The sequence below is a fragment of the Lactuca serriola genome, chromosome 8 (assembly GCF_051521515.1).
Source record: "Lactuca serriola cultivar US96UC23 chromosome 8, Lser_US96UC23_V15, whole genome shotgun sequence".
Lineage (NCBI taxonomy): Eukaryota > Viridiplantae > Streptophyta > Magnoliopsida > Asterales > Asteraceae > Lactuca > Lactuca serriola.
This window is the reverse complement of record NC_136415.1, coordinates 11,472,042-11,544,130: the sequence shown is the minus strand read 5'-3', so window position 1 is coordinate 11,544,130 and position 72,089 is coordinate 11,472,042. Positions and strand designations below refer to the sequence as shown.

Below are 72,089 nucleotides of genomic sequence, written 5' to 3'. Positions count from 1 at the left end.
TCTACTTTATCCAACGGATTAATCGCCCCTCCACACGTTCTCAAAGACATGATTTAATTTTGACATTTCATTAAATGCAGCGTCTTTTCTGGTTAATCCCAAATTCACCCTTTATCCCTCTTTTATCAAATATGTGGTTGAGATTAAAGACGATAACTCAAAAGATAAACCCAAACGTTTTTACCCAATTTCACTTATGTTAAAAAAACGTTTCCCTCTTTATCGAGTCACAATAAAACCCCTTTCTTCTCCACAAAGAAAAGTTTACGCTCTCTAAAACTTCAAACTCTTCTGCATTCTTCAAGCTCTCTCAAAAAACTCAACAATGCCGAAATCTGGCGCTTCAAAGAAACAGTCCAAAGCATCTGGATCAGTGAACCCAACTGGTTCAAATTCCCCCACAATTTCCTCGAGCAATTTCAGAGTCGTTTTCGACGATCAACCCACATACAATGCTCCCATAAAACTGATGATCAAATTCTTGAACAATCATCCTCTATTTGGACCATTCAATGCGTTTACAAACATTATACCACTCTCCACTCTCTACAAGTGTGCTTTCTCTGCCTATCTCTCAATCGATAACCCCCAAGAAGTCCACCTAAACCTCATCAATGATTCTTTGGTCATTCTGTCCAAAGAAAAATTCCTCAATGCCATTAACCTGCTTGTTCATCCCTCAATTAAGTTCTTCACACCATCAATGGCGGACGTCACCTTAGCACTGTATCAAATGGGCTATCAGAAGAAGATCAAAGGCATTGGTGAATTCAAGAAAAACCAATTGCTTGCGGTCTGGCAGTTTGTATGCCACTTCATCATCCGCAGTCTGTCCGGCAGAATCGGAGGCACGAATAACATGGGCTTAAAGCTATTGGAATTGGTTTGGAGCATCTACACAAGCCGCGATGTGAAATACGGTCAGATCCTTTCGGATGACTTTCTGCAATATATTCCCAAGGAGAGACCAAGGCAGAACCCATCCGAGCTTACTTTTGCTAGGTTCTGGTCTGTCTGCATATCAGACTTGCATGCGGACGCAAAGAATGACATGGGTGATGACATCAACTTCTTCGTCACCAAAGATCTAAAAAGGTACAACCCTTCCTCTGATCAAATCATTTTTGGTCCAATCTGCAGACTCCCTACACATATTCTTTCTACCCTTGGTCTCGAGACTGCTGATGTCTCAGACCACATTGAGGCCACGGAAGGTATTGACCCATACCTTCCTACCCCGCCTCCCCTATCCGCAGCCTTAAACCCTGAAGGTACCGCAGTCCCTTCTTCTACAACTCTTTCTAACGTCTCTCAAAGACGCAAACACAAGGTTTCTTCTATCCATGGTCCCCGCACCACAAAGAAATCTAGAACTCCCAAAAAGGATGCCCCCAAACCATCCAAACCCTCAAAGAAAAGAAAAACACCACCCGCAATCACAACTGCTGAACCGAGTTGCCATGACTCCAGTAGTAATTCTGAAGAGGATAACCAACATATTTCTACTCTCAAGAAACGAAAATTTGATCCCACTAGCCAAATGCATGACCAGACCAGACCGATACCTTAGCCTCTCAACAGGCTCCGGTAGTCCATAGGATGCCTGCACATCCATTCGACAACACTATCTTTTTCCTTTCAGACTCAGAAAGTGAGTCTGAATCACAGCAAAGAGGAGACTCCCCCTAGTACATTCCCAAAAGGATAATACTAGTTCTCGCCCTAAAGTCTCCAGGGCTTCCTGACTGCATATCTTTTCACCCGAGGAGTTGAACTCCATCCTCTTGAATGCACCCACACACTACAAACACAGTCCCAACCGCAGGGCATTTCTTCCGCCTTTTCTAGAACTGAGCCGAGGCCAAACTTCACCACATGTCAAGAAGCTGCTTTCATTACAATCATGTGGTTTAGGCATGGTGAGCACAAATGTGCAAGGATCCGTGAACCCAAGGGACACCTTGGTGCGATTTACAAGAATTGACGATGAAGACTCAAATGATTCTTGGAGCAGGTATCAACCCTCTAACGAGGCTGAATCCAAGAAATATGCCACTTTTCGTAGGGCATTCCAAGCTCACAAGGCTCAGCAAATCAAACAACAACAACTCAAGGAACAAGAGATCCAAGTCATGGCCAAGTATTGGGCAGATGCCATAAACAATGCCAATACCGTAGCCACCATCCTCAAGGTTCAAGACTGGATGTTCGCAATGGCCGAAAAAGTTCAACAAGCTCAGGAAACCGATGCTGATCATCATGTCTCTCAAGCTCCTCCCTCTCCCACTACTGAAGGATCACAAGACGACGAACCGGAAATCGAAGTGAGCTCTGCTCCCATTTTTGGCTTCAATGATGCTGAATAACAAGAGGTAAACAAACCCTCTCCTTCTGATGACGATCTGATGATGTTTGATGAAGATGATGAATCCATTGGTTCTCATCACTCCACTTCCAAGCCAAATGAAAAGAAGAAGAAGAATAAGAAGAAGAAGAAGCATACAGTGACTAGGAAGGAATTCCTCAGTCTACAGGCCAAGGTTGATCAAATCTTGGCCGCAGTCAAGTCAATGCAACCTGAAGATACTCCGGGACCTTATTCCCTTATTGAAAGAATTGAAAGACTGGAAACAAGAGAGAGAATGGTTGCGGAGCATATCTCTCTGAAGGCTGAGATGGGGATCAGGTTACTTGACAATAATCGTCAAGCTGATCATAAAGAATCTATGGCTGCTGCGGAACGCCTCATTTCTGAGGTTACCACAATCAAAACAGATCTCCAAGCAGCCATTGCGGATCAGGCCTCACACTCTGAGAAGTTGATTGCTGAGATTCATACTGCTTATGAGTTTGTAATCTCCGTTCTTCAAACAACAATCAACAGACTGCAGCGATCTCTATCTGCCAACTTTCATGGTCCAAAAACCCTTCACCTCACAAAGGAAATCCACAGATTGCTGTTCAACCCCTCCATCCCCAATAATCAACAACTGGTCGAAGCTCTTAAAGCCTAATTTCAAGCGTTATATGACAAGGTTTATGGCCTTCGTCAATGGCTTGAGGAGGCTCCGGGTCTGAACTCCTCAAGAGGGGGAAGTGAAGAATTCCATCGAGAAGAAGAAGTTCATCATTCCAACCAATCCATCTCACAACATCAAACTCCCCTTGTCTCCACTGAAAAAATCCCAACACCACAACCTTCACCGCAAGCATCTCATCACACTCCAACTCACAACTCTCCACTGCAAACTGAACACACTCCAGAAAAACCGAAGACTCCTCCCTATTTCAAAAACCTTGCAAAGCATATGTCTTCTCCAAGCTCAAACGACTCCCCTGCCACCACTCAAATAAAAAGAGATTGGAAGGCAGCCAAGCTCGTTGAAGAAGTATGGAGACTTTGCGGATTTGACACGGTCATGGATGAGTCACTGATAAACTCTTGGATCAATCCACATAGAAGAGTACTTGATGATGACTACGTCCTACATCTTACCTATGCGGAACCCCCCTCAGATGGTTACTAGGATGTCCCAATCTCACCAAATGCCAGATACTTCATTGTATTTGAGCAGTTCAACCGCAACCTTCCTGACGATAAAAGACTTCCAATGGAATTTGAGAGACTTAGCCAATTCTATGTTGAGCATGCCTCTCCCGTTGAACATATATGGTCTAATGATAGACCATCCGCAGTAAAAAATTACAAGATCCGGAAGTTCATGAAGGCTGAGTTCATCTAGTACACTCTGACCAGGAGGGAACACGACTACATCCGCACCCATGCTGATTTTCCATATATGAACCCTAAAGAAGTTTTTCTCATCGCCAAGGTGTTTCAGCACAAGTCTGAGAAGCATTAGAAGATGAAGATTGCACTTGAAAGGGCCAGTACTTTCCTCAAGGAAACAGTTTGTGACTTCGCCAAGATTGACGCAGACATTCATCCCATCATTTACAAGATTGCTGATTTGCCACCACTTGACCCCGTACCGATGCCTACCGAAGGCTATGAGGAAAGATCATTAGGTGCAACCAACTATCCTGAGCTTGGAGTCATTTTTAAGAGGAAGACTGACAACGTCAAATATTTCATTCCTATGACTGCCATGCATCGTCTCACCAGAAGGCAACTTGAGATCTGCCGAAACGCAGTTGAAAAATCTAAGCATACCACCGCAGAGGTCAAGTTCGAGATCCTTAGAAGAATCAACTGGTGAGAGAGCATCAGAAAGTTTTGGTAGATCTTGGTCAAGATTCTTAAACTTGACAGCTAATCAAAGTTGAAGAGGTCACTTAGGGGGAAATTGTTGAATCAAAAAAGTGACCCTCTTAAACTTCAGCTACCGCAGCCACTAAGCCACCGCATTCAAGCAATCTCTTCAACAATAATCATTCGAAGTCTTCAGTATGGTGGTCTCTATCTAGTTTACTTTGCCTTTATTGTAAAACACTCTATTGTCCAATATGCCTTGCATGGCTACTCTTAGAGTTGTAAACTTGTTTTCTTTATGAGTCTCTATAAATAGAACTCATTCTCGTGTAATCAGTAAGAAGAGAATCTCTCATCTATTTCTAATACATATCTCATAAGTTCTCATTCTATCTTACCTACTAAATCTTCTTACTCTCATAATCAATCATCATCTCTCTTCGGAGCAACTCACTTGTGACTTAATCATTAAGTTTGATCTCACACATTAACTTGGTTTAAATGCATTCCTCGTTATGAATCAGCTTAAGTGTATACTTGAAATAACAACTGTTGTCATTTACATTTCTTTACTTTTCCGCAACTAACTCACTAACTTCTAACTCTTAATATTATTGTTGAGCTAATAGATCCTTCGAGATTAACTATTCCACTATATACTTGTTCTAACGTTTGTTCAAGTGTGTCTCAAAGTTTTTCTCTCAACACCGATGTTGAGGTAATTTCAATATTTAACCTATATATAAATAAATATTGCATTTTAGTCCTCAAGTATAAGAAAGAGTGCAAAATGGCCTATAATGACATTTTGGTAATTTTGGACAAAGACGTAGTATGTTGGGCATACGTTGTGTATGTTGAGCGTATTAAGGCGGACCCTAGTACGCTGGACGTACAACGTGTACGCAGGGGCGTTCGTGAGCAAACTTCAAACCCTAATTTTTAGGGTTTGGTCTATATATAAGCGTCATTATCACCTCATTTCTCATTCCATTATCAGCCTCCATCTAAAAACTTCCCTCTAGAAAACCCTAAGTGAGAAGAGTGCATTTTGAGCTCATTTGTGTGCTTTGGTGGTGTTCTTGAAGAAGAAAAAGTCGGTACAAGGACCTTGAAGCTTGTAAGTAACTTAGATCTGGGATTCTTTCCTTCTTAGCAACCCACAGGAGGTAAAAAGCTCCTTGATTGATCATCGTATCTTGTAGATCTAGATATTTCTTAATTAGGGTACTTTTGGTCCTAAGTATGGTGATTTTTGAGCATAGCATGCTCTTAACCAAATTAGTCGTCCTTACAGACCTTAAGAGGGGTCTTGAGTCATAAAAATGTGGTCTTGATGCATAGTTTTTCTCTCCAGGCATGCTCTAGAAGGTCTTAGGCATTAAGAAGTTGGGATTTTGTGTATTAAGCACTTAATGAGCATGCAAAGTCATATAGTTGGAAACTTTATGACTCTTCATGATATTTTAGCCTTAGATTTGCATTTGGACGAATTAAGTCGAAGTATAAGCTCTTAATAAGTTAATAAGAAAAAATGTTGTGTACACAGGGCGTACCAAATGGTACGTTCCACGTATGCAGATTTGGCCCCGATGCCTCGGACCCCTAGTACGTCTTGTGTACCTTCAGAGTACGCCCTCCATATGAGCCCTGAGTTGACTCGGCTCGGTTGACTTGTGGATTTTGACCAGTTTTCAGCAAGGGTATTATGGGAAATGTTATTAATTTAGAATGGAAAATGTTTTAACATTTAGGATTTGGGTTGAGCGGTTGTCGGAGCTATTAGTTTTTCATATTGCATTCAGACTGTGAGGTGAGTTTTCCTCACTATACCCGTGGGTTGAAGGCACCAATGCCAGCCCACTAGATTATTTATCTTGGTTAGGATGGTGATTTGATAGTTGTAGTTGTTCGGTGGATTCGTGTGATTATTTATATTTTCTGGCTCTATGTTTATGATTTTTGTTGTATATGTCGACATATTGTCTTGGGCTGAGGCGGTTCTACTTTGTGTTGTAGGCCAAGACACCCGAGGACGACCGTATAGGTTGTAGGCCCTAGGTCGGTGTCACGTTGAGCCGTCCGGATAGGCTATAGGCCCTGTGAAGCGGTCCACTCATGTCGAAGGATCATAGAGCGGTCCAGATAGGCTGTAGGCCCTACGAGGTGGTCCGGTCAGGCTGGTTATTCATATTGTATGTTTGTCTGTTGTGGTGTGTTGGTACTTTGGGGGAACTCACTAAGCTTTGTCTTATAATTTTAGTTTATGGTTTCAGGTACATCCGAGGATCATGGGAAGGCGAAGGCATGATCGTACACAGCTTCCAGTTTTTTTTTATGTATTCGGGTCTTAGGAAAACTTTGATTTGAAATAATTCTTTTGAAACAATGACTCTTTTTGTAAACAATATTGATTCATGGTTGGTTTTAAAAAATTTAATGTTATTGTGATTTTTGGAGTGCTTCAAGTTGGTATCAGAGCCTTGGTTTGAGAGAATTGGATGAACATCCATGTGAATCCAAACTCAAACTAGGGAACAACAAAAGTTTTTAAACGGTTTTCAAAATTGTTTTCAAAATAACCAAGGAAGGATGTGATTTGTACGATTAGCCAGAGAAAAAATGTCACCCCAAGCTACCCACACTGTTATTTGTTATGATACGGTAGAACGACATGCTACTTGTAGGATAGGGATCTTCAAGAATTGCATGATAGAATTTCCTGATGTATGATGCCTTATTTCCTATAGAATTTTCTTGCTCATTGTTGTATGACTCTTTCGGGTGTGAACTAACTATTTATTGAATACGCTAAGTCATATATTGCATGGGTTAAATAATTTTAGAGTGAAGGGTTTGATCCTATTGCATAGCTCTTGTCTAAGTCCAACCATTGTGGGGTTGAATCTTTTAATATAGGATTATTTAAGTTATGTTTCATGTAATTGTATTCAGGCAGTAGTTAGCTAGCACCAATGGGAGTCGTTTGGCAATTGGCGGCAGGGTGAGATGTGGGTCCTAGGATAGCCTAAGGAGTATGTAGTGCTCATGTTGCATTTTTGCAAGTGTTGTGGAGTATCATTATGAGTGAGTATGGATGTATCAGGCTGGTTTAGGATGATTAGTCACTCTCGAGAGAGTAGGGATAGGGTGTATGTGTATCCAAATTGTTGTATTGGTTTTGGGTGGTTGTGATGATCCTTGAGACTAATATGGGTAGGTATGGAAAGTAGTATGGGCCCGTACTACTGAAAGCCACAAGATCCATACACGTCGTAAGGAAGTAACAAACCCCTAGGGGTAGTTTTGTTATCTGGTTGTATCCATATCTGTTGTCGCAATTCTAATGCTCTTGATTCCTTTTCAGTATAGAGTTCATGAAGGGATCTGGTTCGAGATCTAGAGTTGATGGACAAGATAGGTTGGGGTTAACTGTTAATCAGATTCGGGAAGTGATTGCCATTGAGGTTTCGCAGATATTATAGGAAGATTTGTCTGGTATCGTGGACCAGATCTCTGGCAAGTTAATTACCAAGTTCGAGGGACGAACTGCAGCCTTGCAGACTGTGAGGGGTGCTTCTGAGATGACTACTAGGGGAGATCTTGTTGAGGGGTCGCGACTAGGAAAGAGGATGAGAGCTCTTTCAACGAAGGACGAGTAGACCGAGGCTGCTAACTTGGGTACTGGAAGCCAAGGGAGCTATGATATCTGCGAGAAATGTAAGGGAACCCACGGGTTTGTTTGTCTCAAGTTTAAATGCTACTAGTGTGGAGAGAAAGGGCATGTCTTTCGTGACTACAGGAAGGATCAGATGTGTTTCCACTGTCACCAGTCGGGTCATCTCAAACATGATTGTCCTACATGGGTAACGGAGGGAGTGCAAGCCCATATGTCTGTCGTTCTGCGATAGGTCAAGGTTGAAGCGCAAGAAATCATAGGTATGAAATTTTGATCCTCGGTGTAAATTTTGAATGGATAGCCATTCATGTAGTAGCTTGTTAGAATCATTATGCTAGAATCTATAGTCTGTAATGGGTCAGGGTTGTGTCTTGCGAATATTTGGGGTGCTTATCCGATTGATTTGATTCATATCCCCATGGGCGACATATGCGTTATAGTAGGGATGGATTGGCTGAGCAAATTTGGTGCTATGATAGACTACAAGGGTCAGCGAATGGTGGTTCGAACCCCAAGTGGGGGAGAACTGGTCATATATGGAGAGGGTACCAAGATTGGGTCATGACTCTGTTCAACATCTAAGGCTCAACAGTATATCCAACATGGTTGTATGGGTTATCTTGCCTATGTGGTTGATACATGAGTTAGGGAGAAGGTATTGGTTTCAGATGTACCAGTTGTTAGGGAGTTCCTGATGTGTTTCTGGAGGAGTACCCTGAGTGCCTCCCAAGAGGCAGGTTGAGTTCAGGATTGACCTAGTGCTAGGTGCGGCTTCGATTGCCAAGGCATCGTACTGTTTGGAACCACCTGAGATGCAGGAGTTGTTCTCTCAGCTTCAGAAGCTGTTAGGCAAGTAGTTCATCATACCGAGCAGCTTGTCGTGTGGAGCACCGATATTGTTTGTCAAGAAGAAGGATGTGTACTGATTACTGGGAGTTGAACAAGTTGACCGTGAAGAACCGTTATTCCCTTCCGCAGATTGAAAACTTCTTTGATCAGCTGTAGGGTGCAACTTAGTTCTCTAAGATCGATCTGAGGTCAGGGTATCATCAGGTGAGGGCAAGAGAGGAAGACATGGAAAAGACTACGTTTCGGACTCGTTATGGTCATTAAAAGTTCGTGGCGATGCCATTTGGACTCACCAATGTGCCTGCAATATTTATGGGATTGATGAATCGAGTGTGCATGCCGATGCTCGATCTTGGTGTATTCTAAGACCGAGAGTAGCACGAGGAACACCTTCAAGAGCTTTTGGGAATGTTGAGGTGAGAACATTTGTATGCTAAGATCTCTAAGTATGAGTTTTAATTACGAGAGGACTAGTTCCTGGGACATCTCGTTGACCAAAACGGGATTTTGGTCAATCCGGCCAAGATTGAGGCCGTGATGCAGTGGGAGGTTCTGAAATCTCCCTCGGAGATTAGAAATTTTTGGTTTTGGTGGGATATTATTGGAGATTCATCCAAGATTTCTCCAAAATTGTTATACCCCTCACTCATCTGAGGAGGAAGGGAGTAGATTTCCGATGGGGCCCTAAACAACAAACGACAATGAGACACTATGACAGAGGTTATGTGAGGCCTCGGTGTTGACCCTTCCGGAGGGCATAGAGAATTTCTTTGTGCCATCACTGGTTTGGGTCGGTTCTTATGTAGATAGGGCTAGTGATTTCATATGCTTCTCAGCAGCTGAAGCCGCATGAGGCACAATATCCTACTCAAGACCTGGAGTTAGGGGAAGTGGTATTTTCCCTCAAGATTTGGAGACATTATCTATATGGGGTCTGTTGTACCTTTTACACGGATCACAAGAGTTTGTGATATCTTATGGACCAGCCAAACCTGAACATGAGGCAACATAGGTGGTTGGACGTGGTCAAGGATTATGACTGCGAGATCATTTACCATCCGGGTAAAGCAAATGTGGTCGCGGATGCCTTGAGCCGCAAGTCGACTGGATCTTCATAGTAGGATATGTGTATGAGGATATCCATTGGTTCTTCACTTTTTGATTTGAACATAGGGGAACAGGCAGAATGAGTCAAGAAGGAGAATTGGAAACAGGACAGGATCAGGGGCGAGACGAACAAATTCTTCACTGATAGTCGGGGGTTGTTGACTCGGTGTGGTCGGGTTTGGGTCCGCTTTCTGGTGGGATCAGACATGTAGTTTTAGAGGATGCCCATAAGTATCGCTTTTCGATACACCCGGGAGCCACCAAGATGTATCGAGATTTGATACTAAGTTATTGGTGGTCGTGTATGAGGAAGGAGATAGTATGGCATGTTGATAGGTGCATGACCTGTAGGATGGTCAAGGTCGAGCATCAGAGGCCGTATGGCAAGCTGCATCCTTGGAAGGCTCCTATGTGAAAGTGGGAACAAATCACAATGGATTTTATCACTAAGCTACCAAAAACTGCTAAGGATTTTGATACTATATGGGTCATCGTGGATCAATTCACCAAGAGTGCCCACTTTTTGGCCATCTAGGAGAGTTCCTCGGCCGAAAAGTTGGCCGATGTGTATGTTCGGCAGATTGTTGCTCGTCATGGGGTTCAGGACTCCATTGTATCAGACCGAGATGTTCAGTTCACTTCTCGATTCTGGCAGAAGTTCCATGAGGAATTGGATACGAGACTATACTTCAGAACTGCTTATCATCTACAGACTGAAGGCCAAAGTGAGCGGACCATCCAGACACTTGAGGATATGTTGCGAGCTTGCGTTATAGATTTTGGTGGGAGTTGGGATTCCTACTTACCTCTTGCAGAGTTTTCCTAAAACAACAACTATCACTCTAGCATTGGTGCACCGCCCTTTGAGCTTCTGTATGGTCAGATATGTCATACCCCAGTTTGTTAGGGGGGAGATTGGTCACAAAGTTATGGGAAGGACCGAGGTAGTTCTCCAGACCACAGAGCTTATCCAGCAGATCAGGCAAAGATTGCAGACAACTCATATTTGGCAGAAGAGTTATTCCGACTGGTGTCAATCAAAGTTAGAGTTCTAGGTCGGCGATATAGTGCTGCTGAAGAAGGGTGTGATACGCTTTAGGAAGAGGGGAAAATTGGGTCACCGGTATGTTGGACTGTTATGTGTGATCGCCAGGGTAAGCAGGGTGGACTATCGATTAGATTTTTCGAATGAGCTCAATCAGATCCGCAACACTTTCCATGTTTCGTAGTTGTGGAAGTGCGTGCTAGATGATGAGGCAGTGGTTCCTTTGGATGATATATAGGTCAAGGAGAACCTGAATTATATTGAGAGTTCGGTCGTCATAATGGAGAGAAAGCTAAAGGTCATGCGCAACAAGGAGATACCTTTGGTAAAGATTCAGTGGCAGCACTTAAAAGGCTCTGAGTGGACATGGGAGCTAGATGCGGAGATACGAGAGCATTATCCTGAGTTATTCGCAGCAGCGGACTTTGAGGACGAAGTCTAGTTCAAGTGGGGGAGAATTGTAACATCCCGGTGTTGAGGTAATTTCAATTTATAACCTATGTATGAATAAATATTGCATTTTGGTCCTTGAGTTTAAGAAATAGTGCAAAATGACCCATAGTGGCATTTTGGTGATTTTAGACAAAGAGGTTGTACGTTGAGCGTACATTGTGTACTGTGAGCGTACTAAGGTGAACCCTAGTACGCTGGGTGTACACCGCGTACGCAGGACGTACGTGAGCAAACTTCAAAGCCTAATTTTTAGGGTTTGGTCCATATATAAGAATCTTTATCACCTCATTTCTCATTCCCTCATCAGACTCCATCTAAGAAAACGTCCTTCTAGTAAACCCTAAGTGAGAAGAATGCATTTTGAGCTCATTTGTGTGATTTGGTGGTGTACTTGAAGAAGAAGAAGAAGTTGGTACAAGAACCTTGAAGCTTAGAAACAACTTAGATTTGGGATTATTTCCTTGTTAGCAACCTCTAGGAGGTAAAAAGCTCCTTGCTTGATCATCTTATCTTGTAGATCTATCCACTTCTTCATTTATGGTAGTTTTGGTCCCAAATATGATGTTTTTTTATCATGACATGCTCTTAACCAAATAAGTCTTCCTTTTAGACCTTAAGAGGGGTCTTGAGTCAAAAAAATGTGGTCTTGATGCTTAGGTTTTCTCCATGCATGCTTTAGAAGGTCTTAAGGCATTAAGAAGTTGGGATTTTATGTATTAATCACTTAATGAGCATGCAAAGTCATAAAGTTGGAAAATTTATGACTCTTGATGATATTTTACCCTTGGATATGCATTTGGACATATTAAGTCGAAGTATAAGCTCTTAATAAGTTAAGAAGGAAAAATGTTTCATATGCAGGGCATACCAAATGGTACGTTGCGTGTATGCATATTTGGCCCCGATGCATTGGACCTCTAGTACACCCTGCATACCTTCGGAGTACGCCCCGCGTAAGAACCTTGAGTTCACTCGGCTCGGTAGACTTGTGGATTTTGACCAGTTTTGACCAAGGGTATTTTGGGAAATGTTATTAATTTAGAATGGAAAGTATTTTAACATTTAGGATTTGGGTTGAGCCGGTTGTCGGAGCTGGGAGTTTTTCAGAATGCTTTCAGACTGTGAGGTGAGTTTTCCTCGGCGTACCCGTGGGTCAAAGGCACCAATGCCGATCCATTAGATTATTTATCCTGGTCAGTATGGTGATTTGATAGTTGTAGTTGTTCGGTGGATCTGTATGATTATCTGTATTTTCTGGCTCTGTGTTTATGTTTGTTTGTTGTATATGTCGACATGTTGTGTTAGGTTGAGGTAGTCATGCTTTGTTTTGTAGGCCAAGACACCCGGGGATCACCGTATAGGCTGTAGGCCCTATGAGGCGGTCCAGTCAGGCCGTCGGCCCATGGAGTGGTCCGGATACGATGTAGGCCCTGCGAGGGGGTCCAGTCATGTCGAAGTCTCGTAGAGCGGTCTAGATAGGCTATAGGCCCTGCGAGGCGGTCCAGTCATGTATGTTGTGGTGTGCTAGTACTTTGGGGGAACTCACTAAACTTTGGTTTACATTTTTAGTTTATGGTTTCAGGTACTTCTGAGGATCATGGGAAGGAAAACGTGTGATCGTACACAAGGGATTTAACTCTGATATATACTGAAATTTCATATCCTTACAGTTTCGAGCTTATGAGAAGTATTGGGTATTACTGGGAGTTTTACACACATCATAATTCAACTTTTCTGATCTTAATTAAGAGCTTATTTAATTATACAGTAAAATGTTAGGGTTAATTGGAGAGCTTGTTTTGGTTAATTTAACTAGGTAAAAGAGATTATACTAGAGCTTGTTAGTTTTTATCAGTACCAGCTTGGATAAAACACGTTTTAAATAACCAGATTTGGACTGATTGCATGATTAGGAAAATCACAACAGAACGAATTCGTTTTTAGTACTGATTTCGTTTAGTTTATTTCACTATAATTTTAGTTTAGTTTTTAATCACCCCCTCCCTTATTGTTTTACGCTAAATGACTAGTATGTTCCTTACGCAAAGAGGCATTGACCATTAGGTTGTGTCCCTCAGGATTCAACCCTACTTCCCTATGCTATCCTTGAGGAATGTCTTTCGTACCACTGGTGCTTGGCTCATCGAAATTATCTGGCTTATTCAAGGGTTCTGGTATATATCTACCTTTACTCATCCATGAGGTTCTTTCTGATAAGCCTACGGTTTCGTTTGCATTATCTATTGGAGCTGACCAGAAGTACTCATCGCAGCCATCAGCATTGTCTTCGTTCACAATAGCTGTGAGTTCAGCGGTCTGATGTTCAGTTACTCCAGTGACCTTGTAGACTTGATTTGGAGTGGTCCTGACCTTTTGATATACAACCGCTTTCTCTGCTAAGATCGGGGACTTTTGTTGGGACAATCGAGCGAACTCCACAGAATTTTCAGAAATTAGATTTTTGTGGTTTTCATGTTCGCTTTTTACAAATTCTGAGCAGTCAACCGTGTCCTCTATAGAAATTTCACTCATGTTGTCGTCCTCATTAAGCTCAGATGCATTTTCAACATCAATTTTGTTTTCTGAGCTCAAGTTGGCGTTTAGAGAGTCAAATTTTTGTATGGTTTCGGTTCTCAGTTTGAGTCTATCATTTTCATCCAAAAGGTTTTTAAGCATGTCCTTGTGGTCCTTGGATTTAATGAAAGATTCTATTTTGTCCAGTCCATACATATAGGTCGGATTGACGTCATCAGATGATATCACACTCTCACAATTATAAGCTTCGGCATCGATTTCATCCTCCTTAAACTCAAGGAAGGGCAAAATCATGCGATGGATCTTTTGGCCTATTTCACAGTCCAAGTGAAGCTGAGTAATATTAGAATAAAGACGTTTTGCAATTAAACAAAAAACATTCCGCTGTTTTAACAACTTTAAATTGTCTCTTTGTAAATAAATGTTTTTGTCTTTAATTTTAACTAATTCAGACTCCTTCAACTCGATCCACATGCGCCGCTCCTCACTCTTCGAAGACACCCTGCTTAATTGATCAGTTAGGTTAGAATTGGTGACTCGATTTTGAGTTAAGCTACTATCTAGATGAGAAATTCTTGTATTAACATTTTTTAGTTCTTTCTCATATGAGGATTGTGGTACTTTAAATGAAACGAAAACCGATTGTACCTTCTTGATCAGTTCATCGAGCTCATTGAACTGCACGCTGAGCGGTTTGGCCGTAAAGCACATGTCCTGCTGCTCCTTCGGTTCATTGCTTCCACCATCAGTGTTGTATCCCCTCATCTGAGATACATCGGACACCATGAAGCATCTTCCTCCACTGCTCTCCTCCTTTGTCACACGAGCCTTTCCATGAGTAGGCTTCCTCACTTCATCGTCTTCTGAGTCGGTTGACCAAACTTCCACGCTATCGAACTCGTCATCAGCAACCGAACCCTGCACAATTAGAGCATTCATGGAAGGGTTAGCGGTAGACTTCTTCTTTCTCATCTCATCAAGCCTTTTCTGCAACAAGGCTTCCTCATCCTTTTCCTCATCTTTTTCAGCCATCTTTTTGAGGACACAATCCTTAGCATAGTGATTTTTCCCACCACAGTAGTAACAGCTTACTCCAGAATCACCATCTGCCTTTGGTTCCTTCTTGGGCTCTTCAACCTTCGGTTCATTGTTAACCTTTTCTGAACTATAACTCCCCTGCCAGTTTCGGTTTTTGTTGCTGGGGAATCTCTTCTTAATGAACCTCTTGGGGTTAGACACCATCATAGCATAATCCTCAAACGTGAGGTCATACTCCTCCAAGTTGAGGTCTTCATCCTCCATCACAACTTTACTTTTTGACAGGAGGGCCAGTGGACCTAGGCTTGAAACAACGTTCTTTTCCTGCAGCACAATCTTCTCCTGGGACTTGAGAATACCCACCAGTTTCGCCAAAGAGTATGATTTAAACTGCTCATGGGCTTTAACCGTTGACACCACTGCTCTCCATTCTGACCTTAGACCATTTAAGAACGTAACCTTCTACTCGATAAGCTTTCTTTCGATGTCATGTTTGATCATCCTGCTGAGAAGATGATTGAAGCGATCGAACGTCTGGGTCACAGTTTCTTCGGTTCCTTGCCTGAATTCTCCAAACTTAGATAAGAGCAAGGTTTGGATAGAATGTTCAAGATCCTCGTCTGTAGAGTACAGTTCGCGAAGTCTATCCCAAACTTCCTTTGCCGTCGTGCATGAGCTGACCAACTTGAAAGTGTCGGACTGAAGGGCAAATCTGATCAATCTTAGCGCCTTGATATTGCACTGGAATTTATCCTTTTCATCTTGTGCAATATCTTTAACATCCTTCAGTAGATCATTGTACTCCTTTTGAGTTTTGATAATCCTTGACGTTGCAGAGTGAGAAAACGGTCCATTGATAATTGCTTCCCATATGAGGTATCCATTATCCTCAGATCCTATAACGTAGTCTTCGAAGTGATGCGCCCAGACTTCATAATCATGGGTATATAGGATTGGAATCTTCGTGGTTGAACCGATGCTGTTGGAAATATTGATGGGGTTTGATTGCGACTCGTCCATTATGATCGAAAAACCTGTTTAAAGATCAGACTTGTAATAAATCAGATTAGGGCAAAACAATAAATATCAAGATACGTCAATAATGAGATGACGGCTCAATAAATATCAGTAATTGCGGAAAAACCCTAATTGAAACCTTTTCACAGAAAAGATGTGTATCGATTACACAGCCTCCTGCTCTGATACCAATTGAAGAGATTAATACTTAATCTTGAAGATCGATTAGGTCTCAAACAGGTAATTAATGATTAAACAACAAGAACACGTAAATAAAGAACAAGTCAAGAATGAATCAAACGTGTCGAATGATTATAAAATAACCCTCAGAAGAGCTCGATCAAGAACATCATCTGTAGAGGGTTGGTAGGTTTACAAGAACGATAAAGAATACTGTAAAGCTATCATAATTCTCTTAAGCCTCTTTCTAATATGCATGCAAGCATATACTTATATAATAAACCTAAAAGGCTCTCGGTTGGACAGGCCCAAACCGGAGTACTAAATAAAAGGTTTAATAAACGAGCCCAATGACGCAATCCTTTAGCGAATCTTCAACCCAACACTTTTAGATCTGTTTTTCCTTATGTTATTATACTAGATCTATCATCAAAGTATTGGATACATTGCATGTTCAATTAGAGAGACCTAGATCCAAGCATTAGGGTTTGTATGTGCACATAGGAATGTTCTTATGGTTCAAACTCATCAGTGGTATCAGAGCCTTGATTGGTTTGTATTAAATTGATGCATTGGTTGCTTGATTGTTGATTGCTAAATTCGTTTTTGTCCTTCTGCCTGATGAACTCGGCGAGTACCACTGTGTACTCGGCGAGTACATTGTGGTACTCGGCGAGTTCGAGCGTCAAAAGGAGCTAGTTTCGGGATTTCTTGTTGTTTATCTTATGAAAACGTGCCTTTATCTTAATGGGTCAATATAAATCCGATTTTAACATATATTTGAGTATATCCTTGACCTAATTTAAGATATTTACCAATAAATTGAATAATAATTTCCTTATGTGATAATTAATTGATTATTTTAATTAAATTGGTAAATTGTTTTGCAAGAAACAATTAAATAATTCAAATATGGATAATTATGTGATTAAATGTTAATTTAGATTATTTGTTATTTGATCCCTTATGTTTTGAAAAGTTTAAAACTTGTCCTCAAGTTTTGAAATTTATGTTTTGTGATTAAAAGTTTAATTTAGACAATTTAAATTTCAAACCCTAGAATTTTAGAAGGTTAAAATTCAACCCTATACTAATATAATATTACAAGATTAATATATATATATATATATATATATATATATATATATATATATATATATATGTATAATTAAAATGCTAGTCTTACCGTTAGTAGGCCTCATTCATGAAACCGGTCTATAAGGTGGGTATAAGGTTGCTGCCTATAAAATGGCGCTTAATGGGTGTACACTCTCACCCACCGCTTGCTTGATCGGTGGAGGGTCGTTAGCCGAACGAGTAGGATAGGGCAACTCTATCTCCTCATTAAAAGTATAATATTAAATACAAAGTAACTACATGTTTTTCAAATTCCCAATCCTAGTTACTTTAGGAAAAGTGAATTGATGCAATCCCATGAAATTACACTTTGCACCCTTTCTAAGAAGTTAGTGGAGCGTGTGTGGTTTACCGGCACACTGATTGGTTCTAAGCATAGGTGGCAAAGGGTGATTCATTGTTTATCATAGTTCGGTGGAGCGTGTGTGGTTTACCGGCACATCGAATAGGTGATTGTTACAATGAAGGCACCGTGTAGATTTGCATGGTTATTCACACCCACTTTGTGATCCTCGGTATCCCAGTCACAAATGAGAGGGGCATATCGAGATTTAAACATGCCATTGAAAAGTTCAATGAATCTCATCGAAACCTAGGAATTCTCAATACATTTAGAACTTAAAGTTAGGTTTTCATGGTGGAGAATTAGTGAATCGTCATTCACTTACCTTCAAATTGTTTGCATGTTGGATTACGCATCCCTTTTCTAGTATGTAAATAATGTTGCTGGATCCTAGCCCTAATTTTTCTTGTTGGGTGATAATTAGGGATTTTAAATTCTAATCAATCTTTATCCTTTCTATTTGTAGATGTCGAACGTGAACAACGCTGCTGCTAACTCGTTCACATTGATGAGCCTTTGCCAAAAGGTGACTTTCGATGGAACAAACTTTAGCGAATGGATAAGATACATTCGCACAATTGCTCGCTACGAGGACAAGGAGTATGTCCTTGATGAGAAGCTCGAGAAGATCAACCCAGAAATCGCTACTCCGGCTGAAATGACTGCTTTTGAGACTCATGAACGTAAGGTTCATTGCATCATGATAGCCACAATGAACGCCGAATTCCAAAAGTCCTATGAGGACATGTATCCTTACGAAATGCACCAAGACTTGTTGGAGAGATACCATCAAAACGCGAGGCAGGAGCGTTATGAGATCTTCACAAACATGATCTCCGCTAAAATGGGACATGGAGAATCTCTAACCGTACACTTGCAAAAGATGCAAAGGTATGTCGATCGTCTTCACAAGTTGAATGTTGACTTTGGGGAAGACTTGGCTATCGACATGGTCCTTCACTCCTTGCCTCCGTGTTACAACCAATTTAGGATGACCTACCACATAAACAAGGAAGAGGTCACCCTACGTAAGCTCCAAGGTCTCCTTAGGGTTGCGGAGAGCAACCTCAAGGACAAGTCTGTTGCACCCACTCCGAATCCACTCGCTGCTCCTGTTTTGGCTATTGGGCAGGGATGGGGCAAGAAGAGGAAGGCTCCGTCTAAGAGCCACCGCAAGGGAAAGTCCTGAGATGGTTCCTCTTCTAGTGGAAACAAAGTTGATCCTGCTAAGCCTAACCCTAACCCAAAGGAGGCAAAGTGCCACCATTGCCACAAAATAGGGCATTGGAAGAGAAGCTTCCCAGAATACCTGCAAGCCATCGGGGAAGGAAAGATCAAGCCGTCTTTCGCAGGTATTTACACAATTAAATCTAATGATTCATCTCATGCTATTTCTTGGGTCCTCGATACCGGGTGTGGTTACCACATTTGTTCTGAATTGCAGGGACTAAGAAGAAATAGGGATGTGGAGCGTGGAAGAATAAATCTAATCATGGGGAATAGAAGATCGTCGCCTGTGACCAAGATTGGAGTGTATTCTTTAGTGCTTAGTAATGGATTATGTTTAGATTTGAATAATTGTTGCTACTCGCCAGAAATGGCAAGAAACATCATTTCGTTTCATGGTTTGTTTAGACAAGGATTTAGATTTTCTTTTAATAATGAGAATGGTTCAATTTATGCTTATCTAAATGGTGTCTTATATTTTGAAGCAATGCCATGTAATGGAATTTATGAAACTGTTATGATTGTAGATAACCTAGGAAATGATGTTTTATGCATGGATTCTTCCAATAGTATGGATAGAGCATCCTTGTGGCATTGTCGTCTTGGACATGTCAACAAGATGCGCATAGCCCAACTCCAAAAGGATGGAGTGCTGGAGTCATTTGACCTTAGGGAAGATGACACATGCGAATCTTGTTTACTTGGAAAGATGACCAAGTCGCCCTTCACTAGCACATGTGAAAGGGGTAAGGGTTTATTGGATCTCATACATACCGATGTATGTGGACCCTTTAGATCAACCACAAAGGATGGGAACCGCTTCTATGTGACTTTTACCGATGACTATAGTAGATATGGGTATATCTACTTAATCAAGCAAAAGTCAGAAACGTTTGAAAAGTTCAAAGAATTCAAGAATGAAGTGGAGAATCAATTAGGCAAGAAAATCAAGATGCTTCGATCCGATCGAGGAGGAGACTACCTAAGTCTTGAATTCCACGACTATCTAAAAGATTGTGGAATAGTTTCACAATTGACGCCACCTAGGACACCGCAGTTGAATGGTGTGGCAGAAAGGCATAATCGAACCTTGTTAGACATGGTCCGTTCTATGATGAGTCGTGCTTCACTACCTATCTCATTCTGGGGGTATGCCTTAGAGATTTCCGCCCATATCCTTAACCGAGTCCCTACTAAGAAGGTTTCCAAAACACCTCACGAGATGTGGACAGGAAAAGCTCCCTCGTTAGCACATATCAAGGTTTGGGGTTGCGAGGCTTTCGTAAGACGAGATACTCACAACAAGCTCGAACCTCGCAGTGAGCGATGTATTTTCATCGGCTACCCACAGAAATCCTTTAGATATCTCTTCTATAGACCGAAGGACAATGTTGTCTTCGTTGCGAGGAGAGGGGTTTTCCGAGAACGAGAACTCATAAGCCAAGGAGACAGTGGGAGGCAAATCAAGCTTGAAGAGATTCAAGAATCGATTGATGAAGGAACCTCTACCTCTGGCACTCAACCCGAGGAGGAAACTCCGGTTGAACCGATTGACGAGTCCTTACCTCTTAGACGTTCCGAAAGAGTTAGAGTTCAACCCCAATTTTATGATTTTCATATTACTACCGAAGGGGACACGTATATTAGTGACGGTACACTAATAAAGTTAGATGGACCTAATAGCTATGAGGAAGCCATGGCAGGCCCGAAGTCTGCAAAATGGAAGGAGGCAATGGACAGCGAGATCCAATCCATGTATGGCAACCAAGTTTGGAATTTGGTTGATAATGTGCCCGGACGTAAGACCATTGGGTGCAAATGGATCTTCAAGAAGAATACCGACGTGGATGGAAACGTACACACATATAAGGCGCAATTGGTTGCGAAAGGCTTTATTCAAACTCCCGGAGTTGACTATGATGAGACCTTCTCACCAGTTGCGAAGATAAAGTCTATTAGAGTGATGCTAACTATTGTCGCATTTCATGATTATGAGATTTGGCAAATGGATGTCAAGACCACTTTCCTTAATGGAAAGTTGGATGAGGATGTTTACTGGCTCATCCAGAGGGTTTTGTTGATCTAAAGCATCCAAATAGAGTGTGCAAACTTGAGAAGTCCATTTATGGACTTAAGCAAGCGTCTTGCAGATGGAATCTTTGCTTCAATGAGAAAGTCAAAGAGATTGGATTTGTACGAAGCGAAGATGAATCGTGTGTATATGTCAAAGCCAGTGGGAGTATAGTAAGCTTCCTCGTTCTGTATGTCGATGACATACTGCTCATAGGAAACGACATCCCGACACTACAGGAGGTTAAGTCCTGGCTCGGGAAGTGTTTCGCTATGAAGGACCTCGGAGAGGCTTCCTATATCTTGGGTATAAGGATAGTGAGAGAACGAAGTAAAAGACTAATAGGACTTAGTCAGAACACTTACTTAGATAAAGTGCTAAAACGTTTTAGTATGGAAAATTCGAAGAAGGGAGAATTACCGATACAAAGTAATGCCAAGTTGAGTAAGACTCAAAGTCCGAGTACCGAAGCCGAAATAGCAGAAATGAGCCGAGTACCATACGCTTCCGCAGTATGCTCAATCATGTATGCTATGACTTGTACTCGCCCTGATGTAGCCTTTGCTTTGAGCATGGTTAGTAGATATCAAGGGAACCCTGGCAAAGCCCATTGGATTGCGGTCAAGAATATCCTCAAGTACCTTCGGAGGACCAAGGAATGGTTTTTAGTCCTCGGGGGAGTGATGACTTGAAGATGCGAGGGTATAGTGACGCCAACTTTCAGACCGACAGGGACAACTACCGCTCGCAGTCGGGCTGGGTCTTTACCCTGAATGGAGGAGCAGTGACTTGGAAAAGTTCCAAGCAGGAAATCGTAGTTGATTCAACGTGCGAATCAGAGTACATTGCAGCGAGCGAAGCGTCGAAGGAGGCAATATGGTTGAAGAACTTCATTGGTGATCTTGGAGTTGTGCCTGCCATAAAGGAGCCTGTGGAAATTTTCTATGATAATGAAGGAGCGGTTGCCTTGACCAAGGAACCGAGGGATCATGGTAGATCTCGTCATATCGACAGAAAATATCATTTCATTAGACATCGAGTAGAAGAAGGACACCTCGTGGTTAGGAGGATATCATCAGAAGATAACCCAACAGATCCGCTTACGAAGGGACTAAGTAGGGTTAAGCATTTGCAGCATGCTGGGAGTATTGGGCTGAGAGATGATATTAGATTAGATTAGATAGTTTTAGAAACTTGTAATAGATAAATGTAATTAACATTTGATGATTAAATAAATGAGTATTATTTATAAGTAAAGCTACTGTCTTATGTTAATTGTTTAACTATTGTTTCACTTTGCATGTTTTGACTTCCAGAATAATTGAGTTTATTTGGAATAATCGAATTATTCAAACAATTCACAATCGTTCATATGTTAGAAGTATGTATGAATGAAGATTGTCATGAATTGGTGTGTAGATTCTCTAAATGGTATTAGACATAGCAAAAGTCTGCTGCAACGTTCATGAGTGCTTATGAACTAGTTTTGAGCATTGGAACAAACCCGCGCTTGCTGGAATCACCTTATGGAATCTGACGAAAAGGTTGATCGCAAGACGATAATATCATATGGTCTTAAAACCTAGATATATGGTTTGTTATTTGTTAATTGGTTGTACATTGATAATGCGAAACCGCATCAGTAATTTGATGTTATAAAACACATTGTTGTGTATAATTGATTAATGAATAAGTAAATGCATATAAGTCGAAGTTTATCTGTTACTTTTATCCTAAGAGGGTAAAAGCGATATCTCGGCCGCTCGATGATTTGATTTGACTTATGTGCCGGGCCCGGTCAGAACTGAATTGATGTGTTCGATTAAGTTCTATGTCAAATAAATCTGAGATCGAGAAACCAACTGCTGGACAAATTGGTTCCATATAATTGTCCGCATGATATCTAAACAGAGGACTGTACGATCCCTTATCTAAAGGACAAAATTGATAAGATCAGAGTTTGACAGCGTCTTTGAGAGCTACGATTGCTAATCGGATTATGCTTGTGTATATAGTTACTAGACTTATCCAAGTGGGAGACTGTTGGAATAGTGTCTAAGGCTACAACTATATTTGACAAGTATTTGACCCGATTGTGCATGGTCCTTTTGGGTTGCCTTCACCATAGCGACTTGACAGGATGATTTATAATGAGAGAAGAAATATTATTAATATATTATGAGAATAATATAAGGAATAATAATATTGTTATTTGATTAATATAAGTCATAAATTAATTAGGAATTAATTTGGTGACTTAAAGAGATTAATTGAATAAAAGGGCATAAACTGTCAATTGTATGATAGTTGTACTTTGGGCTATAATCCTTCATGGATAAGGGGTGGACGATTTTAGGGTTAGGAAAGGCCTATAAATCGTCCAAGGCTTATCAATAAGGAGATTGGATTGATTAGTGCCTAAGTTATCCAATTAGGGTTTAAGGGTGAAACCCTAGGAGCCTCACTAGTATAAATAGACCCATGGGGTCAAGGAAATTGGCACTCTTGCCTTTGAAGAAACCCTGGCCGACTTCCTGCCCTCTCCTCTCTCTCTCTCTCTCTCTAATCATCCTCTTGCTAAGTTGGTGTTTGTAAGCCATTAGAGGAGTGACATTTGTGACTCTAAACTCCAAGGACAAGAAAATTCAAGCAAGCAATTCAAGGTAATCTTTTAGATCTGTTTTTCCTTGGGTTATTATACTAGATCTATCATCAAAGTCTTGGACACATTTCATGTTCAATTAGAGAGACCTAGATCCAAGCATTAGGGTTTGTATGTACATATAGGAATGTTCTTATGGTTTAAACCCATCACTCTTTGGTAATGATACACGGGACTATCTCAGACTTAGCCTTTCTCTTTCAGTTTGTTTGAACAGAAATCAGAAATCAGATCTAAGGAGATAAGGGGTCAAAGTTGGATCTTGAATTATGTTTGGTATTAATCGGAATAGAGCCTGTGTCTGGAATGTTGGGGCTTAAATAGGAAGTGTGTTGTTCAGGGCGAATGGAATCGTGATTTGGATTCTGGGTTCGCACTCATATCCTCTCGATAGTCAAAATTAAGACCGATTTCCAACTTAACTATTTTCTATTGGTATATTTAGAGCTTTTAATGCTCACGTTCAGTTGTCACAATGATTCGCAAGCACTTCAAATGGTTGATTTGGGTCGAACAGTTTCGCTGCTAACATTATTGGATTCGTAATTGGATGTCAAAGTTGAAAGTCAAAATTGAGATTTTGTGAATGTTTCTCCTGTGAACGAATCAAATCTCAACTGGGAAGAACAATAGTCATAAACGAAAAGTTAAAATTGATTAAGAATCGGGGTGAACTATGTACGAAAATTCTTAGGGTGCGAACGATCTAGGGATCAGAGCTTGTTTATCTGGGCTCACTTTCCTTTTTCCACGAACAATCGTTGACTGTGACTCACAACGAATGTGCTTAGATTCGGTTTTTCTGGAGATTTGCTCTGGGCTATTATCGATTGAGCGAAAGGTCAAGGAATCATGGTTGACTTTATGTAATTGAAACTGCGAATGGGGTGGATTCCTAGTTGGAATTGGGTCAAGATTCGTACTCCTCTCGCAATTGGAAATTGACTAGACTAGATTCTTTTTGAGCATTGAGTTCATTTGCGAATCAACTACGAATGTGCTTGGCTTCACATCTTATGCTTGGAACGAAAGTGTAAATGGTTTATGATTTCTTGGATTCGTATAAAGTCATTGTGTTCATTCATTCGTCGATATATTGGGGAAGAAGATAACAATGTTACATTTTTGGTCTCTACAACTACACCGAATTGACATTTTTGGTCCCTGTTATTTTCACAGCTTGGTAGTTTTCTACCAATTCCAGAAATAGTTACAATTAAAAGGGAAATTGATGCAAAGTTACATTTTCAGTCCCAAAGTTTCAGCAAAGTGACAGTTTCAGATTTTGTTTGTAGTTTATTTAAGATTTAAGAGTAAAAATCTTTCTTCTTTTTTCTTTTCGTTTTTCGAAAAGTTTGCAAATTGGAGGGATGGTGAACAGTTTTGGATTTTTTAACGTATATATTTTTTTGTGAACATAAAATTAAGGATTCCATCAAGTCTTGGCGATTCAGAAAGTCGTTTTTCACGATATAGTCAAATGTTTTCGACTATTTCGTATTTTATACTTCATCGTTTATATCATTTTGTCGCGGGGGAGCACAATAATTATTTATCCATTCAAGATCATTCTCATGACCATTTGAAGGCTTTATAATCATGTTTTTTACTATAAATCGGGGGAGAATTTGGTATGACCATTCGAAATTGGATTTGTGAATTTTCAAATTTTAAGATTTTTGATAAAGCTTGTGGTAAAATTATGAAGGTAGCTTTTATAGTAGCAGTTCTTCATCGAGCTCTTTTAAAGCTTTTACAGAGAAGTATCCTTTACAGTAGCAGTTCTTCATCGAGCTCTTTTAAGGACTTTTTATATCTCCGACTTCTAGTATTTTCTCGATCAAGTGGCGTTACGAATCTTAAAATTTGGGTTGTTACATGATATTTTTTGGTGGCTTATATCATTAGCTTATTTGAAGATCATTGTGACTTGGAAGGGGAGTTCTTCAAAGACAAGAGGTGATTTGGTTTCTTAATTCTAAAACGGGTTTTTATGGCGGGTTTGGCTTTCTTGAAGATCTTTGGGATTACATTAGAAAATGAAGTTTAAAGACATTACTTCAGTGCTTGGATTATATATATCCTAGAACCCGTTTTTGAAGACTATTGAAGAATCAAGATTTGTGGATTGCTTCAAAGATTCCTCGTTGCGAGATCATTTTTTATTTGCTAGATGCTTGTTTTGGAAGTTGAAGCCTTGTCAACCACTCCATACTTTGAGGGGAAGATTGTAGGGTTTCAAAGTACTCCATTGATTATGGCAATGGGCCCCCTTTGATGAAGTGTAGGTTAAAAGCCCAAGACTTGTCTTTTCCCTATAAATAGTCATGTATTATTCATAATTAGGGTTAAGAGTGAGGCAAAATGTAGCCGCCACGTTGTGAGGTTTCTTATGTAGAGTTAGATTCTTTAGTCTATTATGAAAGTTCAATTTATTACTCATGTTTTGACTAACTTGAGTGATCATTCGACATATCTTCTTTATTGTGTTTGTTCTTATTTTCCGCATCTTGTTCATCAAATCACAATTAGGGTTTTAATCCCAACAGATACCTCAAACTAAGACTCTGATACCAACTTGTAACGTCCCCAAATTTCAAAATAGATTAATCATTTAAAATAAGTTAACTAATTAAAACCTTTTACTTAAAATCATTAGGTGACATTCATTTGTTCGAAATCCATAAGATAAATATAGTTTAATTAAAAAACAAATAAAACCAATATCTTCGATGCGAGTGTTCAGTCCCGTCAAGCTCTTCTCACGAACAATCTCCAAAACATTTATTCCAAAATTGTAAGCATGAGCATAGTGAGTTCCACAGTATATCACATATTCGACCATAGATACAATGCATACAAACAAAGTTCTCAGCTATAGCGCCAATATGCCAACTTTCCTTTCGATATGCATACAACACACATAATAATCATATGTATCATCCACTAGCACCCTTTCCACTATACAATTTACCAAGGGCTACATCCTAGACTTTCATACAATTGCCAGGGCTACATCCTGGTCTTTCATACAATTGGTAAGGGCTACATCATTGTTTTTCGTACAATCCCAGGGGCTAGATCCTATCCTTTTGTATAATTTCCAGGGGGTACATCCTGGTCTTTATTATAATTTGTGTCTATATCCAAACTAAGGCCAGTGCTAATACTAACGACCACCTCATGAATACATAGCCATATGTAATTTGGAATCAGATAGATAGTCAAAAAGATGATATCACCCGAAAAAAATATATCAAACAAGAACCATGCAACAATGCATTAGACCAAGAGTTCTAATACTATCTAATTTAGACTACATACAACATGATGGTGTCCACTTAAAGACCAACCAACAATATCATTACCCTAATCGATCCTAATGTCTAATAGTATCATACAATCCATAGGAAAGGCTCTACTAGTCTATCATATCATGACACCAAGTGTCCTATGCTACACATACACAACAAGGAGTTATCCTAGTCAACTAGCATACATTTACTCTAACAGTAATTTTATCCTACCATGCGAAGGATATACAAAGTTACACGTGACATAGTAAGAAGGCTCGCCTGAATCACAAAATTAGAGAAGCGCAACTATACTCTCAACTCCTTGCACTGATCAAACCTGTGAATCGATTCACCAAATAAGGGTCAAACCTCAATCAACAACCTAAATCCTTCAAGTTTGACCCAAGGTCAAATTGTCCAAAATTCAATGGTTAATGGTCAACCAGGTCAATGGCCACCACGCTATGACGAGTCCTTGGCCGCATCGTGGCCATGTCCAAACAAAACAGATGCGTTGCAATGTGTCACCATGTCGCAAACCTTCCTTTTATGTGCCACGGTTTTAGTCAGAAATGAATTTCTTCATTAAGATTTAAGAGTTTAATCCTTACAAATCAAGGATCATAATTTCATATTTGGTTCCTTTCATTGACTTAATGGATAAAGTTTCTAATTTTATCCAATTAGACATCATCATAAAGCAAGATCTTAAACCCTAAGTCCATTAATATCTCTAAAAAGCTAAGTCTTTGTGTATGGATTCAAGAAAACCCAAACATGGTCCTTTTCTCACTCAACATAAGTCTAATGGCTATAAAAGGGCCATAACAAGCTTTGGAGTTCCTAAATTCCAAGAACATCCATAAAGGGACCAAAGCCAACTATAATGAGCACAAACTTAGATCTAGAAGAAAAAGATAAAGGTATGAACTTTATACCACAAATGTCTAAGAAATCTGAAGTAGACGATGGCTCTAAGCTAACTCCTTGCTTCTTTTCATGAATATGGAGTCCCTTCTTCCTCAAGCTTCACAAAATCAAAAGAACAAGCTTAAAACTAAGCAAACAAGCTCGTAACCATGAATGGAGGCTAGGTTTTGATTTGGGAGGATGGAGATGAAGAGAATGACCTAACCCTTGAGTTTATGCCTTAAAATATAAAAGAAGCCCTAATCTTCATGGGCTTGGGATGCAACACGCACCGCACCGTGGAGACTATCTTATCACACTGCGGTCACCAACCGGACGCATTCTTCATTTAAGTAACATAGCCATGCCGTGGTCAACAACCTACCATGTCGTGGCATAAGGTTTCTCCCAAAAACCTTATCTTCGAAGTCCTTAAGTCTTTAACTGATCAAATCAGAAAAATGGGTGTTACAACTCTCCCCTACTAAAATTAGTTTTTGTCCTCGAAATCTATCCTTACAGATTACTCCTTAATCATGCTTTGAACCCCTTATGGGTTCTTCGATCTCATTCATTTCTATACAAGCAGCCATATCTCCCTTTAATAAGGTTTGTGATTAACAATCATAAGGTCTCCACGAGCAGGTGCATAATCTAATCCTAGGAGAAAAACTTCTAACTGAAATTCATTTATTGCAACATTGGAACAATCTTTCAAACATATAACTACCTCCCGACGCAAATGTTGATTCAAACCTCAATGATAAACAAGCGACTCGATGAAGAAATAAACACCAACCACATCACAACTAAACAACATCGAGAGGAACTAATCTCTTAATCATAACTCAAAGACTCTTAGATAATGTTTGACTTCCTGCCTGACAAAGCTATCCCATACATCAACCATGGAAACCAATAGATCACATATTTGATCCATTCAAGATCTCCCCAGCCTCACGTCATCCTACTTATAAATTGAATAACACAAACAACGTTCAACCGCCATTATCGTTGCTGATTACAATAGTATAAACCTAACCGTTACTAAGACTTAAAACTACATAAAGGTTCAATATGGTAAAAACAAATTATTGATCACCAACTTGGACATTAGTTTGGTAAACTAATGAGTAATACATGAGGGTGAGTTATATGTCTTAATGAAGCACTCTTTTAGTGATTAAAAGGGCTTTACATATGTAGATACAAGTAGTGATGCAACTCTGACATGAGTAAATATTGATTTTTTCTTTTGTAGGTGTTTATGAAACTAGGACGAACGCATGGCTATAAAAGCGCTCCATTGTTTATGAACATTAAGGGTTTGATCATGTGTGTAATTTATCTGAGTCCAAATTCTAGAATCGGGACTCAATTCCCTTTTGATTCTATTAGATTTCCCGCGAAGTATACACTAAGTTAAGGTTCAAAATGAAAACTACATTGATCTAAGCATGATTAATCAAGTAATTGTGATGAATCCTAAGTGGGATATTGTTAATGGAGCACATAGTATTTATCACATGTTTTTATGTGGTTGATATTTTTCTTGTTTTAACGTATCCCACATTTGAATGTTGGGTGACGAAAACTTTTATGAGTTAATAAGTAGAACCTCATTTGAATTGTTTGAAAAACAATTTGAAAAGAACATAAAAGGTGGATAGGCCTAGGGGGTGACAATATTATAAAGTATAAGGACTATATCTTAAATATTACTAAAAGAGAAACCTTATGACATTATCTTAAATAATCTGGACCATTGATTGTATTTCAATTTTATTTTTTCCACCCTTAGATCAAATTGCTGACATCATCTTCAACATATGGAATGTATTTAATTCCAATAAATGTTTTCCAATCATCAATCAATAACTTACATTCGTTGAAATGTAATGTATTTAATTTCATTAAAAGCTTTCCATATTTTACATCTTGAATTTTCAGTTATGAAGACTTTAATATGATCAATTTTAAAAACATATTACTAACAAATCATTTCAATCAAGGCCTTAATATCAGCCATTAATATAAATCCGTTTATATTAGTAAACCATTAATATAAAATCATTTTTTATTAGGAAATCATTAATACCGAAAAATCATATTCAAATTATCACATACATATACGATTCATCATTGAATCCGCGACTCACATTTATTTTCAATCGTTTCTTTTCTTCAAACCTTCTCCTACAACATCGTTAATATTACTTATAACTTCCATCATCATTCTCTGCTATAAACATTCGCTCTTGTGCGCTAGAAGGTCAGTACCTTCTTTCGCTTTTATATTTTTTTCGATTATTTTTTGTTCCTATATCAAATGTATTTATTCATATATTTCGATTTTCTTTGTCACAAATTACATGAAATCAGTTAACTATTTTTCTGAAACTTTTCAAATAAACATGAAAAGATATTAGGTACCTTTAACAAAACAAAAATTAATTATCTTGGGAACTGACATTAATTACAAAAATGTTACTTTTATATATTAGAGATGATTATGATTTTTTTTTTAATTTTTATGTCATAAGAATCCGGTTAATTTTGGCATGATTTTAAAATATCATTGAAATTATTATGTTTTTGTATATCATATCAACCTACTTTTTTTTTTATCTTTGTATAGTAACAATAAAATTTATTAATTTACACAACAAATATAGATATTTCAAATTTTGTAATATTATTATACCTTACAAAATACAACTCCCTCCAAAATAAATTTTCGCCAGTAATTTCATCCATAATGTCAACAAATTTAAATTTGTATTTTCTTTATATAATTTTTTTTTAATGATCCTGATTTTTTTTCTCCAAAAGTATATCAAACATTTACGTCTTAGATAATGCTGCCTATTATAATTATTATTTTCCAAAAGTATATCCGTTTAATGAGGAATTTGATATAATAAAGGAAGTGAATGTTAATTAAAATGAGATATATATTCCATAATTATTATATGAGTTAATTAAAAAAATTAATATCAAGGTGTAAACATTAAGCATTTTTAAAGTGAAATTTCAGAATACATACAAACGATGATGTTGTACAATGAGATATAAAATTGAATAGACTGAAAAAAAACACTATTAAAGCAGTCAATCTTGAAAATAACATAGTTATGAAAAATTATAAAGTAAGATAAAAATTATAAGATATTAGGATATTTGTAAAAAGTACATTTAGTAAAAGCGTTATGGTTATTAGAAAAAATAAGACCGTTAAGATTAGTGAAAATACAATATATAAACTAAATTATCACAATAGTAATGAAATCTCATTATTTTATATTTCATATAATTGAAAAATATATCAAATTACATTGATGATATACTAAAATTATTCAAATTTGCGCCAAAACTAATGCAAAGTTCTTGCGAACACCAAATAAATAAGAACAAACATAAAAGCTAGCATTTATATTTATAATCAATTTAAAATAAACCAATCATGATTTAGAAAAGAATCTCCATTGATGATATACTAAAATTAAATCTATATAACATTTAACATTTTATAAATTATATTACATAACTTTATTTGAATAAATGAAATGATTGTCAATATTAATGCAATAGAAAAAACGGTATATTGGTTGTCAATATATGTTTAAATTAGGTAACATTATTATGCAAGTAACGTCTAATTAAAATGCTTATAAATATATAAATATCATAACTATATGAGACGAGGAAAGTTGTTCAACTAATAAAATAAAAAATGATGTCTACAAAGAGATCTTTCAATGATTATATATATTTATCGTTTTCAATGTATTTTCTACACATTTCAATAATACCAATAATCATATATTTTTTTATAATCATTATACAATATCTATAAACGAGTATATGTTTTTTATGCGTTTCCCGCGTTTAACGCGGGCTATAATCTAGTTTAATAATAAAAGACTAGAACTTAACACTTTGCACCTTTGCACATGCATATAAATTTCCTTACATTTTTGGTCCTAAAATTAAATGAGAGTTAACTTTTCCATTAACAGTTTTTCAATTATTTTTGGAGGGAAAGTTGAATTTCAAATTTTTTTAAACTTAACCGTTGTGACCAGTGGCGGAGCCAAGATCAAAGTAAAGAGGTATCCCAATTTTTTTTAGGGTAACCCAATTTTTTTCCCGCGGCGCTTGGGTTTCCCCGGTTTGGTTTCGGTTTTAAACTCAAATCTTAATCGAATCCTTAGCTAACCTCAAGTTTTGTTATATAAACATGAAGTTGAAGTATATTTTGATACTTGAATCGATGTGAGACTCAAAGTAGATATCAAATAAAGCATGAGGATAACAGGTTTATATAATAGAAAAAAATGGCCGAGTTTACATGTGTTTAGCAATGTGAGATAAAATAGCTGAGAAAATAAAACAAAAATAAACAAAGAATATGTAAGAAACAAGAATTGATCTTGAGACCTTTACTTCAATAAGCCAACACATTAACCAGCAAAATAACTGTTTGTTTGTCTTTATACGTAGAAGGATGCGTATATATACACTATACCGAAATTTTATTTTTTGAGGGATACGTAAACAAAAATTAGACTATCAAAATTTTTTTGAGGGGTATCCCGAGCTACCCCGGGATCCCCTTGGATCCACCCCTGGTTGTGACTGTTCCTGAATGAACTTAATTTGTTGGGAATGTCAAGTATAAATACATGTGTTTTATCCTTGTTTTTTGTCGTTCAATTTTTCACATTCTTCAACCATAATCATAGAAAATATTCATGCGAAGAGTTCCATGAATCGTTGCCCATAATTTTTAGAATCGATGAGGTCCTAGGAGGACCTTAGCCATTCAAACCCATTATCAATTGTTGTGGTGGTTAATTATCCGTAAGGATAGTGATATAATCGCGTCGTTTTTTCTCCACTATATTTTTCGTATTCTAGTTCTAACATTGGGGATTTCACAGAGTTGGTCAAGAGAATATATGCAACATAATTCGAAGTCTTAGCATATTGTCCAAAAGGGCAAACAGATACTCACAACGGATGGTTGGGAACACATTTTGGATTTTAGGATATCAAAGGGAAGCCCATTTGAATTACTATGTTGTTTTCAATAGATTTTGATGCATAGATATATTCATCTTATTAATTTATCTTTCTATATTGAATTAACATTTCTTTGTTTCAATTTTAACACTTTCCAAACAGTTTTATTTCTAAATGATAAATAAAGTTAAAATAAATTTTATTTTTTATTTTATCACTAAATGATATATAAGGTGAAAAGAAACTATTTTCTACCATTCAGACTGCTTATGAAATTAATTATCAAACAATGGATTTCCGTTTAAAAATGTGTTGATAGTGATACAGATCTTTCGTTTATTATTTATTATAATTATAATTATAATTAGAGTTCAACTGAAACTAAATAACAAGAATAAGAAACTAGTATTGGCCTTTTGGGCTAAAAGATAATATGAAAGAATGGGCTAATCATTAGTGTTTGTCCATCATAGGCCCGTAAAGCTCGCAATGAGTTCCTCCAAAATCAAAAGTCAAAACCCCTCGCCGACTCCCGCGATTTTTTCTAAGCCTATGAGGTATTTTGTTGTTTCTGTTATGAAATCTACTCGATTTTTAGGTAAAATCGACTTCTCACATCGTGTTTATTAGGGATTCAGAATCATCGATTGGTTTATCAGGTACAATTTCCCTTTCTGATGCATTTGTTTAATATTTCACTGCAAAATCCGCTGTTTTGTGATAAAAATACGTACTTTAATCGTACATATTACTTTGTTTCTATACGTTTGATTGGCATAATATCGTGGAATGTCAAATTTGTCTAGACAACGAACTTTCTATCACTGTTGATTGTTGAAATCGTTAACTGTAGTTCGTAGATGGTGTAGTACATTCTCTGTTACTTGAGCCCTAGAATATCCGTGTTTTTTTATTAGGTGGATCACGAGTTTCACAAGTCTAATCACTCTTGGAATTTTATGCGATAAAGACATTTACATGATTTGGACCCTTGGAATTCTTCACAAGCAATCGATAAATTTGTGAAACCACATGGTATGTATAAAATTTGTAGCAACCAGTTAAGGCAAATGGTCCAGTTACTTTTCAAAAATCTTGGAAACAGAAACAGAAGAGGACATTCATAGTTAACATCTCCATACCATGGCTAAAAAAGCTTGAGTACTTAGGACCACAACAACCTCCACTCGTAAAAAAAAAAAAAAAAAACCAAAAGATGAATTATATATCACTATTACTATATCACACTACGTTATTCAAATACTGAATACCACCTGTCAGTATACCTCAATCATGAAATCCAATAGTGCTGCTAAATTAAGCCAGAAACTCATCATGATCCATGTATATGTAAATACAGATGTCCAAAACTTACCTATTTTATTTATAAACTTATATTAAAAGCAGATTATTGTAATATTGTAATATAATCTTCTTCTTTTTTAGGGAAACTCAAGTTGGTTTAAGTTTCAACAATAATCATTGCAATGTTTCTTCACTACCATTACCACCTGTTGATGTGTGGTCTTATTAAGTCGATGTCTTGGAATCCAAGTTCCCAAAAGTGCAAAAAGATGCAACTTTTTTATTTCCAGTTATGGAAAAAAAAGTGCACTAATCATTTTTGGTAACACATCATCATATTGTAAGTGCTTAAACTACTCCATAGCTTGCTATTTCTGCCTCCTCCCACCACCTCCCCACCTTTACATGGTTCTATCTTTTTATCATTTAGGGGGATTAGTTATTTCATTAGCCACTTCTTTTTGTCTTTTTCCTTAAACAACGCATAAAACAATGATCCTGTTTAGTTATAACAGGAAAGAACCTAATCCAAGTTTACCTTCTCAATTAGGAAAGATCATGATATAACAAAAAAAAAAGAGTCCTATTAGACTCGTAGTGATTTCTTTTATTTTGAGATAGAAATGGCACACGAAAGAAGATCTAGATACAGAAAAGAATGGAAGAAAAATACAAAAGACACGCGAACACAGTTCTCACACACACACACACATACAGTCACGCATTAAAACAAACAATTTGAACTACTTTTTAGTTTTTAGAGCAAATCCCAATTGAAATGTGGTTGTATTGTTTGAGTGGCGGTTGATGTTGATGTTGACGATGGTGGGGCCGAAAAAATTGTCGGCAAGGAATCAAAAGTCTCCCATTGTGTGGTTACAACAACTGCCCCTGATGTGTTCTTGCTCGACGGCTCTTGATGTTGATGCGCCACCGTAGTTGGTGTAAATTTACGCCTAGATTGGTGGCCGTTGGTGGTCGCTGGTGGTGTCGGTGGCGGTGGTTGCTGCTTGGGTACTTGATTCCTTGCGTTTTTCACCTTCATAACGTCCAGAGTTTCAACGTATCTCTGAACTCTTTCCACCTATAAATTTCACAATATGTACATATTTATCCAAAAATCAAGAGAAAAATAAATTGTCAATTAAGAATTAAGAATTAAGAAGTAACCTGTTTTTTCTTCTTCAAATTTACATCGCCGTCGATTTTAATTTCATCTAATTTAATCAGTTGATTCATCAATAACTCGATCAGATTCGATACCATCTTCTCCGCCACGTTTCCTCCTTTAGAGATAACGGATTCAAGCGCCGACAACTGGCCGGCGAGTCTATCGACTTCCAGGCTAATCTCCGATAACAATTTAGCCGCCTTTTCAATTTTGGCGTTCTTTCGAGCTTCGAGATACCTTTTCTCTTTGCTTATTGCGTCTTCTTCCAATACCATTTTTGATTTATCTTTTACTCCGACAACATCGAGATACGTTTTCGAGGCCCTTTCTTTATCTTTATATATGATCTTTTGATCTTCATGGTGTAATCCGGTCGGACCGGTTAACATCTTCTTCAATTCTCCTGTAACAAAACCCAATCGTAAATTGAATTTGGGGATACACTAATTCCATTATCACACACTAACTAACTGTAATAGCTTTATTATTACCAAATGTTGCTTGAGAACTGATAATCATTTCGTGGTATATTGACATGTATTTGACCCGAACTCGAATGGTTGGTGGAGGAACGCGGGTTTGTACTTCATTCGGGTCTCGCTTCTGAACCAGCATTCCTCCCGGCCGGACCTCCAATTCGTCTTCATCGCCGCCGTCTCTTGTGGCTGAGACGGCTGAGCTCCCTTTCATGGAAGTCAACTCTGTTGTTTTAGTTCTCATACGCATCATCGTTGACTCAGATTCACCGGAAAATAAGCAGGAAGGAACTCAGATCAAAGCATTGACTTTGCGAAGATCTTGATGGTGTCATATATAACAAAACCCATTTCGGACAAAAAGAAAAATAAAAGAAAAAAAAAAATACACACACACAAAGAAGTTTAGACAAATTTTAGATCTACTTTGAAACACAAAACGAATGTAGATGGAATATAAGGAAATGAATAATAATGGTGGGATTTAAAAAAAAAAAAAAAGATTAAATCTTCTATTCTATTATTCTGGAGAAGAGTAGAGGGTAGAGATGAAAACTAAATGAAAATGAATGGACAACGAACAGAACACAGAGTCTATATATATATTATAGACAATTATATATTTTTGTATTTATATATTTATTGGAGTCAGTCAGTGTCTTCGTTTTTTTTCAAGAAATAAGAAAATGTGCTAATTAAAATATAATATGCACTCATTACTCATGAGAAGCCGCCAAATATAGTGTTTCTCGCCTCTCGGTAAAATTGAGGCAACTTGGTTCTTCCTGTCCAACCAAAACTTTTTTTCTTTTTACCATTTTTCTATTTTTTTTATTGGATTGGATGTTTGTAAGATTGTAATATTCTTAAATCTACACCAAAACTTACGCAGCTTTTGTATTTGTCCTTTCTTCTTAAAAGCTTGAACCTTCAATCAAACAACTGTAGCTTTTAAGAGTTTTATGAAGTTTTTAGTTTTAAATTTTTATAAAAAAAGGAAACCCGATAAAAAAAAACTTTGTAAGAGATTTTAATTTTAATTTTGAACAAAAAAACTTTTAATCCAAAAGATACTTCAAATGATTTTTAATACCTTTTATTTTTACTTTTTCTAGTTTTATAGTCTTTTGTCGAATGTTTATATACTGATAAAACTATAGTTTTAGTTTTTAGCTGTCTAACTTTCAACTTATTTTGCTAAACATGTTTATAAATGTTATAAAAAATACCATAAAAAATATGCTTGAAGTTATTTTTGGTCACTTAAGTTGTGTTTAGTTACGAAAAACATTTTTTATTTTCTATTTTTCACTTTCCCATTTTAATTTTCGTTTCTTGTTTTCAATTTTGATTGGAAAATTTGGAAACTTATTCATTTTTCATTTTCAGTTTTAGAAAATTAGAAAACGTGTTTAAATGTGTATATTTCATTTTCATTTTTCATTTTCAGTTAAAACTTATCCATTTTTCATTTTTTTTTCTTCAGAAAACGGCTCATTTTCCTGCAACTAAATGTAACCTTAACTTTTGGTTATGTGTTCATTTGACCACTTACTCATTTTAAGTTTTAATAGGTTATCAAACTTTTAAATTTGTGTCAGAATGATCATTAAACATTTTTTTGATCATTTAACTTTTGGGTTTGTGCTTATTTGGTTATTTTTTCATTTTTAAAAGTTATTTATACTTCATTTTTATAACTTTATTTTAAAAGTTTAGTAACTAAATGAGTACAATTTCAAAAGTTATATGAGTAAAAGAGGATAAAGCCAAAAATTAAGTGACCAATCAAAAGTTTAATGATCATTGCAACATAAATTTACAATTTCATTGACTTTTTAAAACTTGAAATGAGTTAAGTGACCAAATGTACACAAAACCAAAAGTTAAATGACTAAAAATAACCTAAAGCCTAAAAGATAAGACACTTGAAATTAAAATATAAGAAACATAAAAATAACACCACTTCAGATAACATATTGGCACCGTTTTGCTCTTCTTAATAACTTGCCAAAACTCTAGATACCAGAAATATATATGTTTTTCTTGGCTAAAAATTGCAAGATCATTGTTTAACAAGATTTCATCATTTTCACCATTTGTCGAATTACGTCTCATTTTTATTAAACACAACGTCCACCATTTGGTGTAGATTTGCTCTTTGCTTCGGTAGCAACCTTGACCATTTCGTTGTGGAATAATTAGGTGATTTTGTTCCAAAAAGAAGACACACATTCGTAGACGTTGACCATCGAGGTCCTTTTGTGCATCGACTCATGCACGTGCCAAAACTACCTCCTTAGTTGGGCTCAAAGGAGGAGCATTTGAGGAAACTATTTCTGAGAGAAGTTTATGCTTCAGATAAATATTGAATGTTTGAGAGTTGTGAAAAATGAAGTGGTTGATGGTATTTATTTTCGAGAAATTTTATCAAATGACCAAAAGGAAGGGGAGTGTTTGAATATTTTGACCATGAAAATTTGAGTTTTGTAGAATTGCCAAGGGATCTGTAGAGAGGGCTTTGTGGAAGCCTTATACCTTCTGAGGAATGTGTATAGTAACGAGGAATTGCGATGGCAGGGGAGAAAGACAAAAAATAATAATAATAAAAAATAAAAACGATTTTTTGCATACATTGATGAGGCTCTGCGGATCTGTTCTTCATCAGCACATCTCTGAGGAATTGTTATTCTGCTAACCATGACAAAAACCGGGATCGCCTCACCATCCTCGTGTTCTTCCCTTCGTCGACATCTCTTATTCGTTCCGCAACAAAGCCCCAACCTCCCTTCCAAAAATTCATCACTTCCGCAGCCAATAAAATGAGAATCGATAGAGCTGGAAAAAATCGACCCAACCCACCAACCCAACCCAAAATTAGGAGTCTGGGTTTAGATTTCCAACTCATTTAGGACCCATTTAATTAAATAGATTGGGTTGGGTAAATGTTTTCAACCCACTAACTCATTTAACTTTAATATATATATATATATATATATATATATATATATATATATATATATATATATATATATATATAATGTAGTATAATAATGATTTAAATATTAGCATGTATTAATCAAAATATTAATTTATAAACTACAATGTTGTATTATTATTTATGTTTTGAAAATTCAATCCTAATCTCTTTCTTTTTTCTTTGTGTCGTAAACACTAGTCACTTTTCAAAATCATTTGGAAATTACATATATTTAATGTTATTTGGATAAAATCTTTGTATTTGTGAATTGGGATGTGTGTTTATTATAGTTTGAATGTTTATTTAAGTTTGTAACTAATTTAAGTGGTGTAATCTTTAGTTAATTTATTTACTTTTTTATTTTAAATGAGTGAACCGGGGTTTTACCCATTTATTTAATAAGTTGGGTTGAGAATTACATAAACGGGTCAGCCCAGTGACAACCTATTTATCTGAAAAGTTGGGCTCGGCTTGAAATATCCACCGATATAAATAAGACAAAACTACAAAAATGGTCCTTGTGGTATGCATTTTTTTGGGGTTTTAGTCCAAACCACGACTTTTTTGGATTTATGGTCCTTTTGAGCTAGTTTCGTTGCGTTTTTGGTCCTTCCAAATAGTGAAATGACTGTAATACCCTTGGGTTATTATTTTCTATTTTTCTTTCATTCTTTTTAAATCTAATACTAATTTATTTATTTTAATAATAAAAAAAATAAGAAGGGTCTCTCTCTCCACCGTATACCCAGATGTACTTTTATTCTTCATCTTCTTCCTATTTCCTCTGCATATTTCTTTATCCTCATGTTGCAGTAGGATTAGCAAAAATTAGAAAGATTTTAAATACTAAAACCCCAAACACCAAAAGAAATTAAACCCCAAATCATCTTCACTGGGGAGATGAATATCACAGATTCAAGTTCCAGAAAGAACATCGAAAGCTAAGAAAAGACCCAGAAGAAATTCAAATCTTGATCCGGGTCCAAATCTTTCTAGAATGGTCACTCAAGCTCTAGCAACGAAGATGACATACCAGAAGCACACATTTTGATGGAATTTGGTGGGCAAGTCGTTCACCGGCGGAGGAGGAAGGGTAACAAAAGATCCAAAATCATTAGCAGTCTCTTTCTCTCTCTCTCTCTCTCTCTCTCTCTCAGATTCATTCTCACACATCCTTCACTACAATCTGAACCTCTCTAATTTGTATTTGTGTGTAGCAACAAAATAAAATCGCATCTCATCGTTCCTAAATTGATAATCGACCGTAGCCTTTGTAGATAGTTGTGCTCCGATATCATCAATCGAATTCTTTTTTTGGATTGAATATGTTCATTTTTAATCTGATTTTAGGATTTTTCTCATTCTTGGTGTTCTTGAGTCTTTTCCATATTTTACACAAAAATTTAATGTTAGTTTAGATGGATTATTATGGGTGGAGTCATCTAAACAATCGATTTGAGTATCTCCAATTGAAATTGTTTTGAGAATCAACTTTCTGGGCCATTCTTATTGGTTGTTCTTCATGTGGTGAAATTGGATTGGAAGAATAATCAAATGGTTTACTGCGTTTTTCTTGATGTTGTATGCTCCAACAGATTCAAATGTCCAAATGATATGTTGGATGATTCAAGGAGTAAATTGTTGTGGAGATTTGAGATTTGATACACCGGAACAATAAGGATGAAGAAATATGTAGAAGAAATAGGAAGAAGACGAAGAAAAAAGTGTACTTGTGGGTATATAGTGTGGAGAGAGAGAGAGAGAGAGAGAGAGAGAGAGAGAGAGAGAGAGAGAGAGAGAGAGGTGGACCCCTTCTTATTTTTTTATTATTAAAATAAATAAATTTAAAAAGAAATGAAAGAAAAATAGAAAATAAATACTCCAAGGGTCACCAATCCAAAAAAGTCATGGTTTGGACTAAAACCTCAAAAAAATGCATACCACAGGGACCATTTTTGCAATTTTGTCTTTAAATAAAAAGGTTGGATTTGATTAAAATCTTCAACCCAATTAATAAATGGGTTGAATCTGAACCCAACCCAAGTTGACTCATTGTCAGCTCTAAGAACCGACTTTTTTGGTGCAATTTTACAATTTTACCCATTCTACCTCATTTACGTAGAACTATTCACTTTCTTCAGAAGGATTAAGCCTTTTGCGGAGCATCCTCTGCGGAAGTGATGGTCATTTACCAAAATCGATTTTTTATGGTCAAAATCTTCAAAACCTCCATTCCATTTGGTTATTTGACGAATTTTATCTTTATGTTCATCGAAAATGGGTTTAAAATTTAAAATTGTGAAGAAAGAAAATGTTTACTCTTTTGAAAAGTGTTTTTTTTTTTGAAAAAAAGAAAAGAAAAGAAAACTCTATCATCTACAAGAACTTGCCGAATTGGCTTGACAAGGCATGCCGAGACGGCGACCTAGTGTTTGCCAAAGTGAGTCATCTGTTTGAGATGGCACTGAAGCCATCTAGGTTAAATTTTTATTTTTATTCATTTGTTAGAAAAAATTGCACTTCAAATGTTTCTTACGTCTAGACTTTATCATTATTTTTGAAACACATAATTTAGTCGCTAAATCTTTATTTTTTTTACAATAGCGTTACTTTTTTTTTGAAAAAAAAATCTATTATGTTATTCTCTATTCTGACCAATTTTTTTCCAACATAGCGCAATTATTTTTGTTCTCAAGTAGGTTTTCACTTCACCTTTCAATAGCAAGAAACTTTTTTTTTTCTAAAAAACTCACATTTCCCTAGGTTGGTAAAACTTGTGTCGGGTAGAAGCTTAAATGGGTTGAAACAACTTGACCCTAATTTGACCCGTGTACTTATTATGGTATGTCATCTCGTTTATTTTTTTGATGATTTTGTGTTGGATTGGAGGGTTTTAGGGTTTAGGCCTTATAATATGTTGTGTCATGTTAGATTGAAACACTAAATTAGTTGAAATGATGGGAGTTGTAGATATAGAAAAGAAAAGGTGAAAAAACATGAGGGAGTAATAGTGTGGGAGGGGGAGGGGTGACATTCACAATAAGTTTAGACGAAGGAAGGGGACGAGTGAGATTGTAGAATATGAGATATTAATGAAAAAGTGAAAAACGAAAAATAAATATTGACTGATGCGGTTAATAAGTAACTTCAACATTATAAAACGAATCAACCCAAGATATTTTTTTACCTAAAAGATTAAAAGAAATTGCATATAAATAAACAAGTCATTTTCATGTTGCATTTGGATCCAAACTTTACTCGTTTAATTTTCGTGTCATGGCGTTTCAACTTGTTTAATTAAACATGTTGAAATCTCTAACTCAAACTTGTTTGATTATGTGCTGAGTTTGTTCCGTATCGAGAATTATCACCCTTAATATTCTCAAATGAGCAAGGGGTTCAAAAATCGTTTTCCTAGCATGGTAACGTTATATATGGACGTATATAACATCGAAACCTACTAATGGATGTTTGATATGTGACATTTTATTTTTATTTTATTTTTTTTAATGGCAAAAGGTGGAGGTCAAAGGCCTAACTTTTACCCCTCATTAGCTTGCTCTTTGCATTTAATAAGATTGCATCTATGATCAACGATCCTATGTCAATGCGGTTAAAATTATGGCAACCACTATAAGAAGATGATATTTTGAACCTTATATTCTATGATTCAACTGTTTCTAGCTACGTTGATATTGTATACCATATAATATACCGTAAAAACATGAATCTATGTTTAGTTTTATTGGAAAACGATTCTCAGCTACACATTTTATGGCCATTTTTTTCAATTAAAAAAGTACTGGACATTAATTATCGTCACTTTTAATATCCAAAAAAAATAAAATCATTGTTAAAGTTATATATTCTAATTAGAATATTATCCATAATAGTATATTGATATGTAATATTCCTATCCAATGTTGTAAAACTCGGCCAATTCGGCCGAGTACACGGACTTGGCCTCTTACTAAGGCAAGTTAATAAGTATATTTTATACTTCGGGTATGTTTGGGTTAGCTTTTTTTATGTAAAAAATGATTTTTAAGAAAAATGTTTATTAGCTTATAGCTTTTAGGAAAAGTTGGTTTTAAAAAGTGTTTGAATGCGAAAAACTGCTTTTTCAGGAGTAAAATGGTTAAAAAGCTAAAAAGCTAGGATTTTCCAGCTTTTTGAAAGCTTTACTTTTTCTCATCCAAAAAGCTGTTTTAAAAAGCGTTTTTTAAATAGACAAACATTTTTTTAGCTTATTAGTTTTTTAAAAAGCTAAAAAGCTAATAAGCTTTTTTTAAAAGCTATCCCAAACACCCAATTCATCTATCATACTAACCCTAAAACTAAAGTTAGGTAATGAGTAAACTCTCTCTCTCTCTCTCTCTCTCTCATGATTTTAATGATTTTACTTTTTTGAACTAGTTTAAAATTCGAACATGTATCATTTTTATTGATATTTAACATACTTTGTTATGAATTTTAATAAACTTATGATTTTTCATATATATAATTTCCCCCAAAATTAATTTCTTTATAAAATACCATATCCAAGTACTCTCCATATAGGTTGAGTACTCGCTATTCTTCAGTCGTCGACCGAACGAGTACTGAATAGCGAGTTCCGCAACATTGTGCCTATCAGAATAATATTATGTGCATGGTTTCTGAAATCTTAACAATATTTTAATTAAAATGTTATTCATTAGACTTCAATTATATGTAATATTATTATCAGAAAATTATTATGTGCACATATGGTGTTAGGTTCTCGGACATTTTAAGAAGATCAAGGGACGAGATTGATTATATGGAGATTAACTGTGTTCCATAATTAAAAGAGTAATTTTAAGGATTTGAATCTTGTGTATGTATATATGTGTGGTGGGAAGATTGGTAGGGGGATGGGTGGTTGTGACTTGTAAGAGTGGGTAGCCTCAACAGTGTATTTGAGTGTGGGTGTGGTAGGGGTGTTAAAAACACTTGAGGGATCACGGCCTTGTGGGACAATGTTTCGATGTACAAGGGCTATTTTTACAATGTTTTTGGGCTCAAGGGAAGGGAGGGGAGCTTTGTCCCGAATACAACAAGGTGTGGAATATTAACCTTATATTTAACTATTTTAATTTGTAAAATTTTAAACTTATAGTAGCCATTTGTGTAATATGTGTTTTATATTTTAATAATTAGTATAATATTTAAATTAAACAAAATAAACAAGTGAAAAAATATGATAAAAAGGGGTTTAAATGGAAGATTTTGCACCAAACAAGGTTAACGAGGGGTTTTGGGAAACAGAGGTGGGAGCGACGTGATCTTCATATTTGTGGTTGTCGAGGAACGCTACTTCTTCAATCGTTTGAAGTTTTACCCTGATTAGAGATTTTCATTTTTAAGTTTAACCCTGATTAGATATTATTTATCATTATTTTGTGGACCGTTGATTCACAATTATTATTTAGTTAATCGTTTCCTTGATACCTATTCGGTGTATGGTTCTTATCGTTTGACAATTGAATAAGTACTTTAAGCTCGAACCAATTTTGTTTTAAACTAATTTGTATTAATCGTACTTTTCGCTTTTTAAGCTATGTTATGGACTTATGGTCTATTCATTTATATTTATTAATATTTTTATATTTTTTTCTTGATAAATTAAATATCCTCCTATAATTTTCTTCTACTTATATTCTTATTCATGTTAAATGGTAACAAGTGGATTAAAATACTATTAAAGAAATTTAAATATGATACATGTCTTCATTTGATATGGATATGAGGATGGTAGAAAGAAATTTTAAAAAGATATTTAATTTCACTTTTTTCTTATATAGCATGTGAAGAAACGAACTACATATGCTTTAATTGCTAGGTATAAGGTCATCTCTAATGGGAGTTTAATGAAGAGTTTAATCTCATTAAACTCAAAATCCTCATTGTGGGAAAATGACTAACATTCAATAGAATGGGAAGTTCAATCCCCATTAAACTCTATATTTTCTCTCCTCACACACACACACAAACATATATATATATATATATATATATATATATATATATATATATATATATATATATATATATTAAAATTATTTTTTATTTTAAAGTAGTTTTTAATTTTTATTTTCATGCAAATTAATTTTTTTTTTTAAAATAACAATAAATAAAAAGAAAATGATAAATGATGTGACAATCCATTAAATTGTATAGAGTTTAATGGAGTGTAGAGTTTAATGGGTAAAACTGTATGGTGAATAGAATGTATATGTGTCAATCCATTAAACTCATATGAGTTTAATGCATTGGAGTTGGTCTAAAAAGAACTGAGACTGAGTTGACTAAAAGAAAAAGTGAAGATAGATTATATTACGTAAATAACTAAAATCTAAGCTTTGTTTAACATATTAGTCTATTTTGTGTATAAAAACACTAATATTTGCTAGCAGATCATTCAAGCAAATCATGATAATTTAAACTCCAAAAAAAAAAGAAAAAAAAACCTTTTAACTTAAATCATTTTCATGTAAATTAATTAAATTTTGTGACATCTGGGAGATGTTTGCGATAACATTAGAAACTGATTAGTTGATTATTGTGTTTTCAAAAGGCATATAATAGTTTTTGCTTTTGGTATTTACAATTCTAAAATTGGGAGGTGTTTGCGATAACATTAGAAACTGATTAGTTGATTATTGTGTTTTCAAAAGGCATATAATAGTTTTTGCTTTTGGTATTTACAATTCTAAAATTGGTTTGATTATTTATTGCATTTTGAGAAGTTAAATTGTTAATTTACCTTTTAAAAATCGGCATATCCAAATGTTATCTTCTATAGTATGTTTAGACATTATAGTTATAGGTGATTATTTGATTCTGTTTATTTTAAAATAGAATTACAAACACTTGATCAGTGTTCTTCTATTATGCTAATGCAAGCTATACATAATTAATTTAAATATTATATCGTCTTAAGTAGTAATACGGAGTATATGATAAAAATCCATATTCATGGTTTTCGTTAACTCAAATTAAAATTAAAAGAATAATAATAATAATAATAATAATAATAATAATAATAATAATAATAATAATAATTCTTTTAAGTTTTAACTTGTTTCAAAAGTCATGTCATTAAATATGAGTTCCAACTTTATGGAGCGGAGAAATAATTAATTGGCGACATTACTTTACCACCGATGAAGCTTTCGAGAGTATGAATTACAAGTTGATGCAGTCCAATCATTTGCGGTTAGTATTGGTTGCTAGTTTAGATGAAAGTTAACGTCGACCTGATTGGGATTATGTAACCAAAGAACAATGATTTTGAAATTATTATAATTTTAAATGCATTTTGGGTGGTAGGAGTAAAACTCTCCAAACCATTTTAATTAACTCTCACCTTAGCTCCACATTTGTATTTATATGAGATTTTAATAAAACATGTTTTGATGTAATATTTTATGCATAATGGAAGTGATATTTATGTTATCTATTGTTTTGTACTGTTCAATGTATATTTAATATCTGTGACTCAACTGTGTGATAGGATAGAATTGCTTGCCCTTCATTGATAATACCGAAACACACACACACACACACACACACACACATATATATATATATATATACACACACACACACACACACACAAAATAACAATAATCAAGCCTAACTAATGGCCTGACAAATAGGAGGTAATTATCTATCCTAAAAATATAAGATATGTACAATATTTACAATATAACAATATATACTAATACTAATAGTCCCCCGCAGTTGAAGCGGGAGCTATGTAGACGCTTAAACTGGATCGGAAGCTCTCAAATAAGTTACGTGGAAGGCCCTTAGTAAATATGTTTGTGTATTGGTAAGCGAAGGGTACATGGAGAACATGTATATCCCCGACCCAAACTTTCTCTCTAACAAAGTGAATGTCGATTTCTACGTGTTTTATTCGGTGATGCTGGACGGGATTACCTGAAAGATAAACTGCTGAGATGTTATCACATTATATCAGAGTAGATTGTCGAACCGGAACATGTAGCTCAAGTAGCAGATTACAAATCCAGCAAGTTTCAGCCACTGCGTTAGCGACCCCTCTATATTCAGCCTCGGCACTGGATCTGGAGATGGTCGGTTGTCTTTTAGAGGACCATGAAACCAAATTATCGCTAAGAAAGACGCAATAACCTGATGTGGATCGACGAGAATCAGGGCATCCCCCTGTCGGCGTCAGAGTAAGCTGTGATATAGCGTGGAGAACTTTGGATGTTGAGACCGAAATCAATAGTTCCCTTGATGTATCGAAGAATACGCTTTATGAAGTGAAAGTGTGGTTCTCGTGGAGCATGCATGAAGAGACAAACTTGTTGGGCGGCATATGCGCTATTCGGTCATGTAAAAGTGAGATATTGGAGGGCACCGGCTAAGCGACGGTAGAGATTTCCGTCTGGAAGAGGCTCACCAGTCGTGGCACTTAATTTGGAAGACGTATCAACTGGCGTGGTGGACGGATTACAAGTGTCCATGGAAGCCCGTTTCAGAATTTCTCGAGCATACTATGCTTAGGATAAGAACAACCCCTGAGAGGTGCGAGTGACTGAAATACTGGATCAGATGCAGTTAAAACTATGCTTAGGATAAGAACAACCCCTGAGAGGTGCGAGTGACTGAAATACCCAAAAAATGGTGTAAGGCCCTTAGATCCAACATTGCAAATTCCCGAGATAAAGTGGTAATTATGGACTTGAGAAATCCTGGATAAGATGCAGTTAAAACTATGTCGTCAACATATAAAAGTAGATAGGCAGTGTGTACCCCATGACGATATACAAATAATGAGTTATCACATACTCTGTTGCGAAAACCATTGGCAATAATAAACATAGCAAAACGTTGGTACCAGGCGCGCGAAGCTTGTTTCAGGCCGTATAGAGACTTACGAAGATGACACACATTATGTGGGGCAGTAGTGTCAACAAATCCCGGTGGGTATATAGACAGTTTCATGAAGATCCCCATGTAGAAATGCATTCTTAACATCAAATTGGTGGATCGGCCATGCTCGGGAAACAGCCAGGCTTAAGACGGTGCAAATGGTGGTTGGTTTAACAACCGGGCTAAATGTCTTGTCACAATCAATACCAACCGTTTGTGATTTACCGTTGACCACGAGGCGAGCTTTGTATCGTTGTAAGGTACCATCAGCGTGAAATTTGTGGCAAAAAGGCACATTCATCATATGATTGGCCGATCTGTAGTTCGTGGAACTAACTCCCGCATATCATTTTCTTTTAACGCATTAAATTCATTTTTCATGGCATCTAACCAGTTAGGATCCGAGAGGGCTTTGGTGTAGGAAGAGGGTACGGGTGAAATAGTTTTAGAGGATTGAGTATGAATATTAAGCAGTTGTCTAGGTTTGACAATGCCAAACTGGGATCGAGTGGTCATGGGGTGTTGATGGGTACTGGGTGGAGGAGGTGTGGTGGGCGGTGATGGTGGTGGTGGTGTCGTTGTTGTAATTGGAGGTGTAGGAGGTGTGGGGTTGGGTGATAAGTGAGGGAATAAGGATGGCGGGAGGGAAGAATCGATGTCAATGAATTTATACGAGGAAGAGGATATGACATTAGCAAAGGGAAAGGAGTGTTCGCCGAACACAACATGGCGAGATATGAGGACTTTACCGGTAGTGGGATCATAACAATGATATCCTCAAAAGTTGGTAGGGTAACCGATGAAGACATAATGGATGGATCGAGTGTCTAGTTTTTTTTTGAGTAACGGAAGTATTAGGGTATCATGTGCAACCAAAGACCCGTAAGTGATCATAAGTAGGGTGGCGGAGGTAGAGGGCATATGTAGGGGTATAGAAGTTTAATGTTTTAGTGGGCGTGATGTTATGAATGTAGGTGGCTGTATGTAGGGATTCGACCCAAAAGGATGGGGGAAGATGGGCATGAGCTAATAGTGATCGAACGATGTCGTTTAGACGATGAATCATACGCTCAGCCTTACCGTTTTGTTGGGAAGTCTGAGGACAAGAGAAGCGAAATGCCAGACCATGTTGAGAGGCAAAGTTTTTAAACTCGGTGTTGTCAAATTCTCCCCCTAAATCACATTGAAACGATTTTATTTTCCGGTTAAATTGAGTGTGTATGAGGGTATGGAATTTGGTAAAGTTGGTAAAGGTGTTTGATTTAAACTTTAGCGGGTAAATCCCCACATATTGTGTGTGGCTATCGATGAGCACCATATAATATTTGTAACCAGATTTGCTAATAACAGGTGAGGTCCATAGATCACAATGGATTATATCAAATGGTGAAAAAGTAATAGAATGGGAATCCATAAAAGGTAAACGTTTGTAGCTTCAAGTCTTGTTTTGTTATTTGATTATGTATTCTATGTTTTGTGAACACACACATTGTAAACACTTTCTTTATAATGAAATGGTTGTTCATTACTTTGCTTACTATGATGCATGTCTTCTAATACTAAACATGATGTCCTCCACCCTCGAACGTTTCCGTTGTTCCGGTTTTGGGGTGTGACAGCATATGAGTCGAAGTTTATCTGTTCCTTTTATCCTAAATGGGATGAAAGCGATATATGTGGTCCCCTCAATGATTTAGTGATGTCACCCTAAGTGCTTGGCCAAGCCTGTACTAAGTTGATGTGTTCAATTGTAGTCTGAAGTCAGTCCTCATAAATCGAAAATAGGGAAACAACACATGGACAGAGAGAATGATCATAATCCATGTCTCATGTCCATACGATATCTTGTAGAATGGAGGAATATTTGATCCCTTATCTAAAGTACGTGTTACTGATAAGATCAGAATTCGACATCGACTTTTTGAAAGCTACGATTGTTGATCATACTCTGAAGTCGTACTTGCAATTATAGTTATTAGACTTGTCCAAGTCGAAGACTGTTGGATTAGGTGTCTAAGCCCATAACTATATTTGGTATGTACTTGATTTGATTATGAGCATGGTCCTTTTGGGTTGTCTTCACTCATGCAACTTGATAGGATGACGAGTGGAGAGAGAGAGTATGATTTATTATATGAATAATAAATTGGTACTCAAAATGATTTTATTAATATATTATAAGATTAAAATATTATTTGGAAATCATATTGTTAATTGGTAATTAATCAGAAATTAATCTAGTATTAATTTTGGGATTAAAAGGAACTGATTAATAATTGAGGGGCTGTTGTGCAAATCATTGATAGTTGCATAATTAGGTTGATGGACTCCATAGAGTGGAGTGGACGAAATCATAAGGGGGAAGCCATATAGATTTCGTCCAAAGGGCTCTAAGGAGGGAGTCCATGGGCTGCTTGGTGCCTAAGTAAGGTATTAGGGTTTACACCTAAAACCCATAGCAGCCACAACTATTTAAAGACCCTCTAACTAGGATTTTCGGCTCTAAGCATTCTAAGAAGAACCCTGGCTGATTTTCCTTACCTCTCCAAGTCTTCCTTTGCATTGGGTGTTTGTAACTCCAGTAGAGGTGCACCATTTGGGGTACTAGGCTTTCAGAAGTCAAGATCAAGAAAGGAGTGTACTTGTTATTACAATATAACAGGTAAGGTAATGACTAAACCTGTCACACCCCAAAACCAAAAACAGCGGAAACGTTTTGGGGCGGAGGACGTCATGTACAGTATCACAACAATGAAAAGTAGTAAACAAGCAACAACATCATCCATTGCATTAATAATATAATTATTATACATGTGTTCTGTCAAATTTTGATAAACACTAAAGCATTAATCAAAATGAAAGACGAGTCTTGAACAAGCTCCATCTTCCTTTCTCCTTGCATCGGTACCTGTCTATGATGACCTGAGGATACAAGTAATTTTGAAAGCGAGTATCAGCTTTGAAGCTGGTGAGATCATAAGTATTTTAGTGTCTTAATTTGTATGTAAGAAATTGTTTGTAAATGAATTGTAAGTATGAAAATGTTTGTAAATGAACTATAAGTATGAAAATGTTTGTAAAACTACTGTAAATGTTTGAAAAACCTAGAAATCCCTATGATTCCTACTTTATATAAAGGTGTCTTCTACCAAGACTTAACTGTTCTCAATGTAGTCTTCTACCAAGACTTAACTGTTCTAAATGTTCGTTTCTTGTAAAAGTGTGTAATTTTCCCAAGTGTAACTATCATTATCAAAATATAGTTTTTACATTAAAGGTTTAAGTGAAAAGATCACTAAATATATGTAAAGGGAAAATAAATGTAGTATTGTAGGGTTGTATTATAGGAACTACTGTTGTACTAACTACCTTAAACCGGATTTATATTAACGCATCATGTGATTAATTGCACCATACTATCGACCGGTAACAACGACATAAGAATGGTCGTAATAAGGAATGACGTTTGGCACCCACAGACCTGCAGGTCCCGCTGTAGCTAGCAGCAAGGTGTAGGATAGTCAATCCAGTATAGATCTATACGCAAACTCACGCTCGCCCTTCAAGAGACTCTGGTAGCAACTCGGGCCATGACACTTAAGGCATGCTCCGATACAGTGGATCACAATTATTAACGTATTAATGTAAGTGTAATGTACGGAAATGTTCTACGTGTGCTAGCTGTAATGTGTGTTCTTTCTCTATCTAGCAAGTATAGTAATGTACTCGTTCTAGTATCGTTGTATATGTTCTTCTCTAGTATAGTTGTATATATTCTCTTAGTAGTAAGTATTGACTCATGAATGAACTGACTCATAGTATGATATTGTGTTCTAGTAATAGTTCTAGTATCTTCCTAAACTACCCATATGGTAGTTTACTAGTAATCTAACTGGTAAGTATGGACATGGATGTATACCCTTGCTACCCAAGGGCATGGGATGAACTGGAAGGGCCTTTATGACTTTATATGTACACATGATATATAACTAATATTTAAACGACCTTCGGACGAGTACCCGATATCCCACCAGACCACATCTCAAGCGCGAAAAGGAAATAGGGTGGATAGCCTTCCTAAGTCTTTTAAACATTTCTTATATAAGTATACATATAGAGGCATGCAATTTATAATATAAAAGCATAAATAAGTTTTGTAAAACATTTGAACATAATTATTACTTTAAGAAAAGATCGACTTGATGTCAATCTATAAAACAGTTTGAAGGCATGGGTTTGATAAAACAGTTTAGTATAAAGAAATATTTGTTTGAAACACAATTGTAAATAAGTTTGAAATGTAATATACAGAGTAAAATGTACAGTGTAATAAGGAGTTTTGAAACATATAAAATGTTTATGAAAAACATTTGAAGGAAACTGTTTGGTAAAACGGCTAATGAGTAGCCAATCATTTGAATGTTGTTTATTAATCACATGTGATTGATATAATAATTAGCATAATTCTACTTGTATCCCCCCCCATAAAACATTTAAAAATAGTTTAAAACATTGATTAAGGGGTATGAACTCACCTGTAGTAAGTGACTGGAATTGAACGGACTGTTATCGTAAGGAAGGATCGGACAAGTGCTTGGTGTCAAGTGAAGACTTTAGACACACACAATGATCCTAATTACATATGAAGACATATGTATATAAATAATTAGTGATTAAAACACTAATTATACAAGTATAAACATTTAAACGCGAGGAAAGCACTTTTGATCAAGTACTAGGAGGCTAATGGGTTGCAACAAAGGAGTGCAAGGCCTCTAATGGGAGTTTAAGGTCTAATGACCATATGTTTTGGAGTTTACGGCCCAGGGGAGTAAACTCCTGGCCGTAAACTCTCCATAAGGTCTCTAAATGAAGCTTAGAATTACTACAACTCTAGTGGTGAATTGTTTCAAGGCTAAATCAAGTGTTTGGGCTTCCTATTAACTCCTTTAAGGAGTTTACGGCCCTGGGACCATATTCCCTTGGAGTTTACGGCCGTAAACTCCCTTGGGAGGGTGTTTATGGTGTTTTCAAGTCTCTAACATTTCAAGGTTAAGATCTATGTTGGGTTCTAGGCATAAGGAAGGAGCTAGGGTGTCATTTGACCCCTTTATAGGGGTTTACGGCCCAAGAACTTGTCTTGGCCGTAAACTCCTTAATACTTGTGATTCCTTATGTTTTCTAGGCTTTAAACACTTTAGGGTAGATGTCCAAAATCAAGTCTAAGCCTTAGGTGCCTTAAAAGCACCATTTTGTGCATGCTTTTTGGAGTTTACGGCCTAAGAGACTCTTGGGCCGTGAACTCCCAAACTTAGGTGATTCTTGCTTGATTTCATGTCCCTAATACACTCCTATACAAGTCCAAGGCAGTAGTATATCACGGGGGACAATCTAGGCTTGGTTCCGGGAGTTTACCGCCCAAGAACACCTTGGGGAGTAAACTCCTAAATCGAATGATTTAGCTATGTAATCTATGTTATGAACACATTTAAAGCTTTATAACACTACTAGAAAGAGTTAATCACAATTTGGGATAAAATCGCGAAGATCCGTGAGAGAGAATTTTGACTTTTCTCTAAATGGAATTCAACTAATGAACTAATTTGGTTCAGAATTCTATTTATAGTCCTGAGATATTTTTGGCAGAAAATATTTTTATTCCTGAAACGAACTCTAATGTCCTAGAGTATTGGAATAATAGTGTTGCACAAACCTTAGGGCATCTACTCTCCTAATATCTCCTTAAGTGTAAAATCCTGAAAACTGCCAAACTTATACTCGAAATCTGAGTTTTCACTGTAACTATTCTACCTCTATTGGCTTCAAATGGTTTGTTCAGAATGTAAATTTTTGGGTTGTCACAAAACCCTATTTTATATGTCAATTTCGAAATTGTGTATGCTAGTCATAGGGTTTATGCTTTGGATGATTATTTGCATGTATAACTTGAGAAAAACCTAGATCCAAAGCATTATGGTTACATGTACATCATAGGAATGATGTAGTGCTCAAAACCCATCATCTGCAACATTCCATGTACTTGTTGGATCAACTATATGGTCTTGAGCACTACTTATGTCCTCCCCATAACTCTCTGGCCCGCCTCACCCCAACAAATTTGGGTTTGATATTTCCTTCTCTAAAGCAACTAACATGGAGGCATATTGATGTTGGAATGATAACTATTGTTGTAGTGGAATTCTGCTAATGGAAGATATGTATCCCAACTCTCACCAAAATCAAGGACACAAGATCTCAACATGTCCTCCAAGGTATGGATAATCTGCTCGCTTTGAGCATCTATTTGTGGATGATAAGCAGTACTGAAACACAACTGAGTACCCACGTCCTTGTGGAACTTCTTCCAGAATCTGAAAGTAAAGTGAGTATCCCGATATGAAACCACTGAAACCGGTATACTGTGGCGAGCAACAACCTCCCGAATATACATTTCGTCCAATTTCTCGGCCGAAGAGCTCTCCTAGATATCAATAACATGGGCACTCTTGGGTAGTCGATCCACAACAACCCAGATAGCGTCAAAACCCCTAGCAGTCTTCAATAGCTTCGTGATAAAATCCATTATGATCTATTCCTATTTCCATATTGGGATCTCTAATGGTTGCAACTTGTTGTTAGACATCTGTTTTTGACATTGACCTTCTGACAAGTCAAGTACCTCTCAACGTACCAAACTAAGTCCCACTTCATGCAAGGGAACCAATAATTGTGTCTCAAATCCTAATACATATTTGTGGTGCCGATATGAATCGAAATTTTGAATGTATGAGATTTACCCATCAATATATGTCGGGCTCCGCCCGAAAGGAATCCGAACTCTACCATGCAGAGTCAATAAACCTCGATTGTCGATGTCGAAAGCCGAGACCCGACCAACTATCCCCTCACTTTTTCGATGCTCCTCCTTTATTGCCTCCACCTGAGCTTCCTTAATCATATCTAAAAGTGGTGTCACGATAGTCAATTCTCAAACAAATATCCCAAATAGGTGCATTAGTCTCCTTGGTTGGGTGATACAAAATCTCGGAGTCATAGTCCTTCACTACATCGAGCCACGGTCGCTGCCTCATATTCAAATTTGGCTGGTCTATCAAAAATCTCAAACTCTTGAGATTTGTGTAGATAGTACATCGAACCCCATACAGATAATGACGCCAAATCTTGACGGCAAAAACCATTGCCCCAGCTCCAATTTGTGAGTAGGATATCTCACCTCAAGCGGCTTCAAATGCCGCGAAGTGTACGTAACAACTCAGCGCCACTGCAGGAGTATCACTCCCAACCCCATGATCGAAGCAACACAACAAACCCCAAAATCATGGACACCCTCAGGAAGGGTCAATATTGGTGCCTCACATAACTTCCATCACAAGGTCTCGAAAGTTGCCTGCTGCTCAGGCCCCCAATGAAAAGTATCACTTTTCTTAGTCAACCGGGTAAGAGGAACCGCAATCTTGGAGAAATTTTGAATAAACCTCTAGTCGTAACCTGCTAAACATAAGCAACTTCGAATATCAAATGGAGACATCGAAGCTTCCCACTGCATTACAGCCTTAATCTTGGTCAAATTGACCAAAATACCATTCTGCTTGATGTGGTGTCCCAAAAACTAAACCTTGTGTAACCAAAAATTGCACTTGGAGAACTTGGCATACAACCTCTCCGTCCTCAAAACACCAAGAGTCCCTCGAAGATGCTCCTCATGTTACTCCTTTGTCTTCGAATAACCCATAATATTACCAATGAATATGATCATTGATTGATCAAGCATCAACCTATACACTCGGTTCATCAGATCCATGAACGATGTCGATGCATTGGTGAGCCCAAATGGCATCACCATGAAGTCATAATGACTATAATGAGTCTGGAAGGTTGCTTTTGCATATCCTCCTCTATAACCCTCATATGATGGTAACATGACCTCAAATCAATCTTGGAAAACCAAGATGCACCCTAAAGGTGATAAAAAAAGGTCATCAATCCTCAAAAGTGGATAACAGTTTTTCACCGTTAGCTTGTTCAACTCCTTGTAGTTTGTGCACATTCGGTGTGAACCATCATTCTTCTTGACAAAAAAAATCGGTGTTCCCAAGGTGAACTACTCGGTTCGGAATGAATTTTGGTTTAGAGTTTTTATGTGATTGAAATTTGGGAATGGATACAGTTGGAAACTTTATCCATTAAGTCAATTAGAAAGACCATGTCTGAAAGTTAGAACTTTTATTATAAAGGATTAAGCACTTAATCGAATAAGTACTTAAGACTGAAAAGCGCGATGCGGCCAAGTAAGGCCCGCACCATGAATATGGGACTGATGTTGAGAGTATTTTGTCGCCTAGTGGTAGTGACACGACCAAGGGTTGGTCGTAGTGCGTTAACTGCTGACCGTTGACTTTGACCATTGGCTTTCTGACCATTTTGACTTTTGGTCAAACTTTAATGGATTTGAGTAATTGAATGAGGATTGGTCTTGGGTTGATGATAGTTGGTTTGTGCTAGTTGTTTCATTGTAGGTGTTGCTGTTGAGATCATGCTGCTAGATTCAGAGGAGTTTTTGTAACGTCCTATTTTTCAAACAAAAATTTTCTTTTTAAATAAAATAATATTTTTCATAAAGTACTAAAAATGCAAATTCTAAAACATGTCATGTGAAACTTCTTGTATCAAAACATCAGAAAAAGTAGTAGTTTAAAACATAAACATGTGAGATGTGAATGTGTCATAGTCAAGCTGGAGTCTTCCTACTGCTAGAAGCACTACCTGAAAAACCTTTAATCCACAACTATAAGTAAAAAGCTTAGCGAGTTCCCCAAAATACCATAATCAACAGTACATCAACAATTCGTACAAATAATGGCTTACGACCTCTCGTTGTTTCACCAATAAAATGGTTCACGACCTCTCGTCGTTTCATCGATAACATGTGTATCCGGACTCACGACCTATCGTTGTTCCGTCATCAACATGATTCTATAGGCTCATGGTAATCATACATAAGGCTATACTAGACTACTCATTCTATTCTACTCTAGCAATCCTCATATCTTATCCTACGAGGATATACGCTATATCACATAGTATAATGAGAAAACCCTATTGAATCAAAGTGTTAAATATCTACTATTCGAAGCCCTGAAGAATTAGCTACACGAATCTCCTAAAACAAACAGAGGCTAAACCTCAGTCTACAACTAAAAACCCATAAATTGACCCAAAGGTGAAACTAGTCAAAAAAATCAATGGTCAACGGTCAACAATCAACTCGTCAAATTCAACAGTCAACTAGACAAAGTTTAGGCTCAACAATCAACAACCATTTGTGTCGCCACCAACTCATATAACGCATTATGGTCACTAAACACCAAAAGAGTCGGGATAGGCCTTCGCAACCTGCGCTACGACACTCAAGGAATTGCATTGTGATTCAAGTCCAACTGACTTAATCCATTAAGCTCTTAATCCTTAATTACAGAGCTCCAAATCTCATATCTGAATCGACTAATTCCTTACATGGATAAATTTTCCAACTTTATTATTTTCTTAGGCTCAAACTTCCTAGATTTAAAGCCCTAATGCTCTAAATAAACAGAAAGACCAAAGCTCCATGCCTGGCTTGAGATCAATGACAAGATCACAACTTTGTAGGACCAAATAGGTCCAGAAATCACTCATAGCTTACGAAATGGTCTTGGAGTTGCTCAAGCTCTAAGAACCATCCTCAAATGATCAAAATAGGGCTTCTAAGCATGCATAATCAACTAAAGAGTAGAAAATGTAGGAACTTTATACCTTTTATATGTCTGGAAGGTGCTTCAAAAGCTAGATCTCAACAGAAATAATCTTAATAAGAAATGAAATGGCCACGTTCTTCATCCTAATAATCAGCAAAGCTCAAAATGTCACTCAAACACATGATATATACACACACAAGGGCTACAATTTATCTTTTTGAGAGAAGAAGACTAGAACAGATATGAACCCTAGAATGTTAACATTATTATATAGGGCTCAAGGCCCGGGATCTAGGGTTTCGATCTCACCCGTGATCGCGTCGTGGTCTATACCATACAACGTCGCTACTTAATGACGTGGCCACAACACAATCCTCGCTTGATCGCATCGTGGTATGCCTTTAACCCTAAAACTCAAACTTCATTAATTTGTAACACAAAAGCATTACATACCTTGATAAGTGTGTTACAGAGGTCTCACGATATTATATATGGAATTGTATTTCCATTGTGGTAGGTTGGTTGAGTATTGTTAAAGTACGATTATGTGTTTAGGTTGGTTAGTCCATTGCTTAGTATGTGTTGATTCTAGGGGATGATAGCCACATCCCTACAATCCCACTAGAATGGTAGTTGGAAGTTCAACATGTTTTTGGGATGATGGCCTTGAGCCTATAGGCTCTCTATGGTGTTGCCTATGAGCTAATCACGATTGGAAGTTCAACATGTCTTTGGGATGACGACCTTTGTAACAGCCCGGAATTCCAGGTATCCTTATTGTTTTGATTATTTTGTGTTTTGAGAGGGGACTCGGCGAGTTGGAGCTCAGACTCGCCGAGTAGGGTCGTGATTCTGGACGCGGGATTCGTCTGGACTCGGCGAGTCCAGGATATGGACTCGGCGAGTCTGCGCTGTTTAATGAAACCCTAATTTCTCGGGTTTGGGACCTATTTAAAGGGCCTTATGGCCGTCATTTGTGCTCACCGGTCCCTTGAGTGAAACCCTAATCGAGTGTGAGTGTTTGGAGCATAGAAGAAGGCTATTATTGATCTTGGAGGTGCCATTTTGCAAGGAAAGAGGAAATCAGCCAAGGGGAAAGCAAGAGGAGCCATCTTCTGAGGGTTTGAAGTCCAGAGCATCTCTATTGGGGTAATCTTTCGAGCTATTCTCTTCTATGTTGGTGTTTACATTGATTTAGGGTTTATTGGACCCTTTTGTGGCTAGATCTTGTGCTCCCTTGGTCCCTTAAGAGATTTAGACCATAGATCTGGACCCCTAAAGGTCCAGAGTGTCCCTTTGCCCAAGCTTTTTGGGAATCAATGGAAGTTTTGGGTTGGAACCCTTATGCCTTAGGTCAAAACGTTAATTATGAGCCATGGGGTGTGTTATGGACACCAAGTCTAGGGATTTACGTGGTGAATCAGTCTTGAAAGGCTAGATCTATGAATTGATGGAACAGATCTGACCTTAGAAGCGAGTTTGAGTAATTGCATGGCATGGACTCGCCGAGTCCGATGAGCAGACTCGGCGAGTAGCTTGAAGATTGCCTTGGATCGGCCAGTGAGTGATCCAGTCGAGTCACGGGTTGACTCAGTGAGTCAGGACGAGTTAGAGAGGGTCGACAGGTGGACTGAGTCGAGCTGGGACTCGCCGAGTTGTTCTTGAGACTCGGCGAGTTGAGTCGGGGTGGCCCCGCGACTCTCCTAGGTGGAACTCGTCGAGTCAGGGGTAGCACTCGACGAGTAAGAAGGGAATTCTAGGGAGTTGGCGAATACGTCTAGACTCGCCGAGTTGCCCTTGTGCACTCGCCGAGTCCGGTCAAGTTGACCGTTGACCGTTGACCAGAGTTGACCTATGTTTGACTTCTTAGGGATAGTCAAACTTAGAAGATAAAAGTGTTAACAAGAGGTGTATGATGTTATAGGGAGATTGTAGCTCGGCGGATCGAGCACGAGTGACTTCGGGATTTGCTAGCTATCGATATTCGCGAGGTGAGTCTTCTTCACTATACTGTACCCGGAAGGGTTTGACTGTGTGACCGGAAGGTTGAATATGATATGAGATATAGGTGCTATATGTGATAAGCTAGTTGTTATACGTGTTATGTATGTATGTTTAATGTGGGCCGGAAGGCATTTTTGTTATGGGCTGGAAGGCGAATATGTTATGGGCCGGAAGGCGTTGTGATGTGGACCGTAAGGTTGGCGTGGGTAGGACCGGAAGGTTTACCCAGCAGGGACGGAAGTCCCCTGAGACACATGGACCGGAAGGTCAGGGCCCGGAAAGGCGTATGTGCGTAAGTTGTATTTTGGGGAACTCACTAAGCAATTATGCTTACAGTTGTTGTGTACGTGTTTCAGGTGCTAGCGAGGACCGTGGGAAGGCGCCGGCGTGATCTGTACACACTGATAGATGTTTTGTGATCTTGGGATTCATATGATTTGTATTCTGTTATGACACGTGGAATGTTTATGCCTTGTTTTGGATGAAAACACTTCATTTGAAATGAATTTTTTTTTTGAAAATTTACGTTGTTACAAATTGGTATCAGAGCCCAGGTTTGAGGGATTCGGGTGCACCTTCGGGCGTAACTGAACTCAAACCGAGGATTTGAGGAAAACTTTTAAAATAAAGGCATAAACTTTTATAAATGATTTTGTGGTAAACAAGAAAGAAGCAGTGTGTACGATCAGTCAGCGCCCGAACGGTAAAGATCCCCAAAATACCTTACAATGTTATGTTAAGAAATAAGATATGATGTGAATTGTTATGCATGCTAGAAGACTAGGTATTCATGATAGGACTAGAGTGGCCTGATTTGTGATGCCTTAGTCTAGGGAAGTTTGCCGATATGAGATGCTTTGATAGCGTGCGGGTAGTTAGTGCATAACAAAAGTAGAGTACTCACTATCCGGGGTTTGGGGAGGAAGACTTGGGATGAATGCTGATGCAGTGTGGTCGGTAGTATTGGGCCCGTACTACCGAAGACACCGGGTCAGTGGGAAACCCAAGTAAGAATCCCTAGATATCGGAGACTGAGTAGGGTTGCGTTATCGAGTGCGATCATACTCGATGGAGTCTCTGATAGTTTTATGTTGTATTTCAGAGACATCATGGTTGGACCACGCCACAGACCGAGTACGAGCGGTGTGAGTGACGAGGAGATTCGTCAGATGATTCATGAGGAGGTGGCTGTAGCGATCCGGGCTGAGATTCCGGAGATGTTTGGGTCTATTAAGACCACCTTGATGGAGACTTTTGATGAGCGGTACATCGCATTGACTGAGGCTGCAGCCGCTGCAGCTACCGCAGCTGTGGCCGCTGCCAGGCCACAGGGGGGTGACTCGTTGCTGTTCCGGGAGTTCAGCAACACGAAGCCACCTGAGTTTGATGGGACGCAAGATCCGATTGCTGCGATGAGATGGATCGCTGATATTGAGGGGTGCTTCTACACTTGTTCATGTCCGGAGCATCTGAGGGTACGGTTCGCTTTGAACTAGCTCCGTATGGGAGCGAAGGATTGGTGGAAGTTCGTGACGGCGAACTTCACTTTGGCAGAGATTTCAGCGGTGACATGGGAGAGGTTTACCTCTATGTTCAGAGACGAGTACGTTCCCCCGGTGGAGACGGAACGGTTGGTTCAGGAGTTCTTGACCCTCAAGCAGGGTACTGATTCGGTTACGGTGATCACGCGGAAGTTTCATGAGAGGGCGATGTTCTGCCCCGAGCAGGTGTCCACAGAGCAGGCTCGGATAAGCCGGTACTTGGGTGTGTTGAGGAGGGATATCTGGGAGTTTGTGTCAAACTCCACCTATCATACCTTTGCTGAGCTTCAGGCGAATGCCAGGAAGCGCGAGATCGAGTTGGAGACCCAGGCCAGGGAGGAGGCCGAGTCTCAGCGGGTGGACTGGCGGCCGGCTCAGTCTCAGCCGGCAGCCAAGCGGACTAAGTCCGCCGATTCGAGGACGGGAGGTCCGAAGGGCCGCACTTGCGGAAAGTGCGGCAAGGGTCATGAGGGGACATGTCGATCTGGTGCTTGCTACAAGTGTGGCAAGGAGGGGCACATCGCTAGGGATTGCCCCAAGGGGTTTATGGTTTGCTTTCATTGCAACCAGACAGGCCATCGGAAGGCCGAGTGCCCTCAGCTTCTTCAGGGATCTGCACCTGCTGCCAGGGCTACTGAGACTCGACCGGTGAAGGCCGAGGCCCCGAGGGCTCGTGGGAGAGCCTTTCAGCTGACTGCGGAGGAGGTCTGCGCTGCGCCCGATGTTGTGGCAGGTATGCTTTATTTCATATATTTATTTTGATGTTGAGATGTTATGCTTATGTTATGATATGCGTAGGTACTTTCCTTGTGAACTCTGTGCCTGCTTTAGTGTTATTTGACTCGGGTGCGAGTCGGTCCTTTGTATCTTTGGCTTTTAGTCAGCATATCAGCGCTAGTCGTGAGTCGTTGAGTCGGCCTCTGAGAGTTTCTATAGCTGACGAGAGAGTGATTTGTGCCACGGAGGTTCTCCGGGGATGTGTGTTAGAGATTTTCGGGGTTGAGTTTCCGATTGATCTGGTTCCTATTGCGATGGGTGATGTCTGTGTCATTGTGGGCATGGACTGGTTGAGCCGATTCGGCGCCGTCATCGACTGTGAGCGTCAGCTGGTGACTATACGAGACCCTAGTGGGGGAGTTCTTTCGGTGTACGGCGAGGGTACCCGTTCAGGATCAGCTTTTTGTTCGGCCGCTAGGGCGAGGCAGTGTCTACAGCAGGGCTGTAAGGGTTTTGTGGCGTATGTGATGGATACGCGGGAGGCTTCCGAGAGACCGAGATCAGTTGAGGAGGTTTCAGTGGTGCATGAGTTCCCAGATGTTTTTCCCGAGGAGCTGCCGGGAGTACCTCCTGTGAGGCAAGTGTAGTTTGGTATTGATTTGGTACCGGGAGCCGCGCCTATTGCTAAGGTGCCTTATCGTCTTGCACCTCGAGAGATGCAAGAGTTATCCTCGCAGCTTCAGGAGTTGCTGGGGAAGGGATTCATTCGGCCGAGTAACTCGCCGTGGGGAGCACCTATTCTGTTCGTCAAGAAGAAGGATGGTTCACACCGGATGTGCATTGATTACCGGGAGTTGAACAAGTTGACGGTCAAGAACCGTTACCCGTTACCGAGGATCGACGATTTATTCGATCAGTTGCAGGGAGCATCTTGGTTTTCCAAGATCGATCTGAGGTCGGGGTACCATCAGGTGAGAGTGCGGGATGAGGACGTCCAGAAGACAGCGTTTAGGACGCGATATGGGCATTATGAGTTTGTGGTGATGCCTTTCGGGCTCACCAATGCCCCGGCTGTGTTCATGGATCTCATGAACAGGGTATGCAGGCCGATGTTGGATCGGTCAGTGATTGTATTTATCGATGATATTATGGTGTATTCGAGATCTAGAGAGCAGCATGAGGAGCATTTGAGGGAGGTCCTGGAGGTATTGAGATCGGAGAAGCTTTATGCAAAGTTCTCCAAATGTGATTTCTGGTTGCGGGAGGTCCAGTTCCTCGGACATCTCGTTAACCAGGAAGGGATTCTAGTCGATCCGGCCAAAGTCGAGGCGGTGATGAGCTGGGAGGTGCCGAAGTCACCATCGGAGAGCTGGAGCTTCCTTGGGTTGGCAGGGTATTATCGGAGATTTATCAAGGATTTCTCCAAGATCGCAGTGCCGCTCACCAGATTGACCCGGAAGGGTGTTGCATTCTCATGGGGTCCCGAGCAGCAGACCTCCTTTGAGACACTTTGCCAAAGGTTGTGCGAAGCCCCGGTATTAGCTCTCCCGGAAGGGATGGAGGATTTTGTAGTATATTGCGATGCATCAATTTTGGGGCTGGGTGCGGTGTTGATGCTGCAGAGGGGTCATGTGATAGCTTATGCGTCGAGGCAGCTGAAGCCTCATGAGACGAGATATCCCACGCATGATTTAGAGTTGGGGGCAGTAGTGTTCGCTCTCAAGATTTGGCGTCACTACTTGTATGGGGTTCGATGTACGATATACACGGACCATAAGAGCTTAAAGTATTTGATGGATCAGCCCAACCTAAAAATGCGTCAGAGGAGGTGGTTGGATGTGGTCAAGGATTATGATTGTGAGATCCTGTACCACCCAGGCAAGGCTAATGTGGTAGCCGATGCGTTGAGCCGCAGGGCAGAGAGCACTCCACTGCGAGATGTATGTTTGAGATTGACCGTGATAGCTCTAGTATTGGATGCTATTCGTGGGGCACAGGCCGAGGCTGTGCGACCGGAGATGCAGAAGAGAGAGCGGGTCGTTGGTTTGGTTACAGAGTTCGTTACGGATGGACGAGGGCTTATGACGTTTCAGGGTCGGATTTGGGTACCGTTTGTGGGCGGTACGCGTATTACTTTGATGGAAGAGGCTCATCGGTCGAAATTTTCGATCCATCCGGGGGCTACGAAGATGTATTTGTATTTGAGGAAAGAGTATTGGTGGCCCTGTATGAAGAGGGACGTCACATGGTTCGTTGAGAGGTGCTTGACCTGCCGCAGGGTTAAGGCCGAGCACCAGAGACCGCATGGCAAGTTGCAGCCATTGGAGGTTCCCGAATGGAAGTGGGAACAGATCACTATGGATTTCATCACCAAATTGCCGAGGACTGCCGGAGGAGTTGATGCAATTTGGGTGATTGTGGATAGGTTGACGAAGAGCGCTCACTTCCTTGCCATCAGTGAGAGTTCTTCAGCGGAGAAGTTGGCGGAGTTATATGTGAGAGAAGTGGTATCTCGGCATGGGGTGCCGATCTCGATTGTTTCAGACCGTGATGTGCGCTTCACTTCCAGATTCTGGAAGAAATTTCATGAGGAGCTGGGTACTAAATTGCATTTTAGTACCGTATATCATCCCCAGACAGACAGCCAGAGCGAGCGGACGATTCAGACGCTTGAGGACATGCTTCGAGCATGTGTGTTAGATTTCGGGGGTAGCTGGGATGCGTATTTTCCTTTGGCAGAGTTTTCCTACAACAACAGCCATCATTCGAGCATTGGTATGCCACCCTTTGAGCTGTTGTATGGTAGGAGGTGTCGGACCCCCATTTGCTGGGGAGAGGTTGGGCAGAGAGTGATGGGCAGTACAGAGATCGTGCTTCAGACGACAGAGCAGATTCAACAGGTCAGACAGAGGTTATTGACCGCCCAGAGCCAACAGAAGAGTTATGCAGACAGACGTCGGTCCGAGCTTGAGTTTCAGGTCGGCGACTTCGTTCTCCTGAAGGTCTCTCCTTGGAAAGGAGTGATTCGATTCAGGAAGAGGGGCAAGTTGGGGCCCCGGTATATTGGGCCATTTCGTGTGATTGCTAGGGTAGGCCGGGTAGCCTATCATTTGGAGTTGCCAGCAGAGTTGGGGCAGATCCACGACACTTTTCACGTGTCGCAATTGAGAAAGTGTATAGCCGATGAGTCAGCAGTGGTTCCATTAGAGGATATTCAGGTGGATGCGAGTCTGAATTATGCTGAGAGGCCTGTGGCCATCAGGGATCGGAAGATCAAGGTTCTGAGGAACAAGGAGGTACCTCTAGTGTTGGTTCAGTGGCAACACCGGAAGGGATCGGAGATGACCTGGGAGCCGGAGCGCGAGATGCGGGAGCAGCATCCGGAGCTATTTTCAGAGCGAGACTTCGAGGGCGAAGTCTAGTTCTAGTGGGGGAGAATTGTAACAGCCCGGAATTCCAGGTATCCTTATTGTTTTGATTATTTTGTGTTTTGAGAGGGGACTCGGCGAGTTGGAGCTCAGACTCGCCGAGTAGGGTCGCGATTCTGGACGCGGGATTCGTCTGGACTCGGCGAGTCCAGGATATGGACTCGGCGAGTCTGCGCTGTTTAATGAAACCCTAATTTCTCGGGTTTGGGACCTATTTAAAGGGCCTTATGGCCGTCATTTGTGCTCACCGGTCCCTTGAGTGAAACCCTAATCGAGTGTGAGCGTTTGGAGCATAGAAGAAGGCTATTATTGATCTTGGAGGTGCCATTTTGCAAGGAAAGAGGAAATCAGCCAAGGGGAAAGCAAGAGGAGCCATCTTCTGAGGGTTTGAAGTCCAGAGCATCTCTATTGGGGTAATCTTTCGAGCTATTCTCTTCTATGTTGGTGTTTACATTGATTTAGGGTTTATTGGACCCTTTTGTGGCTAGATCTTGTGCTCCCTTGGTCCCTTAAGAGATTTAGACCATAGATCTGGACCCCTAAAGGTCCAGAGTGTCCCTTTGCCCAAGCTTTTTGGGAATCAATGGAAGTTTTGGGTTGGAACCCTTATGCCTTAGGTCAAAACGTTAATTATGAGCCATGGGGTGTGTTATGGACACCAAGTCTAGGGCTTTACGTGGTGAACCAGTCTTGAAAGGCTAGATCTATGAATTGCTGGAACAGATCTGACCTTAGAAGCGAGTTTGAGTAATTGCATGGCATGGACTCGCCGAGTCCGATGAGCAGACTCGGCGAGTAGCTTGAAGATTGCCTTGGATCGGCCAGTGAGTGATCCAGTCGAGTCACGGGTTGACTCAGTGAGTCAGGACGAGTTAGAGAGGGTCGACAGGTGGACTGAGTCGAGCTGGGACTCGCCGAGTTGTTCTTGAGACTCGGCGAGTTGAGTCGGGGTGGCCCCGCGACTCTCCCAGGTGGAACTCATCGAGTCAGGGGTAGCACTCGACGAGTAAGAAGAGAATTCTAGGGAGTTGGCGAATACGTCTAGACTCGCCGAGTTGCCCTTGTGCACTCGCCGAGTCCGGTCAAGTTGACCGTTGACCGTTGACCAGAGTTGACCTATGTTTGACTTCTTAGGGATAGTCAAACTTAGAAGATAAAAGTGTTAACAAGAGGTGTATGATGTTATAGGGAGATTGTAGCTCGGCGGATCGAGCACGAGTGACTTCGGGATTTGCTAGCTATCGATATTCGCGAGGTGAGTCTTCTCACTATACTGTACCCGGAAGGGTTTGACTGTGTGACCGGAAGGTTGAATATGATATGAGATATAGGTGCTATATGTGATAAGCTAGTTGTTATACGTGTTATGTATGTATGTTTAATGTGGGCCGGAAGGCATTTTTGTTATGGGCTGGAAGGCGAATATGTTATGGGCCGGAAGGCGTTGTGATGTGGACCGTAAGGTTGGCGTGGGTAGGACCGGAAGGTTTACCCAGCAGGGACGGAAGTCCCCTGAGACACATGGACCGGAAGGTTAGGGCCTGGAAAGGCGTATGTGCGTAAGTTGTATTTTGGGGAACTCACTAAGCAATTATGCTTACAGTTGTTGTGTACGTGTTTCAGGTGCTAGCGAGGACCGTGGGAAGGCGCCGGCGTGATTTGTACACACTGATAGATGTTTTGTGATCTTGGGATTCATATGATTTGTATTCTGTTATGACACGTGGAATGTTTATGCCTTGTTTTGGATGAAAACACTTCATTTGAAATGAAAAATTTGTTTGAAAATTTACGTTGTTACAACCTTCTGCCTATATGCCCTCTGAGGTGTTAACTATGAACCGATTATGATCGAAAGTTCTTTAGGTCCTTGGGATAATGGATATGAGCCTATAGGACCACTAAGGTGTCGACTATAAGCCTTTGTATGTATGCATTGTTTATGTGATGTGATAAATGGTATTTTGGAAAAGTCACTAAGCTTTATGTAAAGTTGTGGATTAAATGTTTTTCAGGTTGTTCTACAGTTAGGAGGAAGGACCCAACTTGACTGTATCACACATGCATTGATGTTGATTTATGAATTATACTTCTGCTAATTTTATGATACTACTCTATTTTGGAAATTATGTTTTGCAATGACTGAACAAAAGGGATTTTATATTACTTTTGGGAACACAATTGACGTTATATTCTATTATGAAAAAGAAAAAAAAATGGTTTCAAATTTGGGACGTTACGTTAACTTTAATTAAAACCATTTTATTCCATTCCAATGATGATACACCGTTGGAATCACCAATTATCACCATATCATTCAAGTGCTTTTAAAATTTCCAATATTTCTTTATTCAAATAATTTGTTTCCTTTTGATTGTTTTTCCAAAAGGTTTTAAGGATTAGTAAACCATATCATTCATTTTCAAATGATGAATTACCATTAGACTCATATATTGCTCATATCAAAATCATAGTTATGATGGAATCGTTATAAGAGATAACAAAAAATGACGAATTACTATATAACTCCATCTAGAAACCTAGATTTAAATGCAAAACTCCATCTAACAAATACAGTACAAGCTTACAACTCCTTCAATCTTAGGTACAACTCCAACATCAACTTAGGGTCCAAAATCCCCACATTCTAACGTTAAAGATGGAATTAACCATTCTATTGGTAGAATAATGCTACTTTGATGTTCTAAAGCATGGTATAAGCATCAAAAATCATTCAAAGCATTAATAGATTATCAAATTCGAGTTTATGAGACCTAAGGTTAAAAACACTAAAAAATCTTCATCAAACTCCAATCAAACAAATATGGTGAAAGTTGTTGATTAAGTGATGTTACAAAGATGAGGAAACAACTATAACTCTACATAATCATTACAAAGATCATGGAATTCATTAAGAAATCAAACACACAAACCCTAGATTAATGAAATTGGAAGGATTATGAGCAGGAAACTACCTTCCAAGCAATGAGAAGAAGTAACAAGTGTTGAATATTCAATTTAGTACCAAAAGAAGCTCCACTCATCAACAAAAGATGGAATCGTTATTTACAGCCTCAAAACATTCTTTATTGGACGTTTGAATAAATTGATAGAGAAGAGACATCTAACTAAGTTATATACTTAGGAAATTTTCATAACAACCCCACAATATTCACACTTACACAATTGACGTCGTTATGACAAATAATTAACTAACTTTCACCCTTACCCCCTCCCCATCACTTCTCTAACATTTTAAGTCCTATAAGGTTAATTAAGTTAATTTTTGGTTAAATCTCATTTTTTATGAATTTACAACTAAGGCCCTTCAATATATATATATATATATATATATATATATATATATATATATATATATATATATATATATATAAGTGTTGATATTTGTAAGAACCAAGAACTTATGACAATTAAAATTTCTATAAATGTAAATATCTATCTTATCTATTGGCGGATGATTGTATATTTTTAAGCATATATTCAGTGGTATTTACAATAACAAATAATGTTTATGACATTTTTTTAACATTCAAATATGAGGAGTATTAGTGATATAGTATCAGTTTTATGAATACATTAATTGATATTATCGTATGTACTTGTGAAACAAATATTATATTAAATTCTTATTATATTGAAGCATTAGACACATGTTGGATGAGTGGTTATTGAATTTGATTTCAAACCAAGAGGTGGTGGTATCGATTTATCTCCAATTAATGATTAACACTCATCATTTGAGTCAAGGTAACTCGCTGAGTTACTTGAGTTTGAGTAAAAAGGCAAAACGAAAAAAAAAAAACTAACAAAAAACCGCAAAAAAACCGAACCGCAAAAAACCACAAAAACCGAACGGTGCGGTTTCTAAATTTCAAAAAACCGAAGTTGCGGTTTTCGGTTCGGTTTTGGCCAAAAACCGCACCGAACCGCACCATGCTCACTCATACTAACTATAATATTTAATTAGCTAAATTTCTCATTTCATCTTATCAATTTTTTTTATTATCTTTTATTTTTACAAAAACAATCAAAATTAACACCCAAAATGATTTACACATCCCCTAGGAATGATAAATATTTATACTATAAAAAGATGTAGTCGGTAGTATTTTTGTTTTTCATATTTTTACAACTAAATTTCAAACTATATTTGCTTTAAAAAAATATTTTAAAAATAGAAATAAAAATAAAAATAAATAAAAATTAAAATCTAATCACTAAAGTGCTTTGACTGACAAGATTGTCTCCGTTGGGTAAAAAAAAAGGAGCGAGGAGGGTATGGTGTTTACGTGCCACTCTCACCATTCACCTCAACCTTTTTTCTTACACACATTTACGTTTCCACTTTCCATAACTAAAATGAAAAATCTATCACCGACACACTTCTTCATGTGTTGCACACGCATTGCACACCTAATAGGGGTGGCAAATCGGGTCATGGTGTCGTGTTTTTGTTTGACACGACACGACAAAGTTTTATGTAACATGAACACGACACGACACGATGTCGTGTTTTTTTTTTAAATAACACAAAAACGAACCGATTAAAAAACGACAAACACGACATTACACGACAAATATAACATAATGAAAAAAAATTAGTTTATTTAATTAATATTTAATCATACATAACATGATAAACACGAAAAACACGACAAATAAATGCTAAATCGTGTCAATTCCGTGTCTAATTTTAAACACGAATACGACACGACACGACATCGTGTTTTTTACACTTAACACGATCACGACACGAACACGAATTCGAATTTCAGTTTCATCCCAATTTCGTTTCGTGTCGTGTATTTTTGTCGTGTCGTGTCAACAATTGCTACCCCTACCTATTATCCTGTACTTCTTGCTTACGTGACCTCATTTGAGCCGTAGATCATGATCACAACAACACGAGATTAAGATTCTTGCTTACATGTCCTCATTTGAGCCGTAGATCATGATCACAACAACACGAGATTAAGATTTGTGGTGGGAAGACCAGAATCCTATGCACCCAGTTTGTGTATGGAATTTCTACAACTGAGTTCAAGGGTTTTATAATTGTTTAAAGAGGACGGTCGTTGGTTGTTGTCTACTTGTCTATTTGATTAATAATTTATGAAAAGAGAGAGTGTTTGTTAGTTGTTAAATGTTTTTTTTTTAATTTTTTTTATTAAAGGTAATGTCAAAATAGCAATAAACAATATACTTATTTGGTTTGTTTTTAATTTTTATAGATCAGTAAACGAATATTTTACTTTTGATTTTATTTCTTTCTTTTGATTTAGCAAGTTATTAACTAGTTATACACCAAAAAATGAGAAAATATTGGAGGGTAATTAACTGTTGAATTTGTTCTCATTTGGTCATTTCTTTTTTTTTTACTCAATATACCATCGAATTTGCTGTTTGTGTTCACCGTAACCTTTTTGGTCGGCTTTTGACCGATAGCCGGTCAAAAGGTTATGATGAACACAAACAACAAGTTCGATGATATATTGGATACAAAAAAGAGACCAAATGAAAACAAACTCAACAGTTAGTTACCCTCCTAAGTCATTTTCCCCAAAAAGTTAAATGAAATTAAAGCAACAAAAGTATCAAAGACTGCAACCTTCTTAGGCCATAACGTACATAAAAAGCGTTTCAGAGGGGTAGCTTCGTTAAAACATGGTCTATGTTATACTTACTATGGCTAGCTATCAACAACTCTCCACAAAATGATATGATTGTGTATGAGAGGTATCTTTATCAACATAAACATTTACCTCAAGGTATATTATGGTGATGTGTCTGCAAAAGCTGCATGATCTTATACATATTGATGTTGTATCTTATCTCATGAATTTTATCTTAAAGCCAAGTAAACTAAAAAATCACAGCATTTGTGATTCCATTCGTTTGTAAACTTATCCAGAATCCATGATACGATAAATCATTTGACTGGAAATGTAAATGTAGTCATGAAATGGACCTGCTTAATCAAGATTCTCTTAATAAATATTCATGTGCATTACAAAGTTGTACATGTATGAATAATGTTTTTTCATGTGTTATGTTTTGACGAGAGGCAAGAATGAAGCTCATAAATGCATTTATATGAACAGGAGATGACGTGAGATTTTTTGTAAATGAATAAAGGGAAAATCATTCAGGAGGGTAACCAACTCTTGAGTTTGTTCTCATTTAGTATTTTTCATATTTTGTATCCAATCTACCATCAAACTTGTTGTTTGTATTCACCATTACCCTTTGACCGACTATAGCCGATCAAAAGGGTTATGGTGAACACAAATAGCAAGTTTGATGGTATATTGGGTATGAAAAAAGGAAAATGACCAAATGAGAAGAAACTCAACAGTTAGTTACCCTTCAAAGTCATTCCCCCCCCCCCCCCCCCCACACACACACACACACCCCCAAAAAAAAACTTTGATCTAACCGCACATGCGAAGTTCACGGATAGATGCATATCAATCAAAAGTTAAGAGTTTAAGTTGGAATGTGATTAAAATATATAAATCTAAGAGTAAAGTAATTTGTATCGTGTGTAATTAGTTTAAAAATAAAAAATAAAATATGTACCTATTTTTAGATAAATTTTTTATACACATTTGACCATTTAACTTATTAAATATGTTTACATATTATCATTGTTATCTGCTATAGTAGGTGATAATGATAATATATGAATACATTTAGCAAGTTAAATGATCAAATATGTAAAAAAAAAGTTATGTGAACAAGTTTTTTTTTTACAAATTTCTCAAGACTTTTTATAATTTTTTACAACATTTTTATGATATTTTTTCCTATAGGTTTTTCTAATATAATGTTTTAAAATTTGCTTATATTTTTTTTAAACTTTAATATAATTTTAATACAAATGATTTTAAACAAAATATTTTATAAATGTTTTAAATTTTTCATACAAGTTTTTAACCATTTTTTTTACATTTTCATACATTTTTTTTATAACTTTC

General features: G+C 38.0%; 1 protein-coding gene across 1 annotated transcript; it reads right to left on the bottom strand.

The window, feature by feature from the left end:
- Window positions 1-34,655: 34,655 nt before the first annotated feature.
- Window positions 34,656-36,289, bottom strand: BAG1 (BCL-2-associated athanogene 1). Its single transcript, XM_079013729.1, has 3 exons — window positions 35,754-36,289; window positions 35,262-35,665; window positions 34,656-35,175 (listed from the first exon to the last, which is right to left on the bottom strand). Exons 1-3 carry the CDS (start codon window positions 35,989-35,991, stop codon window positions 34,849-34,851), a joined length of 969 nt encoding a protein of 322 aa, XP_078869855.1. The 5' UTR covers window positions 35,992-36,289; the 3' UTR covers window positions 34,656-34,848.
- Between the last annotated feature and the right edge of the window lie 35,800 nt (window positions 36,290-72,089).

Coding starts and splice junctions, on each gene's coding strand:
- BAG1 (XM_079013729.1), bottom strand. CDS start 35,991: ATGATGCGTATGAGAACTAAAACAACAGAGTTGACTTCCATGAAAGGG. Junction 35,666..35,753: donor CAGTTCTCAAGCAACATTTG/GTAATAATAAAG, acceptor GTTTTGTTACAG/GAGAATTGAAGAAGATGTTA. Junction 35,176..35,261: donor ATTTGAAGAAGAAAAAACAG/GTTACTTCTTAA, acceptor TGAAATTTATAG/GTGGAAAGAGTTCAGAGATA.